Raw genomic sequence first — 70,739 nt, 5'->3', positions numbered from 1 at the left:
ATTCCTAATTCCCCCCTTCCCATCCCTTGACAACCACTAATCTGCTTTCTGTCTTGATAAATTCACCTATTCTGAATATTTCATATAAATGGGATCATTCATTGTCCGGAGCCATGAGGCCCGGAATTAGCCGACCTCTGTTGCTTGATCTCCGCAAAGCGGAGACAAGAGGGCGCATTCCCGGGTTCTTTATTTATAAACCCTTCCCGCGCGCGCCCAAAGTTTCTCCCGCGCGCGCCTAAGTTTCTCCCGCGCGCGCCTAAGTTTCTCCCGCGCGCGCCAAAACTGTTCCCGCGCGCCAACCTTTCCCGCGCGCGCCAACCTTTCCCGCGCGCGCGCAAACATTTTCCCGCCCAGGAAGATATGCAGCCCAGGGCGCAGGTGCGATCCCGCGCCCGGGAAAAGTACAAACCCACGGTGCATGCGCGATTGTAATTTGAGAAGATCCGGCCCCTATCACCGCCCTGGCCCAACCTCTTCCCCTGCCAGCCTATATAAGGCATGACCCTACACTCAATAAACGAGACTTGATCAGGCTGTTTGTCTTGTCTCCATTTCTTGTGTTTTCTTGTCTCCTCCATTCCCACTCCCCCTTCCAGGGCCCGTTCGACTGTCCTGCAGGTCGGGACACCTGGCGCCCGGACAGGGAGCTGGACACGGGGGAAAAAGTGAGGAAGAAGGCACTAAAGTCGGCCGAAAGTGAAAGTGGAAAGAAATTCCTCCGGACGTCGCGGGAGCCTGCCGCGTTGGAACCAGAGGTGAGTAATAGTGTCTGATTATGGGACAAGAATTAAGCCAGCATCAAATTTATGTAGGGCAATTAAAAGAGGCTTTAAAAACACGAGGAGTAAAGGTTAAAAGTAATGATTTGTTTAAGTTTTTTGATTTTGTAAAAGAAACCTGCCCTTGGTTTCCACAAGAAGGGACCATTGACGTAAAGAGGTGGCGTAGAGTGGGAGACTGTTTTCAAGATTACTATAGTACTTTTGGACCAGAAAAGGTTCCGGTGACAGCTTTTTCTTATTGGAATCTAATCAGAGATATAATAGATAAAAAGGAAAAAGAAAAAGATCCTGAGGTAATGGCAGTGGTTACTCAGACTGAGGAAATATTAAGAGGCAGCTCCCAAACCGACCTCGAAAAACCCATACCTAATAAAGAAATAGACCTTATATCGCTACAAAGTGACGAGGAAGAGGCTGGGGTCCCCTCAATGACAAATATAGAAACATCAAATAAGGAAAAGTTCAAAAAATACCCAGTTTTACCTACAACTAATGAAAGCAAAAGTAAAAATAACCTTAACTGTTCAGAAGTAAACTGGGATAATTTGGAGGAAGGGGCAGCAAAATATTATAATTCTGACTGGCCACAAACTCTTGCATCTACTCCCCTCCCCTTAATAACACTTACGACCTCGATGTAGGATTCAATCAATTCAATAATTGTTCCACCATAGTAAATATTTTCCAATCGCTGTGTGCCCCAAACAGCTCGGTTTTTATATGTGGCAATAATAGGGCTTATACCTATTTACCTACTAACTGGACAGGACGCTGTGTCTTAGCCACACTTTTACCTGACATAGACATTATCCCTGGAAATGAACCTGTACCTATCCCAGCTATAGATCACTTTTTAGGAAGAAACAAAAGGGCAATACAATTTATCCCCTTACTTGCAGGATTAGGCATAACTACTGCCGTAGCAACTGGGGCTACAGGCCTAGGGGTTTCTGTTACTCAATACACCAAATTGTCTCGCCAACTGATCTCAGATATGCAGGCCATTTCGAGTACTATAGAAGATTTACAAGATCAGGTAGATTCTCTGGCAGAAGTAGTGCTCCAAAATAGAAGAGGCCTGGATTTACTAACTGCAGAACAGGGAGGCATCTGCTTGGCTTTACAGGAGAAGTGCTGTTTTTATGCCAACAAATCTGGGATCGTCAGGGACAAAATCAGGCGTCTACAAGAAGACCTAGAAAAACGACGAAAGGAAATAACCGATAACCCGTTTTGGACTGGGTTCCATGGACTCCTTCCCTATCTTATGCCATTCCTGGGCCCCCTGCTTTGCCTATTGCTTTTACTCTCTGTAGGACCTTTGGTTTTCAATAAGCTCATGACATTCATTAAGCAACAAGTCGAGGCTATCCAAGCGAAGCCTATACAGGTCCATTATCATCGCCTAGAACAAGAAGATCGCGGTGGTTCATACTCACACCCATTATGACCACCTTCCCTATGCGCTGAACTGGACAGCCAATGACGGGTAAGAGAGTATCATCTCTCACTAACCTAAGACAGGAGGGCCGTCATAAGCTACTGCCTAATCCCATGACGGGTACCAGTGATGAGATGCATTACTCCAACCTAAGACAGGCGCAGTTCCCGAGGGACAATCTTCTAGCCATAATTATATATAAAAAAGGGGGACCTGTCCGGAGCCATGAGGCCCGGAATTAGCCGACCTCTGTTGCTTGATCTCCGCAAAGCGGAGACAAGAGGGCGCATTCCCGGGTTCTTTATTTATAAACCCTTCCCGCGCGCGCCCAAAGTTTCTCCCGCGCGCGCCTAAGTTTCTCCCGCGCGCGCCTAAGTTTCTCCCGCGCGCGCCAAAACTGTTCCCGCGCGCCAACCTTTCCCGCGAGCGCGCAAACATTTTCCCGCCCAGGAAGATATGCAGCCCAGGGCGCAGGTGCGATCCCGCGCCCGGGAAAAGTACAAACCCACGGCGCATGCGCGATTGTAATTTGAGAAGATCCGGCCCCTATCACCGCCCTGGCCCAACCTCTTCCCCTGCCAGCCTATATAAGGCATGACCCTACACTCAATAAACGAGACTTGATCAGGCTGTTTGTCTTGTCTCCATTTCTTGTGTTTTCTTGTCTCCTCCATTCCCACTCCCCCTTCCAGGGCCCGTTCGACTGTCCTGCAGGTCGGGACAATTCATCTATTTCATATAAATGGGATCATGACCTTTGTCTGACTTCTAACACTTAGCGTCATCTTTCTGAGGTTCATCTACGTTATATCACACATCAGTAGTTAATTTGTTTTCATGGCTGGATGATATTCTGTTGTATACGTCTACACCACATTTTGTTTACCCATTCATCTGTTGATGGAATTTTGAGTAATTTCCACTTTTTGGCTGCTGAGAATAGTGTTTCTTTCTTTTTTTTTTTTTTTTTTTTTGAGATGGAGTCTGGCTCTGTCCCCCCGGGCTGGAGTGCGATGGCCGGATCTCAGCTCACTGCAAGCTCCGCCTCCCGGGTTCACGCCATTCTCCTGCCTCCGCCTCCCAAGTAGCTGGGACTACAGGCGCCCGTCTCGTCGCCCGGCTAGTTTTTTTTGTATTCTTTAGTAGAGACGGGGTTTCACCGTATTAGCCAGGATGGTCTCGATCTCCTGACCTTGTGATCCGCCCGTCTCGGCCTCCCAAAGTGCTGGGATTACAGGCTTGAGCCACCGCGCCCGGCCGAGAATAGTGTTTCAATGAACATTTGTGTGCAAGTATTTGTTTGACTACCTGTTTTCGGTTCTTCGGGGTGCAAACCTAGGAAGGTAACTGCTAAGCCATAGGATAAGTCTGTTTAACTTTTTGAAGAACTGGTGATAGATTTTTAGACCCCTTGAGATTAATAGAGAATTTTATTTAGACTAGCACCGCATTTTCCCAAATGAACAGTTGATGTTTTTTTCCCTTGAGCAATTTTCTTTATTATGTATATCTGACTTGTTAGCTCGGTCTCCACGTACCCACGGGAATGAATGCAGATGGACGGGATAAAAGAACCCATTCAGGGGAAAGTTAATTTGCCTAAAGATTCCCTGTTGCTGTCTGTTCAGCTTGAGTGACAGCTCAGCAAACAGAAATCTTTGCTCCAAATCTTTGTTATGATCTCTGTCATAACATTTTGTTTGAAAATCGCCTCCAAACCTAAAATGAATTTGAGCAGCCAGTGTGAGTTAATTAAGCTGAAAAGAACTCTCAAAACAATGATTTCTCTGATGTGTTTTTTATCCAAACCTTCCAGGTCACTAATTTGTCCTGTTTTCTTTAAAAGGAGAAAATAATGAAGGGGTGTATTTGGTGCCTTCTACAGTAAAATATTTTTGACATCAGTGGAGAAGGGGCTGCTTGGCATAAATGAACGTTCTAGAAAACTCGAGATGACCCCTTTAAACTCTCATTATAAATCTGTTAACCATTTTGGATGAAAAATTTTCTAAAACCGAGTGCTCAATTTCCTGGCTTGTTTGGTTTAGATGTTACCCGCCATGTTGATAACAACCATTTTTACTTGATTGTTTTGATACAGTCTCACTCTGCTGCCCAGGCTGGAGGGCAGTGGCATGATCTCGGCTCACTGCAATGTCCGCCTCCCGGGTTAAAGCAATTCTCATACCTCAGCTTCCCGAGTAGCTGGGACTATAGGCACACGCCGTCATGCCTGGCTAATTTTTTGTATTTTTAGTAGAGACAGGGTTTCACCATGTGGGCCAGGCTGATCTGGAACTACTGACTTCAAGTGATCTGCCAGCCTCAGCCTCCCAAGGTCCTAGGACTATAGGTATGAGCCACCGTACCCGGCCAATGTCCTGCCTTCTTAAACAGAAGATGCTGTGTGTGATGAACATTATTTGTTGGACTAACTTTGAGCTCAGTGGTCTTCTCAAGAGCTCCGAGCTTGAAAAGGGTGTTATGGTGCCTGTAATTTACTTCAAAACCCTTCAGCACGAGCTGTACAAGTCACTTAGCTTCAATCTGCTTTCTAGGGGCAGTCAGTGCTGCGGAATTGGGAGCGCAAAATTCCAGGGGTGATTAGAACCTACATTTGAAAGACTCAACAAAAGCCACTCTAGCTCTATCTCCAATCCACACCAGATGGTTTGTTAATTAGCACAATGAGATCTAAGAATGATTTTTCATTGATGAAATGAGTAGTGTTCAAGGCCATTGAACCAACACAGATTACTGTCTACGGTCTAGATGCCCCTGCCTTTGTATGAGCGAATCCAGTGAGCCCGGATGTCATTTTAATTTTCAAGTAGCAATGGTTTTGAAAAGTAAAAACAGCTGGGCCCAGTGGCTCACGCTTGTAATCCCAGCACTTTGGGAGGCCAACGTGGGTGGATCACCTGAGGTCAGGAGTTGGAGACCAGCCTGACCAACATGGAGAAACCCCGTCTCTACTAAAAATACAACATGGAGAAACTAAAAACACAAAATTAGCCGGGTGTGGTGGTGCATGCCTGTAATCCCAGCTACTCAGGAGACTGAGGCAGGAGAATTGCTCGAACCCGGGAGGCGGAGGTTGCAGCGAGCCGAGATGGCGCCATTGCACTCCAGCCTGGGCAACAAGAGCGAAACTCTGTCTCAAAAGAAAGAAAGAAAGAAAAAAAAAAGCCGGGCGCAGTGACTCACACCTGTAATCCCAGCACTTTGGGAGGCCAAGGTGGGTGGATCACGAGGTCAAGAGATCGAGACCATCCTGGCCAACATGGTGAAACCCTGTCTCTACTAAAAATACAAAAAATAGCCAGGCGTGGTGGCCCGCACCTGCAATCCCAGCTACTCGGGAGGCTTGAGTCAGGAGAATCACTTGAACCCGGGTGGCAGAGGTTGCAGTGAGCTGAGATCAAGCCACTGCACTCCAGCCTGGGCGACTGAGTGAGACTCCATTTCAAAAAGAAAAAGAAAAAAGAAAATTAAAAGTAAAAGTAAAAAGAAACAGGGATGCAAAGGCCCAGACCTCATGTCTCAATTTGGGACCAGAGCTTAATTGCAGAATCAGCCTCAGTTCCAGCAACACTGGGTTCTCCCTCTGCCAGGTCCTGCCTTCCTCACTGCCTGGAGGAGTCTTTTTTGAGAGAGACACACCAAGGCAGCCTCTGTAAAGTGTTTCAGGGGAACACAGGACACCAGGACTCAGCTCAGTTTAGGAAGTTCTCCCTCAAGGGGGTGAGCCTCTGCAGTCTGCAACATCATCTCCCTACCACGTAGGTAACACGCAGGAGAGGAGCATGCCCGGTGGGAAACCAGGTTTATTTCTCAGGTGGAAACCAGTCTCACTCCATGTGTTTGCCAAAGCCAGAATGGGGCTCTGCAGTCCTGACGCTTTGGTCTTTAGAAGGTAGACAATATGAGCTCACTAAGGAAACAAACCAGGGAGTAAGTTATCTGCACTTTTTAGAAAACATGCACACAGCCGGGTGCAATGGCTCCCTGCTCTCGGCCAACCTGTTAAATTCCAGGCTTTGGGGAGACTGATGGTAGGATTGCTTGAGGCCAAGAGTTTGAGGCTGCCATGAGCCATGATTATGCCACTGTACTACAGCCTGGACAACAGAGCAAGACTCTGATTCAAATTTTAAAAACTTTTTAAAGAAAACACACCCACACCCACCCACCCCAACACACACACACACACACACACACACACACACACACACACACAGAGCAATCAATAATAATAACACTGGGATGGCCAGGCGCGATGGCTCACACCTGTAATCCCAGCACTTTAGAAGGCCAAGGATGGCAGATCACTTGAGGCCAGGAGGTCAAGACCAGCCTGGCCAACATGGTGAAACTTCATCTAATTTTTGTAACCCCATTTAATGTTTGTAAACATACAAAAATTAGCCAGGTGTGGTAGCGCACACCTGTAGTCCCAGCTACTCAGGAGGCTGAGGTAGGAGAATCACTTGAACTTGGGAGATGGAGGTTGCAGTGAACCGAGATCACGCCCCTGGACTTTAGCCTGGGCGACAGAGCGAGACTCAGTCTCAAAAAAAGAAGAAGAAGAAGAAGAAGAAGAAGACGAAGAGGAGGAGGAGGAGGAGGAGGAGGAAAGAACACTGGGATGATTTCTGAGGAGTTTCGCATGTGATAAAATGTAGTTTTAAAATACTCAGTGAGAATAGCAAGAACCTTCTAGAAACCTTAATCACCCTGTGTCCTTGGGCCACTTTCAATCAACTGAACCTCAGAGATGACAACAACAAAGTTGGCCAACCAGTGGACCAGGGTCCCCTGAGGGTCACCCCTGACCCAGTCTCCCACCCACTATGGTCCCCTGAGTTGGCACTGCCTGCCTCCCAGATTGTGGACTCACTCAAGACACCCGAGCTCATGTAAAACCTACCCGAGGGGCCCTCCAGGACAGGCAAAGACATTACTGCACAGTTTTGGGAGGTTTTTGTTACTTTTTGTTTGCTTTTTTTTACTGCCCAGTCTTTAGAGACCCCCTCACCAGGAGACGGAGATGGTTAATTAATCAAAACAACACTATTCACAAAATTGGAACTTTCTGTTCGGCCACTGTCCACTTGATTCCTGAACACTCGATTCACCTCTCGAGTCCTTCGGGTTGAATTATGTAAGGCTTTTTCCAAATAATCAAAGGAACTTTTGGAAGCATGCCCTGGCCAACCCTTAACACCCCACTGGGAAAGACAACGTAAAAAGAGACTGAAGAGAGTGGAGTGCTTGTATTTACCTCCAGAGCCCTGGGGCCACTCTGCCTAACGAGAGAACTGCTCCCAAAACAAACCCTTCCCCTTAAAAAAGGGAAAGAAGAGTGGGCCCTCCTGGCCCCTCTAGGGGGTCTACCTAGATTGTGGTTCATAGGCGGAGGAGGGAGGAACTGAAGAGGAAAACCCAGATGTACAGTAGCCACTCAGTCCCCACCTGCCTGCTCCCCATGGTCCCCTTCTGGGATCTGCCCCAGGGAACACAGGATGTCACTGCCTCTTGCCTGGCCATCCTTTACTGTATCTGATACGAGTCCCAGCTACAGGCAAACAGTTGCGGGCTCCGGAAATTGTACACTACAAGGAATACATGCCTTTTGTAAAAAACAAAGCAAAATGAAATGAAATAAAATGAAGGAATAAATAAAATATCCAAGCAATGTGTAGAGAAGCAAAAGCAAACCCGGCCGGGCGCGGTGGCTCAAGCCTGTAATCCCAGCACTTTGGGAGGCCGAGACGGGCGGATCACAAGGTCAGAACATCGAGACCATCCTGGCTAACACAGTGAAACCCCGTCTCTACTAAAAAATACAAAAAACTAGCCGGGCGAGGTGGCGGGCGCCTGTAGTCCCAGCTACTCCGGAGGCTGAGGCAGGAGAATGGCGTGAACCCGGGAGGCGGAGCTTGCAGTAAGCTGAGATCTGGCCACTGCACTCCAGCCTGGGCCACAGAGCAAGACTCTGTCTCGAAAAAAAAAAAAATGAATTATATATAAAAAAAAAAAAAAGAAAGTGATCCCTGCTGCACGCCCCCCCACCGACCTCCCCTACCACACTTGTCCAACCTCATTGTTTTAATTGTTGAAATACACTCAGTATTTTGCACGTACCATAATAGAGTATTGATGAGGAAATCGCCCATTTCCTTCTGTGCTCAGTGGTGGCACATTCTCTCCTCAGTCTCAGCCAGCTCTGCTGTTCTAAATATCATCTCCCAGATGTCTGTCTCCAGCCTGACCTCTTCTCCCACTTTCAAGATTTGTAATCCCAACCACCTTCTCAGCCTCCCCCGAGGTCTACCAGGCATCTCCAACCTGCCACCATCCTCGTTCTCCAGCTCCATTCCCCTCCTCGTCTTCCCCATCTCAGCAAATGCTACCACCAGTAGCTCATACTAGTCATCCCACGCATCAGTAAGCCTGCTGGCTCTCCCTCCAAACACATATCCTGAATCCAACCATCGCTTCGCACTTTAGCTGCTGCAACTCTAGTCCAAGCAGGATCTTTCTCCCGAAAGATCACCACCAGGTTCTTGTGTTCACTCCTATTTTCTACAGTCCAGGGAAAGCATTCTAAAGGTGAATCCAGGCCAGGCATGGTGGTGCATGCCTGTAATCCCAGCTACACAGGAAGGTGAAACAGGAGACTCGCTTGAACCCAGGAGGCAGAGGTTGCAGTGAGCAGAGATCAAACCACTGCACTCCAGCCTGGGGGACAGAAAGAGCGAGACTTTGTCTCAAAAAAAAAAAAAAAGTGAACCCATTGCCCTTCTCTCCTTAAAACTATGCAGTGGTTTCCCATTAGAACCAGAACAGAATTCAAACCCCTTACCATGGCCCACAAGGTCCTATAGGATCCAATACCCGTCCACCTCTCCTTTCCAGATGGTTGAGTCAGTGGGCCCACCCAGGGCAGAAAACCGCTTAAAGGCGTTCCTAAACCACAAACAACAGCATGAGCGATCTGTGACTTAAAGACATGTTCCTGCTGCAGATAACTAGCCAGAGCCCATCCCTTTGTTTCAGCCATCCCTTTGGTTCCCGCAAGGAATACTTTTAGTTAATCTATAATCTATAGAAATAATGCTTCTCACTGACTTGCTGTCAATAAACATGTGAGTCAAACTCTGGTCGGGGCTCTAGCTCTGAAGGCTGTCAGCCCCTGATTTCCCACTCCACACTCTATATTTCTGTGTGTGTCTTTAATTCCTCTAGCGCCACTGGGTTAGGGTCTCCACGACTGAGCTGGTCTCGGGAAGTGGCACCCAACGTGGGGGCTCAAACCTGGATCAAAGGGGTGCTGGAGCGACAGTTGGAGGATGTGGAACTAAGCTGGAGGACACCCGAGTACTCTTAAGCAATCCCCATGGTGAGTAAGAAGGGGAGCTTGGAAGCATCAGGGTAACAATGGGACAAGTGTGGACTCTGCTTAATTCCACCTTGGAACCTTTTCACACTGATGATAAGGAGGAAGGAAAGTATAATGAAGTAACAGAAGAGGTGGCAAAGCAGGTTTGTTTGCAAGCTAAAGCTAAAGCGGCAAAGGAGGAAGGGGTTCATCCCTACCCTTCTGTACCCCCTCCTTATTTTGAAGAAAAAGAGTGGCCTGACCCTCCAGATCTTTCTTTTCCAGAGGACACTGTAGTTGCCCCAGTGACAGTTTGAGCAGCGCCTCAAGTGATCGCTCTCAGTTCTATTCAGGCAGGAATTCAGCAAGCTAGAAGAAAGTGTAATATAGAGGCTTGGCAGTTCCGTGTTAGAATACATCCCCCAGATCAACAGGGAAATATTATTGCTACATTTGAGCCTTTTTCTTTTAAATTACTCAAAGAATTTAAGCAAGCTATTAATCAATATGGACCAAGTTCTCCTTTTGTAATAGGACTGTTAAAGAATATTGCTGTCTCCAGTCAGATGATGCCAGTGGGGACGGTAGGATTACTTCTAGGTAGGTCTAGTTTAAATTTAAAAGGAGTGGAAGTACAAACAGGAGTCACTGATTCAGATTACAATGCAGAAATTCAAAGTGTTACATCTACTTCTGTTCCCTGGAAAGCAGAGCCAGGAGAGCGCATAGCACAGCTCCTGATTGTGCCATAGGAGCAGACAGGGTGATGGCAGGTTCGCCGGGTGAGAGGCTTCACAGCAATCCAGTGACCAAGTCGAGGTGGTGAACACAAGACCAAGATTGGAAAGCCAGCGTCAGAGGAGGGAATTACAGCAAAACTTGAACCACTGACAGAAGAGTCTAGCAGTCTCAGAGAGAATGTTCTACAGGATTCTGAAGGCAGAGAATTCTGTGAATTTGGGCATAAATTAAATGAAAAAGATCAGAACGTCTTTAAAAGGGGACCTCAAAACTGTGAAGGATATGGGCAAAGCTTTGTTTGGAGTACAAGCCTTTTTAGGCATCGAAGAACCCATTGTGAGAAACCTTATGAATGTGGTAAGTGTGGAAAGGCCTTTAGTGTGAGCTCAGCCCTGGTTCTGCATCAGAGAACGCATAATCATTTTTAAAAGTCTCTTCTTATTGCTCATTTTTAAACTCATTTTTAAAAAAGTTTGGCTGGGCACAGTGGCTCACACCTGTAATCCCAGCACTTTGGGAGGCCAAGGCAGAAGGATTGCCTGAGCTCAGGAGTTGAAGACCAGCCTGGACAAAATAGCAAGACCCCGTCTCTATTAAAAATAGAAATCAGGGCCAGGCATGGTGGCTCACGCTTGTATTCCCAGCACTTTGGGAGGCCGAGGCTCGTGGATCACTTGAGGTCAGGAGTTCGAGAACAGTCTGGCCAACATGTTGAAACCCTGTCTCTACTAAAAATACAAAAATTAGCCTGGCATGGTGGTGGGCACCTGTAATCCCGGCTACTCAGGAGGCTGAGACAGGAGAATCACTTGAACCCAGGAGATGGAAGTTGCAGTGAGCTGAGATCACGCCATTGCACTCCAGCCTGGGCAACAGAGCAAGACTCCATCTCAAAAAAAAAAAAAAAAAAGAAATCAAAAAGCATCCCCCCCCCAAAAAAAAATCCATGAGTAGTTATTTAATAATCTGTATCTGATTTCTCCAAAATCCTAAAAAGGTCTAAGTCTGTTGTTCATAGTTTCTCACTTATCAAGGCTGGCTTCCTTGTGTGTTTGGAAATTGTGTATCATGAGTCTGTGCTTAGTTGAGCTTAATAAGTGTAATCTCAAGGGCTAAACTGGGGATGTTTTCCTCCACACAGGAGTGACTGGTGAGATAGTCAGCTACAAAATGGAAAAAAACTAGTACGATGAAATGCCAAGGGGGCTAACACCATGGAAGCAATAAGGGCTGCAGGAAATGAAAAGAGATATCTGAGGTGGTATTAAAGGTAGTGAAAGAGATGGGTAGGCATGTAATGAAGATCCTTTTCTTTAGAAAAGAATTCTTCTCACAGTCACGTGGTCACAGGATTATTACTTTAGAATCCCTTCCAACATGTCTGGACCACATTAGCCAGGAAAAAGAAGTTTAACGTAGAGGACACAAACACATGGTGTGCAGTAGCACCAGAATCTCTGTATAGGAGGCTCAGAGGAGCAATGAGATTGAAAGAGACACCCAGGGCCAGGCGTAATGGCTCACGCCTGCAATCCCAGCACTTTGGGAGGCCAAGGTAGGAGGATCACTTGAGGTTAGGAGTTTGAGACCAGCCTGGCCAACATGGCAAAACGCTGTTTCTACTAAAAATACAAAAATTAGCTGGGCGTGGTGATGGGTGCCTGTAATCCCAGCTACTCGAGAGGCTGAGGTGGGAGAATCACTTGAACCCAGGAGGTGAAGGTTGCAGTGAGCCTGGATCGTGGCACTGCACTCCAGCGTGGGCAACAGAACAAGACTCTATCTCAAAAGAAGAAACAAAAAAGAAAAGAAAAGAAAAGAAAAGGAAAGAAGAAAGGAAGGAAGGAAGGAAAGGAAAGGAAAGGAAGAAAAGAAAGACCCAGAACAGTTGCTTTACAACTAACTCTATGCTTAATAGTCTGTATTGGGCCAGGTGGGATGGCTCATGCCTGTAATACCAGCACTTTGGGAGGCCAAGGCAGGTGGATCATCTGAGGTCAGGAGTTCGAGACCAGCCTGGCTAACATGGCAAAACTCTGTCTCAACTAAAAATACAAAAATTAGCCAGGCATGCTGTTGCACGCCTGTCATCCCAGCTACTTGGGAGGCTGAGGCAGGAGAATCACAGTGGTTGCAGTGAGCCGAGATCGCACCACTGCCCCCCAGCCTGGGCAACAGAGCGAGACTCCATCTCAAATAAATAAATAAATAAATAAATAAATAAATAAATAAATAAAATAATCTGTATCTGATCACTCCAAAAACCTGAGGTGGCCTAAGTCTGTCATCCATAGTTTCTGCTGATTCTCACTCATGATGGCTGGTGTGTTTGGAAATTGTATTTAATATATCTTGAGTTCGTACTTAGTTGAACTTAATATGTGTAATCTCGAGGGCTAAATTAGAGATGTTTTCCTCCAGACAGGAGTGACTCCCCAAAACAGATCAAGTTTGGGGAGGTGTCTTGTGGGAGATGTTGATGGAGATTACAAGCTAAAGCGCCTCCACTGGTGCTCCCATTGAAGGTGTGTCCATAAGCTGCAGAGAAATCAGTACCCACTTTGTAAGGCCAAAATAGGCAGACTGCTTGAGCCCAGGAGTTGAAGACCTGCTTGGACAACATGGCAAAACTCCGTCTCTACCAAAAATAAAAATAAAAATTAGCCAGGTATAGTGGTACGTGCCTCTAGTCCCAGCTCCTCAGATGGTTAAGGTGAGATGATTACTTGAGCCCAGGAGGTGGAGGTTGCAGTGAGCCAAGATCACACCACCGCACTCCAGCCTGAGCAACAGAGCAGCACCCTGTGAGGAAAGGAAAGGAGATGGGAGGGGAGGGAAGGGGAGGGGAGGGGATCTCTCCCCTCCCTATTCAACTTCTCATCCTGCAAAGCGCTCAGAGGAACACCTGTGAGAGGGTGGATCCCAAGAGAAAACATCCAGGTTATCCACATCCCTTGCCATAATTGGCTTCAACACAAGTCAAGGAGAAACTCAATACTGAGGTTGAAGTTTTTACAATTTGCTTCACCTCCTCTCTCTGCCATGGTACTTGGAGCATGAGTGCTTTGTAAATTTCTGCCTGAAGGAGAAAAACATCCAAACAACAAACCAGTGCCAAAACTTGCATACCACGGATGCCTGGCTAATGCTGCCTCAGGCTGCTTGCTGGGTTTCTGAACTAGGTTTGCGCTGTTGGTCCAGGAAGCTGGGGAGAGATGTGACTGGCTCATTAATCCTCGTAGAGCAGAGAGATCCTGCTGGAGCCATACAAAAATGCAGATGTCTTTTGCGATCTGTAAAACAAGTCTCCATGGGGAAGGTAACTTGGACGCCTGTGAAGGCTGGGTCCACTTCTTCACAATCTCATGGGTGCAGGTGGAGTCCTGAAGATCACCATCTGTGTCAGAAAAAAATTCTATCCAAACTGTGTTTTTCCTCTACTCTCACACCACAACAATCAACACAGAATAAGGCTTCTGTGACCAAATGTGTGGGGGTGGACACCAGCTGGGTATCCTGCAATTCAATTTCAACACTATCTACCTGGAGATAGCATCAGATTCCAGGGGTTGAGGGCTCAATCCGCAAGCCTATCTCCCCCAATACCAGTCACAAGTCTGACCCCTAGAGCTTCTGATTCACTGGCTTCAATTTGGGGTTCCCATGACTCCCTCTTTCGTGTTTTGTTTTGTTTCTAACGGAGTCTCACTCTGTCTCTCAGGCTGGAGTGCAGTCGGGGGATCTCGGCTGACTGCAACCTCTGCCTCCCAGGTTCAAGCGATTCTCCTGCCTCAGCCTCCCCAGTAGCTGGGATTACAGGTGCGCATCACCATGCCCAGCTAATTTTTCTATTTTTAGTAGAGACGGGGTTTCACCATGTTGGCCAGGCTGGTCTCGAACTCCTGACCTCAAGTAATCCACCCGCCTCGGCCTGCCAAAGTGCTGGGATGACAGGGTGAGGCACGGTGCCCAGCCTGGGTTTGATGAATGGGTTGGAATGGCTCACAGAACTCAAGAAAACACTTACTTATGTGTAGTGGTTTGTTATAAAGGATCCACAAGGGATACAGATGAAGCGATGCATAGGGTGGCGTTTGGGGGAGGCAGAGTTTCCATGCTCTCCCTGGTCTCACCACCCTCCAGGAACCGCCATGTATTCAGCTATCCAGAACCTCTCCAAACCCAGTCCTCGTGGCTTTTTTATGGAGGCTTCATTACATGGGCACGACTGATAACTGCGTAGAAATGTGATTGGAGGCCGGGCGCGGTGGCTCAAGCCTGTAATCCCAGCACTTTGGGAGGCCGAGACGGGTGGATCACGAGGTCAGGAGATCGAGACCATCCTGGCTAATACGGTGAAACCCTGTCTCTAATAGAAAATACAAAAAACTAGCCGGGCAACGAGGCGGGTGCCTGTAGTCCCAGCTACTCGGGAGGCTGAGGCAGGAGAATGGCTGCATTCGAAGCCATCCTGGGCTGCGGGTTGAACAGGCTTGCTCTAGGGTGTGGGGCAGGACCCACATCAGATTAGAATCCTGGTTGGACCGGTGAAAGAGGGACAGGAGAAGTTCAGAGGAGAGGTTCTGTTTCCTGAGGCCTCAAGTGCTCCAACATTATCACAGGACTGTGGGAGTTAGGAACGGGGAACCGCATATCGATCGCAACACCACACCTCTGATCTCTGCATGGACAGGTACGGACAAGGAGAGGGTCTGAGACTCAGAAGGTGGCTTTGAGGGAGCCAGAAAATTGAACCCAAACATCCATTATGGAGAGGCACTTCATCCATTCAACAAAAAATGTACTAAGGCCGGGCACAGTGGCTCATGCCTGTAGTCCCAGCACTTTGGCAGGCCAAGGCCGGTGGATTACCTGAGGTCAGGAGTTCAAAACCAGTCTAGCCAACATGGTGAAACCCCATCTATACTAAAAATGCAAAAATTAGCCAGGCGCGGTGGTGCACCCCTGTAATCCCAGCTACTTGGGAGGCTGAGGTGGGAGAATTGCTTGAACTCAGGAGGCAGAGGCTGCAGTGAGCTGAGATGGCACCACTGCACTCTAACCTGGGTGACACAGTGAGACCCCATCTCAAAAAAAAAAATATGTATTAAGCACTGTTCTGTGGTGAGCAGGTCTATACAAATCCACCCTCAAAGGCCCAGGGAGCTGAGAGGCCAAAGAAAGAGGCTGACCAACACAGTGATCAGAAGGAAACATTTAATAGGGACTTACAAACAGAAACCATGTCTCAGGCAGCCTCCAGATGACATGGTGGACCCCTGCAATGTTACACCCCAAGACCCAGGGCTTCTATACCATAGGGAATTTGCATAAGGGCAGGATTTATGGTAAGTATGTGTTTCAGTAATGTTGAGGCTTTCACTTAAGGGTAAGATTTACAGTAAGTACATGAAATAGCGGAAGTCTTTGGCCGGGTAGAATGGCTCACGCCTGTAATCCCAACACTGTGGGAGGCTGATGTGGGTGGATCACTTTGAGGCCAGAAGTTCAACACCAGCCTGGCCAATATGGTGAAACTCTGTCTTTACTAAAAATACAAAAATTACTTGGAGGCTAGGCGCGGTAGTTCATGTTTGTAATCCCAGTGCTTTGGGAGGCCCAGGTGGATGAATCATTTGAGGTCAGGAGTTCCAGACCAGCCTGGCCAACATGGTAAAACCCCATCTCTACTGAAAATACAAAAATTAGCAGGGCGTGGTGGCATGCGCCTGTATCCCAGCTACTCAGGTGGCTGAGGCAGGAGAATTACTTGAACCTGGGAGGTGGAGGTTGCAGTGAGCCGAGATTGTGCCACTGCACTCCAGCCTGGGCGACAGAGTGAGACTCTGTCTCAAAAAAAAAAAAAAAAAAAAAAAAAAAAAAAAAAAAATTAGCCCAAACCAGCCAAAACCAAGATAGCAATGAAAGTAACCTCTGGCCGGGCGCGGTGGCTCAAGCCTGTAATTCCAGCACTTTGGGAGGCTGAGACGGGCGGATCATGAGGTCAGGAGATCGAGACCATCCTAGCTAACACAGTGAAACCCGGTCTCTACTAAAAAATACAAAAAAAAAAAAAACTAGCCGGGCGAGGTGGCGGGCGCCTGTAGTCTCAGCTACTCAGGAGGCTGAGGCAGGAGAATGGCGTAAACCTGGGAGGCGGAGCTCGCAGTGAGCTGAGATCCGGCCACTGCACTCCAGCCTGGGTGACAGAGCGAGACTCCATCTCAAAAAAAAAAAAAAAAAAAGAAAGTGACCTCTAATAGTCCTCCCTACTCATTATACATTAATTATAATACATTACCATGCTAAAAGACATTCTCATCAGAGCCATGACAGTTTACAAATGCCACAGCCACATCCAGAAGTTAGCCTATGTAGTCTATTTCCTTCTTTATTTATTTTATTTTACTTTATTTCATTGAGACAGGGTCTCGCTCTGTCACCTAGGCGGGAGTGCAGTGGCACAATCTTGGCTTACCACAACCTCTGCCTCCGGGTTCTCCCGCCTCAGTCTCCTGAGTAGCTGGGACTACAGGCGTGCATCATCACACCCAGCTGATTTTTGTATTTTTAAGAGAGACAGGGTTTCTCCATGTTGGCCAGGCTGGCCTCGAACTCCTGACCTCAAGTGATCTGCCAGCCTTGGCCTTCCAAAGTGCCGAGATTACAGGCGTGAGCCACCATGCCTGGCCCAGAAGTTTACCTATATAGTCTAAAAAGGGAGGAACCCTCGTTCTGGAAATTACCCACCCCTTTCCTGGAAACTCATGAATCACATGCAAGGGAAACTCAGCAATGAGTAACTCAGAGGAGTGGTTAGAATTTAGGGCTTATATAGAGGCCGGGCTCAGTAGCTCATGCCTGTAATCCCAGCACTTTGGGAGGCCAAGGCAGGCAGATCACCTGGGGCTAGGAGTTTGAGACAAACCTGGGCAACATGGTGAAACCCCGTCTCTACTAAAAATACAAAAATTAGCCGGGCGTGGTGGTGTGTGCCTGTAGTAATCACAGCAGCTACTCAGGAGGCTGAGGCACAAAATCACTGGAACTGGGGAGGCAGAGGTTGCATTGAGCCGAGATAGCACCACTGCATTTCCAGCCTGGGTGGCAGAGTGAGATTTCGTCAAAAAAAAAAAAAAAAAAAAAAGAAGCACCACAGCCTGGCATGGTGGTTTCTGCCTCTAATCCCAGCACTTTGGGAGGCTGAGGCTGGTGGATCACCTGAGGTCAGGAGTTCTAGACCAGCCTGGCCAACATGGTGAAACCCTGTCTCTACTAAAAATACAAAAATTAGCCAGGCATGGTGGTGAGCGCCTGTAATCCCAGCTACTTGTGGGGGCAAGGCAGGAGAATCGCTTGAATCCGGGAGACGGAGGTTGCAGTGAGCCAAGATCGCACCACTGCACTCCAGTCTGGGGGACAAGAGCAAGATTTCGTCTCAAAAAAAAAAAAAAAAAAAAAAAGACACATGTGGAGGGATAAAAGAAGAAAAGAGACCAGGAACAGTGGCTCACACCTATAATCCCAGCACTTTGGGAGGACTGCTTGAGCCCAGGAGTTCAAGACCAGTGTAGGCAGCATAGTGAGAACCATGTCTCTACAAAAAAAATTGGCAAGGCATGGCAGTGTGCCAGCTACTCAGGAGACTGCGGCAGGAGGATCTCTTGAGTCCAGGAGGTTGAGGCTGCAGTGAGCTAAGATTGTACCACAGAGACCCTGTCTCAAAGAAAAAAAATGTCGTGTCCAGAATTTATTCTTTCTGGTGGGTTCTTGGTCTCGCTGACTTCAAGAATGAAGCCGCAGACCCTCACAATGAGTGTTACAGCTTTTTTTTTTTGAGACTGAGTCTCGCTCTGTCGCCCAGGCTGGAGTGCAGTGGCCAGATCTCAGCTCACTGTAAGCTCCGCACCCCGGGTTTACACCATTCTCCTGTCTCAGCCTCCTGAGTAGCTGGGACTACAGGCGCCCGCCACCTCGCCTGGCTAGTTTTTTTGTTTGTTTGTTTGTTTTTGTATTTTTTAGTAGAGACGGGGTTTCACCGTGTTAGCCAGGATGGTCTTGATCTCCTGACCTCGTGATCCGCCCGTCTCGGCCTCCCAAAGTGCTGGGATTACAGGCTTGAGCCACTGCGCCTGGCCTACAGTTCTTAAAGATGGTTTGTCTGGAGTTTATTCCTTCAGATGTTCAGATGTGTCCCGAGTTTCTTCCTTCCAGTGGGTTCACGGTCTCGCTGACTTCAGGAATAAAGCCAGTGACCTTCACAGTGAGTGTTACAGCTCTTAAAGGTGGCGCATCCGGAATTGTTTGTTCCTCCCGGTGGGTTCGTGGTCTCACTGACTTCAGGAATGAAACCACAGACCCTAGTGGTAAGTGGTAAGTGTTACAGCTCAGAAAGGTAGTGCAGACCCAAAGAGTGAGCAGCAGCAAGATTTATTGTGAAGAGTGAAAGAACAAAGCTTCCACTGGTTGCCGCTGCTGGCTTGGGTGGCCAGCTTTTATTCCCTTATTTGACCCCACCTACATCCTGCTGATTGGTCTGTTTTACAGAGTGCTGATTGGTGCATTTACAATCCTTTAGCTAGACACAGAGTGCTGATTCATGCATTTACAATCCTTTAGCTAGACACAGAGCACTGATTGGTGCATATTTTACAGAGTGCTGATTGGTGCATTTACAATCCTTTAGCTAGACAGAGTGCTGATTGGTGTGTTTACAATCCTCTAGCTAGACAGAAAAGTTCTCCAAGTCCCCACCAGCCCAGAAACCCAGCTCGCTTCACCTCTCAATCCCCTCTCTAAACAGGACACCCCAATTGCTGTTGGAAATTGGGTGATGACTGCTCTAGCTACTTCCTGCTGGATAGGGGCAAAGCAGGGGCCCTGCAGTTGTAGTGTCCTCCAGAGGGGAACTCTTCAGGCCAGTGAAAGGGCCAGTGGGTCAGTCCAGGTGTCCTCAGTAGAAGTTTTTAGTTGAACTTATTTGGGATTCCATTTGTAAGACCACCTGTAGTTTGATGGCCTCGATCCTAGAGGAAACAAATTTGACAAGGAGGTTAAAAATACAGGGCCCGAAGGTGAGTAATAGCAAGATGGCTGCCATGGGACCTAGAAAGGGGAGCCATGTTGCCCAACTCCAGAGATTAGTATAAGAGTTTGAAAGGTGTTGTCTGATTTCAGAAGCTTTTTCCTGTAAATGCCAGGCAGCATCTCATACTATCCCTGACTGGTTAGTGTAAGAACAACACTCTTCCCCTAAGAAGGTGCGGAGTCCTCCTTTCTCAGCAGTGAGGAGGTTGAGGCCTCAGCAGCTCTGGAGAGTCACTGCTGCCAAAGGGTCTATTTGGGATTGTAGAGTAAGGATAGATTGCGTTATTTCTTGCAAACTGTCTGAGAAATCCTTTGAGAATATGTGGTAGTAGGACAATGAAGTAGATAAACTGGCTAATCTGGTTCTTGTAGCAGTAGCCACTCCTAACCCTATAAGTAGGGGTATCAGTTGTATGGCTCTGCACTGACAGACTTGAGCTTTGAGGGGCACTGATGGGGTCTGATTTCCTGGGGCAATGTTAATGTTGGGACTTAGAAAGACTAAGGTGCAGGTGCCTGTCCAGTTAGTGGGGAGGCAGATATAGGTTGATATTCCACATAAGAATATACCTTGGCTGGGTAGACAGAACTGGTCGTATGTTAAAAAGGTGTGTGAGTCTGTTGTTTTCATTTCCCCATACTCCTAGAGTACTTGCTAAGGTAGCTCCAGTGAGCAGCTGGGAAGGGGTGTTGGGAGCAAACTGAGTGGCTCCCTGTGTTCTATTTTCCCATTGGAGAAAAAATTGTTTTGTATCTACTAGGAACCATTCAAGAGAGTGACTGAAAGAGGGGATGAGAAGGCATTCACTAGTGGTGCGGCGCTGCTACAGGGGGTCCAGGGGTGAATGGTCATGCAGGGAGTATGTTTGCCATTACAAAACCTGGACTGTTTGTTAAGCAGGGAGGAGGTGATGATTTTTGGAGGCCCTGAGAAGCAGACAAGCTGTCTGAATGGAGCTGTTTGAGTAACTTGGAAGTTACTCTGATTAGTTGGGGCTTGAAGTTATAGGGTGTAATTACACTGATGGGGTAGTAGGTGCCCCAGGGGCAGGCCTGATAACAGGTTGCATTGGATGCATAAAGGGGCTTGGAAAAATAAGATGGCATTCGTAGTTACAGGGCCATGTATGGGCTTTTCATTGCTTGTGTAATAGGTGAGGTTGAAAATGTAAGAACGTAAAAGTTGGATTGCGCGTCCTGTTAGGGTATTCTTGGTCCTATCAGAGATGGGGAAGTTGGCTAATGATTGGATATTTAGAAGCCGGAAAGGGTCTTTTCCTTCATAATGAGGGTGGTAGGTTAAATTGGTAAAGACCCAATTTTTTGCGGGAATGGAACTGGCAACATAAGCAGAGGTTGATGGAGAGATACAAAGCCAACAGTCCTTTGCCAGGGAAGGATTGGACTAGTTTAACAGAGAGTGGGTTAAGTTGAGAGTCTTATAGAGGTAGTTAGGAGCTAGTGGAAGGAAAGGGGTGATTGTATGAGGTATCCAAGGAAGCAGGAGGGATAGATAGGCAAAGAGTAAATAGGAAGGTAAAGAGGGTGCTCTGAAAGATGAGATCATTTTATCCAGGCTGAATTAAAGGTAGGAGTAAATTGCTGTCAGAAGGAAGGAAGATAGAAAGAAGGTTGATTTGATTAGGATTTTCTTCCTGGCAGGTGCTACAGTATATAGTCCTATTGCAAGGAGTATGGTTAGTATGCTGCTTAATAATATGATGAAATAGTAAAAGGCTTCCATTAAAGGGGCAAGGAGAGGTGTTAAAGATAAAGATTATGTAGGTTTTCACTTATCTTTTTTTTTTTTTTTTTTTTGAGACGGAGTCTTGCTCTGTTGCCCAGGCTGGAGTGCAGTGGCCAGATCTCAGCTCACTCCAAGCTCCGCCTCCCGGGTTTACGCCATTCTCCTGCCTCAGCCTCCCGAGTAGCTGGGACTACAGGCGCCAGCCACCTCGCCCGGCTAGTTTTTAGTATTTTTCAGTAGAGACGGGGTTTCACCATGTTAGCCAGGATGGTCTCAAACTCCTGACCTCGTGATCCGCCCGTCTCGGCCTCCCAAAGTGCTGGGATTACAGGCTTGAGCCACCGCGCCCGGCCTTCACTTATCTTTTTTAAGGAGGAAGGGGTTTTTCTTCAGGATCAGTGGTAGGAGCCTTTTTAGTCTGGGATGTTTCCTTCTGAAATAGGAGATGCAAGTCTTCCAACGGTTTGCAGGTGTATCAAGGCTGGTCCGGATGATCTTGGGATTCCTGAGCTGACGGTCCCTCAAGTTCCTCAGGGGGTGTCCAAAATTTAACTTGGGTGTGGTGAATCCAAGATTCCACTCCTGCCACCTTAACTGCAGTGGGGGTAGAAAGGATTACCGAGTATGGTCCTTCCCACAGAGTCCATAGATGGGGAGGTAGAGGGGAGAGATTTGACCAACACTAGATCTCCTGGTTGAAACAAGTCTGTTCCCTTTTCTCTGTGACATCCTTCAGGTAGGTTTTTAAGGTTTCATTGATATTTTGCCAAAGAAGTTATATCTTTGACCAAGTCGGCCGTTTCCTGATCAAGTAGGAGGTCATTTCTGAGAAAAGGTCGTCCATACAGCATTTCATATGGACTGAGCCCCACTTTGTGAGAATTTCAGAGTCTCAACAAGGTCATGGGCAAAAGAGTAGGCCATGGGAGATGAAGTTTCTTGTGTTAGTTTCCTTAAGTGCCTCTTGAGTGTTTCATTTGCCTTCTCCACCTTCCCTGAGGATTGTGGCCTCCAGGCACAGTGAAGGTGATATTGTATCCGTAGGGCCCTGGAAATTCCCTGAGCTATCATGGCTTTAAAAGCCAGACCATTGTCAGTCTGTAAGCTTTGGGGGAACCCAAATCTATGAATTATTTCATGAATTAGGACTTTAATCACTTCCTGAGTCTTCTCTGTCTTGCGGGGGAAAGCTTGTATCCAATTTGTAAAGGTATCAACACAGACCAACAAGTATTGAAATCTCTTTGACTTAGGCATATGGGTGAAGTCTAACTGCCAGTCCTCTCCGGGATAGTGACCTATTTTTTGTTCCCCCAAAGGAGCCTTACAATGGACCAAGGGATTATTCCCTTGGCACACCTCACAGGCTTTGACTACCTGTCGGATGGTCCGGAGGAAATTCGGCCCTGTAAATAGGGATTTGGCCGTTTGATGAGTGTTTTCAATACCCATATGAAAAGCTTGGTGGAGGGTCTTAAGTATTTTCCACTGGCTAGCTTCAGGTATAAGTACCTTTCCTTCTTCTGTTGTTAACCACCCTGAGGGGAGAAAACTATGCCCCCGAGAAAGTCCCCATTCTGTTTCAGTTGGGGAATACTGGGGCTTAATCTCAGAGGGGGTTGTTCCATACCAAGGGTCCTTCTGTAGGTATTTCCAATGGGAGGTTCTGCCTGACAGCAATTTTGGCCTCAGCATCTGCCCGACGGTTTCCTTCTGCCTTTTCTCCTTCACCTTTCTGACAGCTTCGGCAGTGTAGGACTGCCACCTCCTTGGGTTTTTGCACTGTGTGCAATAACTCCATAATTTCCTTGTGGTATTTAATGGGGGTTCCCCCAGAGGTTAGGAACCCCCTTTCTTTCCATATTGCAGCATGAGCATGTAGGATTAGATAAACATACTTGCTATCTGTATACACGTTTATTCTTTTTCCCTTTCCCAGTTCTAAGGCTTGGGTAAGTGCCACTAGTTCTGCTAACTGGGCGCTGGTCCCTGGAGGAAAAGGCTTACTTTCAAGTACGGTTACATTACTAACTATGGCATAACCCGCCCTTCATATCCCATTCTCCACAAATGAACTTCCATCAGTATATAGGTTAAGGTCAGGATTAGCTAAGGCGACTTCTAAGAGATCCTCTCAAGCAGCATAAGTCCGGACTACAATTTGTTGACATTCATGCTCAATTGGTTCCGTATCCTCTGGGAGAAAAGTGGCAGGGCTGAGGGCCGCACACGTATGTATTTGAAGCACTGGTCCCTCAAGGAGCAGCGCCTGGTATCTAAGCAGGCGGTTGTCTGATAGCCATAAACTTCCTTTGGCACCTAGTATGCCATTTACATCATGAGTAGTCCAGACAGTGAGATCCTTTCCTTGTATTATTTTGATAGCCTCTGATACTGACGGCCACCGCCACAACTACCCTTAAACAGTGAGGCCAGCCTTTTGCTACTACATCAATTTCCTTACTGAGGTATGCCCCTGGTTGTGGGGTTGTCCCCCGACTCTGAGTAAGGACCCCAAGAGCTATCCCTGCTCTCTCTGTGATGTATAAAGAGAAGTTTTGTCCTGTGGAAAGGTTTAAAGCTGGAGCTTGTCCTAGGGCCTGTTTTAAGGTTGTGAAGGCTGTTTCTGCCCCTGGTTCCCATTCCACTAGATAAGTATTTGCCCTCTGGATCTCCTTGATTAGAGTATAGAGTGGTCTGGCCATCTTTCTCTATCCAAGGATCCATAGTTGGCAAAAGCCAGTGATTCCAAGGAACCCTCACAACTGTTTTAATGTCTTAGGGTGAGGGTAAACCAGTATAGGCTGTATTCGTTCCTTGCTGAGGGCCCTGGTCCCTCTGGCTAAGATTGGGCCTAGATAGTTGACCTGCTATAGGCAAAGCTGGGCCTTCGATCTAGACACGTTGTACAAAAATTAGCCGGGTGTGGTGGAACATGCCTGTAATCCCAGCTACTCTAGAGGCTGATGCAAGAGAATCACTTGTACCCGGGAGGTAGAGGTTACAGTGACCCAAGATCGTGCCACTGCACTCCAGACTGGGCGACAGAGCGAAACTCTGTCTCAAAACAATAAATAAATAAAATAAAAAGTTAAAATGATAAAAATGATAAAATAAAAAATTAAAATAATAAATTAAAAAAAGGAGAGAAAGAGTAATTGACTCAGAACCAGCTGTGCAGGAGACCGGAGTTTTATTATTACTCAAACCAGTCTCCCCGAGCATTCAGGGATCAGACTTTTTGTTGTTGTTGTTGTTTTGATACGGAGTCTCGTTTTGTCGCCCAGGCTGGAGTGAAGTGGTGTGATCTTGGCTCACTGCAACCTCAGCCTCCTGGGTCCAAGCAATTCTCCTGCCTCAGCTTCCCAAGTAGCTAGGACTACAGGCAGGCACCATCACGCCCAGCTAATTTTTGTATTTTTAGTAGAGATGGGGTTTCATCATATTGGCCAGGCTAGTCTCAGACTCCCGACCGTGTGATATGCCTGCCTCGGCCTCCCAAAGTGCTGAGATTACAGGCGTGAGCCACCACGCCCAGCCAGGATCAAAGTTTTTCTGGATAATTTGGTGGGTGGGGGAAGCCAGTGAGCCAGGAGTGCTGATTGGTTGGATTGCAGATGAAACCATATGGAGTTGAAGCTCTCTTCTTGTGCTCAGTCAGTTCCTGGGTGGGGGCCACAAGATCAGGTGAGCCAGTTTATCCATCTGGGTGGTGCCAGCTGATCCATCAAGGCAGGGTCTGCAATGTATCTCAAGCACTGGTCTTAGGAGCAGTTTAGGGAGGGTCAGAATCTTGTAGCCTCCAACTGCATGACTCCTAAACCTTAATTTCTAATCTCGTGGCTAATTTGTTAGTCCTATAAAGGCAGTCTAGTCCCCAGCTCTTTCGTTTTGGGAAAGAGCTGTTACCCTCTTTGTTTTTTTTTTTGTTGTTGTTGTTTGAGATGGAGTCTCGCTCTGTCGCCCAGGCTACAGTGCAGTGGTGTGATCTTGATCTTGGCTGACTGCAAGCTCTGCCTCCAGGGTTCATGCCATTCTCCTGCCTCAGCCTCCCAAGTAGCTGGGACTACAGGCACCCGCCATCACGCCCAGCTAATTTTTTTGTATTTTTAGTAGAGACAGGGTTTCACCATGTTAGCCAGGATGGCCTCAATCTCCTGACCTCATGATCCGCCCGCCTCGGCCTCCCAAAGTGCTGGAATTACAGGTGTGAGCCACCGTGCCCGGCCCTTTGTTTTAAACTATAAACTAAGTTCCTCCCAAAGTCAGTTCAGCCAACACCCAGGAATGAACAAGAACAGCTTGGAGGTTACAAGCAAGATGGAATTGGTTAGGTCAGATCTCTTTCACTGTCTCAGCTACGATTTTGCAATGGCAGTTTCAATATTCTCCACAGCATCAGCACCAGCTTCCACTCTAGGCATTTACTGGCTTGTCATCTGCCTCCTGCACCAGAGAGTAACACCATGAAAGCAAGAACTTTGCCTTGTTCTCTGTTCTATTCTCCATTCCTAAAACAGTGCCTGGCCTGGCATTTAATAGGCCCTCAGTGATGTTTGTTGAAGAATAAATAGCCGGGCGCAGTGGCTCAAGCCTGTAATCCCAGCACTTTGGGAGGCTGAGACGGGCAGATCACAAGGTCAGGAGATCGAGACCATCCTGGCGAACACAGTGAAACCCCTTCTCTACTAAAAATACAAAAAACTAGCCGGGCGAGGTGGCGGGCGCCTGTAGTCTCAGCTACTTGGGAGGCTGAGGCAGGAGAATGGTGGGAACCCAGGAGGCGGAGCTTGCAGTGAGCTGAGATCCGGCCACTGCACTCCAGCCTGGGCGACAGAGCAAGACTCCGCCTCAAAAAAAAAAAAAAAAAAAAAAGAATAAATAAACGAACCTTGATCTTCAGAGGAATGACAAGATAAATTTAGAGTGTGTAGCTTGAATCATATTTCAACACAAATCAGAAACCAGAAGTATTGCCGCCCCAGTTGACACTGTCGAGGAAAAACTTTTCCTTTATTAGGTTCAGCACCTGGAGTATGCAAATTACATTGACAAAAGACAGGTTAGCAAGAGAAAAGATCTTTATTCATGTAGGTATAAAAGTTGGCAGAAAAATATGGCCCAACGAGGCAGTCTGAAATCGGGGCTTAATAAGGGAAGGACCCCTAAAGAAAAACAAATGACTTTTAGTAAAACTAAATGGGTCCCAAGGAGAACAGATGGAAGATATGATGGTTTTGAAACTGCCTTTGCCCAGACTGTGACAGAGTGAGAAGTCTAGCCTCACAAGCTGGCTGTCTTTACTCATCCCTGGGCATAGGCCAAGCTAACCATGGGAGGAATTCAGTCTACAGTTTAACTTTGAAGCAAGGATGATAATAGTCCTGCCTTAAAACTAACTCCCTCCTTGCTCAGGGACAGAAAGGTCCCTCCTTTGACCACCTTTGCAAACCGAAGAAAGGCCACAAGATTAGGATTATGGGAGAGGCCTGAATTATGTTAAGATGTTGGTGCAGGGCCAGGCACAGTGGTTCACGCCTGTAATCCCAGCACTCTGGGAGGCTGAGACGGGTAGATCACCTGAGGTCGGGAGTTCGAGACCAGCCTGATCACCATGGAGCAACCCCATCTCTGCTAAAACTACAAAATTAGATGGGCGTGGTGGCACATGCCTGTAATCCCAGCTACTCGGGAGGCTGAGGCAGGAGAATTGCTTGAACCAGGGAGGTAGAGGTTGCGGTGAGCTAAGATGGCACCATTGCACTCCAGCCTAGGCAACAAGAGTGAAACTCCGTCTCAAAAAAACAAAAAGTAGGTGCAGTTTGTTTGTTTGTTTAAGGCAGGATCTCACTCTGTCACCCAAGCTAGAGTGCAGTGGCACCGTTATAGCTTATTGTTGAAGTCTTGGCCTCTCCAGCTCAAGAGCTCCTCCTTTCTCAGCCTCCAGAGTAGCTTGGACTACAGGTGCATGCCTCATACCCCACTAATTTTTTAAAATTTTTGTAGAAGGCAGGGCATGGTGGCTCACGCCTGTAATCCCAGCACTTTGGGAGGTCAAGGCGGGCACATCAGGAGTTCGAGGCCAGCCTGACCAACATGGTAAAACCCCGTCTCTACGAAAAATACAAAATTAGCTGACTGTGGTGGCACATGCCTGTAATCCCAGCTACTTGGGAGGCTGAAGTAGGAGAAGTGCTTGAACCCAGGAGGCAGAGGTTTCGGTGAGCTGAGATCACACCACTGTACTCCAACCTGGGCAACAAGAGCGAAACTCCGTTTCAAAAAATAAATTGTAGAAACAAGATCTCCCTGTGTTGCTCAGGCTGGTCCCTGACTCCCAGGCTCAAATGATCCTCTCGCCTCAGCCTCCCAAAGTGCTGGGATTGCAGGTGTGAGCCACTGCACCTGGTCTTGCTTCTTTTTTTGTTTTTTGTTTTTATTTAAAAGAAAACACTTTATTGTTCAGCAATTAAAACAGCCAAATATGTATTTTTCTCCATAATTTATTGCGATGTTATCAACATCAAGTAAAATGTTCATTTTCATCATTTGCTTCTGTTCATGCTTTCTTGAACAAGTCTTCAATTTTCCTTCCAAAATGTTGCATGCCACACTTGAGGCAATGAAGCAGAAGTATTTTTAAACATGACAGCTAAGAACATTCATCTACAGCAACCTATATGCTCAATACATGACGTGTGATCCTAGTAGTTTTTTCACAGCCTTCTACAAGTTTTTGGAAAACATTTGTCATGGTGACTTTCACATACCTTCACCTCAAAGGCTTTCTTGCACCTCGCAGAGCCCAGCTACGGGCCCACAGGCTCCACCGCCACCACCACACCGGCATGACTGACCATTCTTCGCGCTTCTTCCTCACTGGTCACGCGAGAAAGCTGGCCTTGCTTCTATAATCCTTTACTGCTCACAAGTCATGTGGCCAGAGGTCACAAGACTTGTGACTTCCCCAGGTGCTCCTATAGGTAACATCGTTATTGTAGAACCTAAGATTGCTTTTTTGAAATGTTTTTCAGATTTTTGCATTCTGGCAACCAACTGACCCCACCTGAACCCATGAGTTATGATTCAACTTGTCCTGTGTCCCCACCCAAAGGTGGGCTCGGCACAGTAGGACCATTTCCCACACCCCTACAATTTCATCCCCAACCGATGAGCAGCACACTTTCAACAACTCCCTGCCCACCAAACTATCCATACAAACTCCAGCCTCTGAGTTTTCCGAGAGGTTGATTTGAGCAATACCTCAGGTCCTTCTGCTTGGCTAGCTCTGTGTTAATAACAGTTCTTCTCTACCACAATATTGCGGTCTCAGGGAATTGGTGTTGTCTGTGCAGTGGGCAGAAAGAACCTGTAGGGCAATTACAGTTTTGTGACAATGTTTGTTTGGGTGTGATGATTTTAAGAGTCAGTCACTCTTGGTCCGGGCATGGTGGCTCATCCCTGTAATCCCAACACTTTGGGAGGCCAAAGCAGGAGGACCACATGAGTCCAGGAGCATGAGATGAGCCTGAGCATCATGGCAAGACCTCATCTTTAGAAAAAATACAAAAATTAGCCAGACTCAGTAGCATATGCCTATAGTCCCCAGTTACTCGGGAGGCTGAAGCAGGAGGATCTCTTGAGCCAAGGAGGCTGAGGCTGCAGTGAGCTATGATCACACCACTGCTCTCCAACCTGGGTGATAGAGTGAAAGAATAAGACCCTATTTAAAAAAAAAAAAAAGTAAAAATAAAAATAAAAGAATCAGTCAATCTTTCTTGGTTGCCCCCAGGAGGGGATTTTGAGTTCTTTTGGAAGCTTTTGCTTTGGCCAGATAAGGAAGCTCAGGAAAAGCATCTATTCTCAAATACCTTCAGCTCAAAGTAATTCTTATGCCACAGTAGCATAGTCTGGACCCCTTCAACACTCCATTTTGTGTCCTCTTTGTGTATGATTCTGTCTGCTCAGCTTGCCTGAGTGTCTTAAAGCAGGGACCACGTCTAACTTGCCTTCAAATCTGCAGCGCTGAGCTGGTGCGTAGAAGATATTTAATAAATGTTGCTGCGTGAGGGGCCTTTCTGAGTAGATCATATATAAAGCAAAGGAGAAGGGGGGACACTCTCCCGTAACCCTACGTCTAAAAACACTCCTAGGCCGGGCGCGGTGGCTCATGCCTGTAATCCCAAGCAAGACTTTGGGAGGCTGAGGCGGGCAGATCACAAGGTCAGGAGATCGAGACCATCCTGGCTAACACGGTGAAACCCCATCTCTACTAAAAATACAAAAAATTAGCCGGGCGTGGTGGCGGGCACCTGTAGTCCCAGCTGCTCGGGAGGCTGAGGCAGGAGAATGGCGTGAACCCTGGAGGTGGAGCTTGCAGTGAGCCAAGAGTGTGCCACTGCACTCCAGCCTGGGTGACAGAGCAAGATTCCATCTCAAAACTAACTAACTAACTAAATAAATAAATAAATAAATAAATAAAATTTAAAAAATATAAAATAAATAAATAGATAAATAAATAAAAACACTCCCAAACTGGGAGCAACTCTCTAATTCAAACAAGGTATGTTATCTCTTGCCCAAAGACTCTCTCCTTAGGCCAGGTGAGGTGGTTCATGCCTGTAATCCCAGCAATTTAGGAGGCCGAGGTGGGCAGATCACTTGGGGTCAGGAGTTTGAGACCACCCTGGCCAACATGGTGAAACCCCATCTCTACTAAAAATACAAAAATTAGCCGGGTGTAGTGGCGGGCGCCTATAATCCCAGCTACTCAGGAGGCTGAGGCAGGAGAATCACTTGAACCTAGGAGGCAGAGGCTGCAGTGAGCCTACATCGTACCACTGCATTCCAGCCTGGGCAATAGAGTGAGACTCAGTCTCAAAAAAAAAAAAAAAAAAAAAAAAGAAGGAAAGAAAGTACTCACAGGGTGGGAGCAGGCTGAGCATAATGGCTCAAGAGCCCTGTTACAGAATTTTCTGGGGTTTAAATACCCTCTAGAGGTTTCCATTGGTTACCTGGTATACACCCTAGGTAAATGAAGAGGATGAAATAAAGTTACAAAGTCCTGTACTCAGCTTACGCCCTATGTAAATGGAGAAGATATTTCCTGTCATAGCTGAAGTCTTCCCATTTGATTTTTTTTTTTTTTTTTTAGAGCGCCCAAGACTCTGTCTCAAAAAGAAAGAAAGAAAGAAAGAAAGAAAGAAAGAAAGAAAGAAAGAAAGAAAGAAAGAAAGAAAGAAAGAAAGAAAGAAAGAAAGAAAGAAAGAAAGAAAAACAAGAAGCACTGGCAAGACACAAGCCCCTGCTTCGGGAGCTGGGATCTGAGGACCTGGCAGGAGGAGGAAGAGCCTCTGTCCTGAGGGAGCCCAAGGACATCCTGAGGACAGGACCGAAAGAGGAACCTTGGCACTGGGCCCGGGATGGCGCGTCTCTTGCCAGGAGTCCATGCACAGGCTCCGGGGTATGAGGTCTGGGACTGTGTCCAAACAGGGCAGACTAATTGGGAGGTAACAGAAGCGTCTTTGTCTTTGCTGAACTTAATTTCTGTGGTTAATAGAAAAGAGGCAGGAGCCTGGGATGTTGGTTCTTAGCCTTGTTTCTTGTTATCTTTTTAATCTAGAGGTTTCACAAATAATCTCAGAGATATTCTAAAGATCTCAAAAGAATGGAAAGTAAGTTAATTTTAGTTTGCCTTATATATATTATACATATATGCATATCTATAGTGTGTGTGTGTGTTTATGGTAAAACCCCAAACTGCAGCCTTCAGATGCTGGAATTCTCCAGACCCTCCTACAGAGGGCCCCAGCCTCTCCTGAACAGCCTCTCCTGAACCAAGATGACATGGGAACACCATGTCATCTTGGAAATAGTTTCTTCTCTGAAACTGAGATGCTCTCAGTCTCCCTGGGAATGCTCTCTGTAGTCATCCTCATCTCTGGAGCCACAGAGACTAGGTCTATTCCCTTTATTGCATAATAGTCCTTCAGTAAGCAGAGTTCAGATCTCAAGTCTGCTCTCTTCCTAGGGGGAGTTGGAGAGGTGTGTTCCTGTGTCCTTCACATTCTGCCTCCCTAAGAGGGGCCCTATGTGTGCTTATTACTCAGAACCAAGGACCCTTCCCCAGAGTACGAACTTCACATTGGACATGATTCTCTTTCTTATTTTTTTGAGGCAGCATCTCGTTCTGTTGCCCTGACTAGAATGCGATGGCGCAGTCACTGCTCACTGCAGCCTCAACCTCCTGGGCTCAAACATTTGTCCTGCCTCAGGATCCTGAGTAGCTAGGACTATAGGTGCATGCCACCATACCCAGCTAACAGTTTAAGCTTTTGTAGATACAAGATGGGGTCTCACAATTTGCCTAGGCTGGCCTCGAACTCTTGGACTCAAAGGATCCTCCCTCAGCTTCCCAAGGTGCTGGGATTACATGTGTGAGCAACCACACCTTGAGTGATCCTTTTATTTATTTGTTTTTCTGTTTTGTTTTGTTTTACTTTATTTATTTATTTATTTTTGAGACGGCATCTCACTCTGTCACCCAGGTTGGAGTGCAGTGGCGCTATCTCGGCTCACTGCAAGCTCCACCTCCTGGGTTCACACCATTCTCCTGCCCCAGCCTCCCAAGTACCTGGGACTGCAGGTGCCCACCACCATGCCCGGCTAATTTTTTGTGTTTTTAGTAGAGACAGGGTTTCACCGTGTTAGCCAGGATCTCCTGACCTCGTGATCCGCCCACCTCAGCCTCCCAAAGTGCTGGGATTACAGGCATGAGCCACCATGCCCAGCCAATTTTTTATTTTTTGAGATGGAGTTTCATTCTTGTTGCCCAGGCTGGAGTGCAATGGCGTGATCTCAGCTCACTGCAAACTCTGCCTCCCAAGTTCAAGCGATTCTCCTGCCTTAGCCTCCTGAGTACAGGTGCCCGCCACCACGCCTGGCTAATTTTTATTTTTAGTAGAGACAGGGTTTCACCACATTGGTCAGGCTGGTCTTGAACTGCTGCCCTCGTGATCCACCCGCCTCGGCCTCCCAAAGTGCTGGGATTATAGGCGTGAGCCACTGCGCCCGGCCTCGTTTTCTTTTTTAAGAGACAGGGTCTCATGCTGTCACCCAGGCTGTAGTGAAATGGCACGATCATAACTCATTGCAGCCTCTAACTCCTGGGCTTGAGGGATACTCGCCCTCAGCTGTTTGAATAGCTGGGACCATAGGCAAACGCTACCACTCCAAGCTAATTTTTGTTGCTGTTGTTGAGACGAGGTCTTGCTGTGTTGCCCAGGCTGGTCTCAAATGCCTGGGCTCAAGCAATCCTCACACCTTGCCTTCCCAAAGTGCTGGGATTTACAGGCATGAGCCACTGTGCCCAGCCAAAACTATCAGCTTTGCTTGCAAATTTATCTGGAATCCAATCACTTCTCACACATCCACTGCCACAACCTACAAGACCTACGGGGCCACCATGGTCTCTCCCTGGGACAAGGCGAGAGTCTCCTCATCGGCTGGGCACAGTGGCTCATGCCCATAATCCCAGCACTTTGGGAGGCCAAGATGGTGAATCGCTTGAACCCAAGGGTTCTAGATCAGCTTGGCCAACAAAGTGAGACTCTCTCCACCAAAAAATTAAAATAAAAAATTAGCCAGGCGTGGTGGTACGTGCCTGTGGTCCCAGCTACTCAGGAGGCTAAGATGGGAGGATCACTTGAACCCTGGAGGCTGAAGCTGCAATGAACTCTGATCATACCACTGCACTTCAGCCTCAGTGACAGAGCAAGAACCTGTCAAGAAAGAAAGAAAGAAAGAAAGAAAGAAAGAAAGAAAGAAAGAAAGAAAGAAAGAAAGAAAGAAAGAAAGAAAGAAAAGAAAGAAAGAAAGAAAGAAAGAAAGAAAGAAAGGAAGAAGAGGAGGGAGGGAGGGAGGGAGGGAGGGAGGGAGGGAGGGAGGGAAGGAAGGAAGGAAGGAAGGAAGGAAGGAAGGAAGGAAGGAAGGAAGGAAGGAAGGAAGGAAGGAAGGAAGGAAAGGAAAGGAAAGAGTCTCCTTGTTGAGCCTACCTGTTTCAGCACCTCCCACACCCCCGTGGTAGGCTCTCTTGGGTTGTGGGGGTCCTAGTATCCAGGCCCGTGGGTAGCCCCTACCACCCTGACTCTGGGCTTGACCGTGGGACCCGTTTTGGCCAATGAGACATGAGCAAGCAGAGGCCATCAGCACTTGCACGCTGGGACTGGCCCTCCTGGATCATTTGTTTTTTGGCTATAGCTTCCATGTGAGAAGCTGGGCTGGACCACAGGTGAGGACACTTTCTCTATAAAGGGCTGAATAGTAAATATTTTCAGCCTTGTGGGCCTTGCAGTCTCTGTTGAAGCTACTGGACTTTGCCATTGCAGCTTGAGAGCTGCCATGTACAATATGTAAAGAAATGGAGCCTGGGCAACATAGGAGACTCCGTGTCTACCAAAAAGTTAAAAAAAAAAAAAAAATTTAGCTGGCCATGGTGGTACACACCTGTGGTCCCAGGCACTTGGGAGGCTGAGATGGGAGGATCACTTGAGCCTGGGAGGTTGAGGCTGCAGTGAGCCATGACTGGCAGCACTGCACTCCAGCCTGGCCAACAGAGTGAGACCTGTCTCAAAAAAGAAAGGAAATGAGTGTGTCTGTGTTCCAACAAAACTTCATTTATAAAAACAATTTGGACCTTAGGCCATAGCTTGTCAAGCCCTGGGCTAAGCAGACTACTGAATGATGAGAAGCCATGTGGGGAGACCCTTGCAGAGTGAGAGGCTCTAGTAGGTGGAATAATGTCCTCCCCCAAAACTTCAAGCTTATCCACAGCCTGTCACTACGATTTAGGCTGCCAAAACACAGTTCCTCAGACTGGGCATTTACAAAGAGTAGACATTTATTTCTCACAGGTCTGGAGGCTGGGAAACACAAGATCAAGGCGCCCACAGATTTGGTATCAAGCAAGGGCCTGCTTTCCGCTCCTGCTCCATAGACGCTGTGCCCTCACATGGCGGAAGAGAAAGGCAGCTCCCTCCAACCTCTTTTATGAGGACCTTAATCCTATTCATGAAGGCAGGACTCAATCACCTGCCAAAGGCCCCACCTTTTTTTGGGTGGAAGTGTTGGGGGGACAGAGTCTCACTCTGTCACCTAGGCTGGAGTGCACTGGCACGATCTCAGCTCATTGCAAACTCCACCATCTGGGTTCAAGCAATTCTCCTGCCTCAGCCTCCTGAGTAGCTGGAATTACAGGCGCCCGCCACCACGCCCGGCTAATTTTTGTATTTTTAGTAGAGATGGGGTTTGACCATGTTGGTCAGGCTGGTCTCGAACTCCTGATCTCAGGTGATCTGCCCGCCTCAGCCTCCTAAAGTGCTGGAATTATAGGTGTGAGCCACCATGGTCAGCCTATCAGTTTCATCCAGTCTCCTACCTTTGCTTTTGAGATCAGTACCTTAAGGAGACTCATTCAGCCAGTTAGAAATCTACCCACTTGCTTTTCCATTCAAAATGCGAAAGAGAAATCTCCATTTCTCTCCTAGCCCCAAGAACTACCTAAGAGGCTCTGACAAATGCTGTGCTGAAATTCATTCTCTCCTCAGCATTTCCCTGACCACCAGGTAACAAGAGAAGCAAACAACAAAAACCCTGGTTAGTCAGAGAATTCCAATGTAGGAGGTGTGGGGACTTGACTTTCAAGGACTTCATGTCAAGGGAACTGTAACGTGTTTGAGCGAAATCAGAAAATCTCTTTTGTTTTTGAAACAGAGTTTCTCTCTTGTCGCCCAGGCTGGAGTGCAGTGGCGCTATCTCTGTTCACTGCACCCTCCACCTCCTGGGTTCAAGCGATTCTCCTGCCTCAGTCTACTGAGTAGCTGGGATTATAGGCACCCGCCACCAAACCCAGCTAATTTTTATATTTTTAGTACAGACAGGATTTCACCATGTTGGTCAGGCTGGTCTCAAACTCCCAACCTCAGGTGATCTGCCCTCCTTGGCCTCCCAAAGTGTGGGATTACAGGTTTGAGCCACCAGGCCCAGTCAAAAATCAGAAAATTTCTACCCCTTTGCTTAGGAAATGCCAGAACACATCAACCTGAGTATGGGGTTGGGGACATTTTATCATTGGAACTCCAGTGCTGACACAGTGTAACTGGCATCTCTGACTGCAAGCTGCCTCTCCTTCAGACTGCAAACCTGTTCTAGAGAGAATACAGAATCCGGCAGGCCCGAAAGCTTCCTAAGTCATGTTTCTCAAATCCTGAAGCTGCTACAGCTAAATTCTAGGTAGTTGTGGCACAGACATGCAAATCAAGACGAGGCTCCTTGGACTAAGGGTGGTGGTGTAGCATTTTACTGGAATCCGAGGACTAGGGGAGCGAACAATCTTCATCTTGGAGGAACACAATGCTGAGGTTGGGGGCGAGGACTGGGGACCAGGCTGCCTGGGTTGGTCCTCTGGCACCTCAGCCACCAGCTGCTGCCTCTCTGCCCCTTACAAAGTGGAGACCATCAGATGGAGTGTGCTCATGGATTTGCTTACAAGATTAAATGAGTTATATGTACAAGCATCCTGGTGTCTGGCAGGTAACAGGGCCTCAGCAACATTATTTTATTTTATTTATTTATTTATTTAGACACAGAGTCTCACTGCGTTGCCCAGGCTGGAGTGCAGTGTGGCACGATCTCGGCTCACTGCAACCTCTGCCTCCTGAACTCAAGCAATTTTCCTGCCTCAGCCTCCCGTGTAGCTGAGATTACAGGCATGTGCCACCACACCCATCTAATTTTGTAGAGATGGGATTTTGCCATGTTGGCCAGGCTGGTCTCGAACTCCTGACCTCCGGTGATCTGCCCACCTCGCCCTCCCATAGTGTTGGGATTACAGGCATGAGCCACTGTGCCTGGCCCAACAACTTTATTGCTCTGTGATATATGCAGGGAGAATTTTCTCATTATCTTGTGGTGTGCCTGAAGGCGTGGCGAAACCCTGCTCCCCACGCCTGAATCACTCGGGACTACTACCTTCTGAAGAACCTGGCTCCTGATTTTCCTTCTGGAACTCAGCATCGTCATCTGACCTCTCCTTCTCTCAAGACAAGGGCCATCCCAGGGGCAGAGGGGCCAGCACTCCTGCCTCTAAGTGACGCCGTGACAACCTTAAGAAACCTCAGTGGCCAGATGCGGTGGCTCATGCCTGTAATCCCAGCACTTTGGGAGGCCGAGAAGGGCAGATCGCCTGACGTCAGGAGTTCAAGACCAGCCTGACCAACATGGAGAAACCCTGACTCTACCAAAAATACAAAATTAGCTGGGCGTGGTGGCACTTGCCTGTAATCCCAGCTACTAGGGAGGGTGAGGCAGGAGAATCGCTTGAACCTGGGAGGCAGAGGTTGCGGTGAGCCATTGTACTCCAGCCTGGGCAACAAGAGCAAAACTCCGTCTCAAAAAAAAAAAAAAGAATCTCCGTAACAACCTTAAGAATTCTGTGAAAAAGGGGGAGGGAACAGACACCTGAAAAGAAAACTGGTTGGATAACTTCCTGCAGATACTATTTAGGGATATTAGTGCCTTCTAGGTGCCCATTCTAGCTTGAAGCAGTAATTCCCAGACTGGCAACCTCCCCGAGGCTATTATCACACCCATGCCAAAGATAAAGGCGCTGGGACCCTGAGGGAGGCCATGCTGAGCTCTTTGATGTCAAATAGAGATGCTTTCCTCTGACGCCTGCTGAGACAGACTTTCCAGAAGTTGTTCTCCCTCACCTCTCACTTGGGTGCCCCTTCATGACCTCTGCCCAGGAGAACTCTGCTCCCAGGGTGCCTGCTCCTGGCTTCCCCAGCTCCCCGGGGCCTTCTTACTTAATCACCTCCCCTTTACTTCTCTCTTTTGGGCACCCTGAGGAGTGCCAACCTAGCATGACTGTTTGAAAACTCGGCAGCACATATACTAAAAAAAAATTGGAATGATACAGAGATCAGCATGGGCCCTGCACAAGGATGACATGCAAATTTGTGAAGTGTTCCGTATTTATAATTTTTTTTAACATATATTTAAAAATAAAATATGGCCGGGTGCGGCGACTCACGCCTGTAATCTCAGCACTTGGGAGGTCGAGGCAGGAGGATCACAAGGTCAGGAGATCAAGACCATCCTGGATAACATGGTGAGATTCCACCTCTACTAAAAATACAAAAGATTAGCCGGGGGTGGTGGCACGAGCCTGTAATCCCAGCTAATCGGAAGGCTGAGGCAGGAGACTTGCTTGAACCCAGGAGGTAAAGGTTGTAGTGAGCCGAGATCGTGCCACTACACTCCAGCCTGGGTGACAGAGCGAGACGCTGTCTCAAAAATAAAACAAAATAAAATAATATAATATCAAATAGGCCAGGCGCAGTGGCTCATGCCTGTAATCCCATCACTTTGGGAGGCCGAGGCAGGTGGATCACCTGATGTCAGGAGTTCGAGACCACCCTGGCCAACATGGTAAAACCCTGCCTCTACTAAAAATACAAAAAAAATTAGCTGGGCGTGGTTGTGGGCACCTGTAATCCCAGCTACTCGGGAGGCTGAGGCAGGAGGATCATGTGAATCCAGGACGCAGAAGTTGCAGTGAGCCGAGATTGCGCCAGTGCACTCCAGCCTGGGCAAAAAAAGTGAGACTCCTTCTTTTCTTTTTTTTTTTGAGACGGAGTCTCGCTCTGTTGCCCGGGCTGGAGTGCAGTGGCCGGATCTCAGCTCACTGCAAGCTCCGCCTCTCGAGTTTACGCCATTCTCCTGCCTCAGCCTCCGGAGTAGCTGAGACTACAGGCGCCCGCCACCTCGCCCGGCTAGTTTTTTTTTTTTTGTATTTTTTTAGTAGAGACGGTGTTTCACCGTCTTAGCCAGGATGGTCTCAATCTGCTGACCTCGTGATCCTCCCGTCTCGGCCTCCCAAAGGGCTGGGATTACAGGCTTGAGCCACCGCGCCCAGCCGAGACTCCTTCTAAAAAAATTTTGTTTTAATCATTTTTTTTTTTTTTTTTTTTTTTTGAGAAGGAGTCTCGCTGTGTCACCCAGGCTGGAGTGCAGTGGCCGGATCTCAGCTCACTGCAAACTCCGCCTCCCGGGTTCACGCCATTCTCCTGCCTCAGCCTCCCGAGTAGCTGGGACTACAGGCGCCCGCCACCTCGCCCGGCTAGTTTTTTGTATTTTTTTAGTAGAGACGGGGTTTCACCGTGTTAGCCAGGATGGTCTCGATCTTCTGACCTCGTGATCCGCCCGTCTCGGCCTCCCAAAGTGCTGGGATTACAGGCTTGAGCCACCGTGCCCGGCCTAAATCATTTTTAAAAAGCAAGGGAATAGGCCAGAAGTTCCCTATCTGGCTGGAGACCTTCTTTCATAAAGATCACTTTCTCAAGCTGACCAGTGGTTTTTACATACGTGTCACAGAGAGAATCAGTAATTCAAACGAGTTACAGGTCATAGCAGATTCACTTTCCCTTGATGCCGGCCACCTGCAGACACCGTGCATGTGCTACCTACAGGGCTTCAAGTATTCCGATAGCTTTGGACAGTTATCCCCTACCTGCCCACCACCAATAAACTGCTCAACAAGCTTACAGCAAGTGAGAAATAGTAACTAAATGCAATGCCCTTGTGCTGACTACAAGCAAATGTGAACCCCACAGCCTGCTAACAAAGCCTAAGGAGCTATGGAAACAGGGAGGGCATTTGGCAGCCTGTGAATTTTGAAAAAGATTTCAGGACATCTCTAGTAATCATTAACATTTTAGCTACAATGTGAGGTCGAAGTGCCGGCTCAGAATGTGGTGCTGCAGCCTCCAAGAAACTTGCAACAGCAGCAGTCTGGGATCATGTTCTGCCTCTCATTTCCTGCTAGATTTACTGGTTCTGGCCACAGCAGAGTATCTTTATCTCTCTAACCATTTTAATGTAAAATAAGATTGTTTGGAGCCTTTTCAGGGCCACGCCTTAGAATTGCTCTGAAAGTAAGAGTACCAAGTGCCTGATTTCTTAGAGTCCTTACCAGCAGGAGATGTTGGCTGATGTAGCTGCTGAGTCATGGGGCTGGAGATAGGGGTTTTCAGTAGCCAGAAACGTTAGTGTATTGCTGGTGAAATCACAAACTCTGCTTGCAAAATTTTATTATTATTATTATTATTTTGCTGAATTTAGTCCTAAAGTTCTTGCTTCTTACCCACTGGAAAGCAAATACTATGGACTTAATCGGCCTTCACTTTTAACCAACGCCATGGAAACCTGTCAGTAGCTAAGAGGACAAAAACGGTAGGAGTTAAGGAAGAAAAGCAGTTTTTGCAGCGGACCAGAAGAAATAATTAAATTCAAGTACATATTTGGACATCTCTTTGCAAGGAAATGAGGAAAATCAGGAGATGTTCTAGTTCTCTTAGAGACCAGCAGTAATGTTGAAAAATATAAAAGTCACCGTAACAGAAAACGAAGTGATCATTTCAGCCCTTCCTTGGAGTGGGGGGGACATATTGCGGAGCTGAGTTTTAATGGCTATCAGTTCTCGATCTGATCACTCCACCAACTCCTTCCATATTCCATGGAATATGACGCGTCTTGAACTTTGAACTTTGAGAAATTCACCGGGTCTATGTGAAATTCCAGTTCCAAATAACTTACATGAATGGTTCACAAGAATCCAGGTAGGTTTGATCTAGTTCCCCAGATGGGAATGAGGGGGATGTGAAATTTCAGATGCAACATTAACATGGACTAGAGAATGAATTAACACTGCGGAAGCATGTGGTGGCGCGCCAGACACCTAGGAGGCACTCAAGAAATAGGAGGTAGAATTAAAGGAAAGTGAACCTTCCTTTGGCTATCTCGGCCTGATTCTCACCGCAGCAAGGAGAAAGGGACAGGGTCACCTTGGCAGGTGCCAGGCGAAGCCCGGCCGGACGGGCGCGGCTGGGGGGCAGCGCGCAGGCGCAGGCGACGCACGTGGCCCCGGAGGCGCACCGCTGCGGCCGGGCCCGCGACCCAACGCCAGAGTGGGGCCGAGGCGCGTAGCCTCTCAACGACTCGACGCCAACGGGGTCTCCCGGATCGCGGCGCAGGACAAGAGGGGCGGGGCAGGAGGGCCGGGCCAGGCGCGGGCCGCCAAAGTCGTCAGCAAGGTCGAGGGCCGGACGCGCGGCCCCAGAGGGACGCTGAGTGCGTGCGGGACTCGGAGTACGTGACGGAGCCCCGAGCTCTCATGCCCGCCACGCCGCCCCGGGCTCTCACCGGGGGCCCCGGCTCCGCACACCCCAGTTCGGCTTACGGGTCCTATCTGGGGCTAGAGTTTCGCTCGCACCACAACAGGGCCGCTGGGGAGCTGGGGCCCCCCAACTCCGCCCGCCTCACGTCCGCGGGTCATCACCCCCCTTTCTCGGCTGCTGCAGCCGCCGTAGTCCCGCCCCTTTCGGGGAGGTGAGGGCACGAGTGACGGCTCTCCCGACCAATGGCGAGGCGGCCCTGAAGAGGCGTGTCTGGAAGGCGGGAAGTGGGTGGGGCCCGCCTTAGCTGGGCAGGAAGTCGGCGTGCAGCGCGGACAGTAGGTGTGGGGACCCCGAGCACGCAGACCTCGCAGACCTCGCCGGCTTCACACTCACCTCGGTGTCTGCTGCACCCGCCGCTTCCTCTCCTAGGCCACGAGACCCAGCAGCTAGGTAATGATTAGGGAAGGGCTGAGCAACGGGCAGGCGGCGCAGGGCTTTTCTGGGCTTGCGGGGCTCTTTCCCCTCAGAGGGAGGCTGCGCGCCAGCGGGCCCGGCGTGGCGGGGTCGGGGGCGCGTGCGAACCGACTCCCTGGGTGGGAAGTGGTACCCCCGCTCACCCCGAGGCCCGGGACGGGGGCGCAATGCCAGGAGCATGTGCTGGGTCCCGATTTCTTTGGAGGGGAAAGTGCAGATCAACACGTGATTACGGACTGCGGGGCAGGATCACCGTCAGGGGAAGGTCGGGAGCTGCACACGCGAGCCGCTTAGCACAGCGGGAATTGGGAGTGGAAGTTGCTTTTCCATCCTAGCCAAGTGCAAGGTTTTTGGGATGGACGCAGACATAGCGGTGGTGCCCACTCAGGCCAGGCCCTCCCTAAAATGGAGGAGGGCGGCGAGAGAGGAGATGCCCACGAGGCTGCAACCCCCTCCCCCACCGGCAGCCCCCGCCTCTCGCCTGCACTCGCGGCCCGCGCTTCGGCCCAGTAAGCGGTGACTCATTTCGAGAAGTCACCTCTTCTTGAGGAATCTGCCGCAGAGCCGTTAGATCATTGGCAAGCCCTCCAGGCGACCTCGCCCAAGTTGGGCAAGAGCGGCTCCCCGGCTGGCCACCAAACGTCGGTCCCTGATCTGAGAAGGATTCTTTTTTTTTTTTGGGGGGGGGCTTGTTGCCCAGGCTGGAGTGCAATGGCCTTATCTCGGCTCACCACAATCTCCGCCTCCTGGGTTCAAGCGATTCTCCTACCTCAGCCTCCCGAGTAGCTGGGGTTACAGGCATACGCCACCACGCCCGGCTAATTTTGTGTATATATATATATACACACTTTTTTTTTTTTTTTATTAGAGTCGGTGTTTCACCATGTTGGTCAGGCTGGTCTTGAACTCCCGACCTCAGGTGTTCCGCCCGCCTCGGCCTCCCAAAGTGCTACGATTACAGGCGTGAGCCACCGCGCCCGGCCAAGAAGGATTTTTTTTTTTTTTTTTTTTGAGACAGAGTATCGCTCTTGCTCTGTCGCCCAGGCTGGAGTGCAGTGGCCGGATCTCGGCTCACTGCAAGCTCCGCCTCCCAGGTTTACGCCATTCTCCTGCCTCAGCCTCCCGTGTAGCTGGGACTACAGGCGCCCGCCACCTCGCCGGGCTAGTTTTTTGTATTTTTAGTAGAGATGGGGTTTCATGTGTTAGCCAGGATGGTCTCGATCTCCTGACCTCGTGATCTGCCCGTCTCGGCCTCCCCAAGTGCTGGGATTACAGGCTTGAGCCACTGCACCCGGCCAGAAGGATGTATTTTAAGAAAGCTTCCTGTTCACTGTTCCCCTGCTCAGGGTCCGTTGCTTCACTTGCCCTGCGGGCCCACCGGGGCCCTGACTGCTGCATTCATTTACTGTGTCCCTAATTCGGGGTTCCATCTAGGCAACTAAAAAAGCTGTGCATGGTCCGGGCGCGGTGGCTCACACCTGTAATCCCATCACTTTGGGATGCCGAAGTGGGCGCATCACCTGAGGTCTGGAGTTCGAGACCAGCCTGGCCAACGTGGTGAAAGCCCATCTCTACTAAAAATACAAAAATCGGCCGGGCGCGGTGGCTCACGCCTGTAATCCCAGCACTTTGGGAGGCCGAGGCGGGCGGATCACGAGGTCAGGAGATCGAGACCATCCTGGCTAACACGGTGAAACCCCGTCTCTACAAAAAATGCAAAAAATTAGCCGGGCGTGGTGGTGTGCGCCTGTAGTCCCAGCTGCTTGGGCGGCTGAGGCAGGAGAATGGGAGGAGGAGCTTGCAGTGAGCTGAGATCCTGCCACTGGGCTGTATCCTGGGCGACAGAGCGAGACTGTCTCAAAAAAAATCAGCCGGGCATAGTGGCAGGCGCCTGTAGTCCCTACTCAGGAGGCTGAGAGAGGAGAGTCGCTTGAACCCAGGAGGCTGAGGTTGCACTGAGCCCAGATGGCGTCATTGCATTCCAGCCTGGGCAAGAACAGCCAAACTCCGTCTCAAAAAATAAAAAAAAAAAATCACTTACACTTTATTTTCACATCCCAAGACTTTAAAGTCTCTAAAATGAAAACAAAAATGCCGAGGTGTCCTAATAAAATTGCCTTTAAAAGTATGACTGAAATACACAAAGTATACCACATTGGTGGCCTGGAGATGGGGCAGGGTAATATTAACTAGAAATGGCCTGAGATAACTTTTAGCAGTGATGGAAATGTTACTCGGGTATGCAATTTGCCAAAACGCAAAATTAACTTAAATATGTTAAACAAATTTGCCTTTTTGGAACCTAGTAGATAAAAACTAAGTACCTTTTTCTTGGCTAATGAATAAAACTCCATTGTTACGTAGACAACAAAGCCACAGAAGTGACTTCAGTAAATAATTTTGAAAGTTAAAAATCTGCCACTTACCGGCTCAGGACATTCCAGAGAAGATGTTGGAGGGGAGCCCCGCTACATAATGGCTTTAAACACTAAGTTCGTCTCACCCACCTCAGTTCAATAAGTTGTTCAGTTAGTTTCTTTGGAGAGCGCCAAGGAAAAAAGAAAGGGTTTTTCTTTGAGGAATTGCTATTTGTTTTTCATTGCTGCAAATTCTTGTGGTTTTTTGTTTTGTTTTGTTTTTAAGGTATTGTCAAAGGAAGCCCCTTCCCTTGAAGTATCCTGGTGTTCAAAGAATCTTTCCTCTATTTACAAATTATAAAACCCCCTTGGGAAGAAATTAGATGTTGTTATTGGCTGGTCCTGGTGGCTCACCCCTATAATCATCCTAGCATGCTTTGGGAGGCCAAGGCAGGGGAGGATCACTTGAACCCAGGAGTTTGACACCAATCTGGGCAACATAGTGAGACCCCCATCTCTTAAAAAAGTAATTAAAATAAAAGATGTTGTCATTAATGACATAACAATACTGAAGACCCAAATACTGTGAAATTGGAAAGTCCCAGGAAGTGGCAGTAGCCAAGATCGCATGGTCAAGGACTTCATTGTTCCTAACTTCGAAACTCAGAATTTCTGATGATTAAATACCTACTAAGTGAATATTCTGCTGCTACTTCAAATTTAATCTGAAGAATTATGTCCAAACTTAATTTGCTATTTTGTTTTAATTCTGCTGCAAGCCAGATTTTCCCCTCGTCCCCCCACCCTCTTTTTGGCCTCGCCCTAGGTGGTTTTGCTTGTGACCTTCATGTCCGTTCTTGGTTCCTTTCCATTCCCATGCCAGGCCTCATTGTTCACTCATGACAGTAGTCAGTTTCAGACAGCTCCTTGGCTGCTCTGCATCCAGCAACACATTCATCTATTTGGATTTGATTCTCCCTGGGCACACACATTTGTGGGCTTTCTCTCCCTCTCTCTTTTTTTTTCCTTTTTGCTTACAGAACAAGACCTCAGTTGTTGCGGTTTAACCCATTTATGCCGGAGGTTGCAGATCTTTTTTGTGAAAAATCAGGCCTTGGCGATGACTTGAGCAGTCAGATAAAAATAACTCCCACACGCTTAGCGTTCCAGTAACGGAACACTAGGCATAAATAGGTTAAGGCCTTCCGGAGCTCGGCCCTAACTACTTACTTAGGAGAATTGCCACTGCTTTCCAGCGGGCTTTTTCCCCCACCCTAATCAACTTTCCTACATCCAGTATTTAGTCCAATGCTGATTGTTTGTAGTCCATGAACCTCAGAAGTGATTCCTTGAATGAGTAAGCAAATATAGCATTATGGCTTATGGAAAACATGAACTGTGTGTTTCTCCTACAGAAATTCAGCATGTCTATTCTCAAGGTCCATGCCAGGGAGATCTTTGACTCTCGTGGGAATCCCACTGTTGAAGTTGATCTCTTCACCTCAAAAGGTATGTGCCACCTTGGTTTCCAGAGTTCCTTCTACCACGCTTCATTTTACAGATTTTCTACAAATGTTGGAGCCTTAGGCAAAAAAAAAAAATGTGTGTATATATATATATATATATATATGAGCTTTTTTTGTATCCGCACATGCTAGTAGGTTGTGATTCCTGACTGTGAGGGTTGGGGGATTTTTAGGCATGGAGCCAGTGTCTTGCTGCTTCCTGGCTCTTTGTTTTTTGAGATGTCTTGCTCTGTCACCCAGGCTGGAGTGTGGTGGCATGATTTCAGCTCACTGCAACCTCCGCTTCCCGGGTTCAAGCAGTTCTATCTCAGCCTCCCAAGTAGCGGGGACTAAAGGGGTGCACCACCATGCCCGGCTAATTTTTGCATTTTTGGTAGAGACGGGGTTTCACCATAGTGGTCAAGCTGGTCTCGAACTCCTGACCCCGGGTGATCCGCCCGCCTCGGCCTCCTAAAGTGCTGGGATTATAGGCGTGAGCCACCACGTCTGGCCCTGCCAGCTTCTTGGCTTAAAACCACATAAGTTGACTCCTAAGTCAGTTGAGGTGATAGCTCACTGAAGTAAGGTGATACCATGAGGGAAAGAGATGAGGCGAGGGCCAGCAGGCGTGAATGTAGCACCCTTATCTCTGTGTCTAGAAATCACTCTTCAGCAAGGATCAAGGACAGTTTTTACCTGTGGGCTTTGGAATAGTGCAGAGGCTCTCATTTTTGCTTGGCTGCCAATCCCCATAGGAGGAGTTTTCTTATGAAAAAATAAGAGAATGGTGAAATTCCTTCTTTTAAGAAGAAAATCCAGTGCCTCTGTAGCCCTGTGTTACTTCCAGCACATGGCGCAATGGACAGAGTGGGTGAGGTTGGCTTCAGGCAGAATCACTCAGTGGTGCTAAACTCACAGAACTGCCAGTCGGAGCTGAGTCATCGTCTGTGAGTCACAGGCCTGGCAGTGGAACCCCAGCCCTTCCCTTCCCCTTGCACCTCCCCTACCCCTCAGGAAGAAAGGATCCTTGAGGCCCGACTTCATTGGGCAAAAGAATGCCTGTGTTCTGCCTTTGGCTGCTTGCTGTGTGGGCTCTCAAGCACAGTGGATTTTCTCCAGGACACACGCTTTATGGGGAATCCTGAGGCTCTCACAGGATGCTGACAATTACCTTCATCCAATAAGATTGGTTTGCTTAGTGAATGGGTGGGACTTCCTGCTTGGAAATTAATGAACTTTAAAGCAACAAAAGACCCCAGACGCTAGAAGATTGTTGGGAGGTGGACATTTTGAAATTGAAATGAATGGAACTTTCTTACATTTATTAAACTGTGCATTTTATTATCTTTATTCCTTCCCCCCGCATCCATCCTGTTTGCCAGTTTCCAGTTGGGCATAGAACTCCCAAAATAGCATTTAGCATTGTCCAAACTGAAGCAAATGAGCTAGATACTCCTCCTGAACCAGTTAAATTCCCCTAATTTTATGCTTAACATCAATATAGTACCTGCCTGGATGTGATGGCTCATGCCTGTAAACCCAGCATTTTGGGAGACCGAGATGGGCAGATACCTAAGGTCAGGAGTTCAAGACCAGCCTGGCCAACATAGTGAAACGCTGTCTCTACTGAAAATACAAAAATTAGCTGGGCGTGGTGGCATGCTCCTATAATCGCAGCTACTGGGGAGGCTGATGAAGGAGAATTGCTTGAACCCGGGAGATGGAGGTTGCAGTAAGCCGAGATCACCCCATGCACTCCAGCCTGGGGGATACAGCGAGACTCTCAAAAAAAAAAAAAAAAAAATACCAGAACATCTTCAGTTCCCTGTGTGGCTTGTGTTGGATTTCTCTTGGGCAGTGCTTGCTGCTGGGGTAATCCACAGGGCACCAACGCGAGCTTGTGAGGTACACATATTTTCCTGGGTCGGAATCTACATTTTAACAAGACCCCCAGCTGGCATGTAGGCTCTGCTATAGAGCACTTTCCTTCTGCTAGAGGAATCTTTGCAGTAAAGTCTGCAGTACAGGATCATAAATATGTGGGAGGCACGAAGAACAGACCAGAGCGTTTAATTCACACAGTTGGTAGGAGGAAGAAACAGCTCCCTAATGACAAATGCATTTGTGGGCGGGAGGGGACTTGGGATTGTGCTGGAACTGGATTTCTGAATTGCTACTATGTCTTTTTTTCCTCTCATCCAGGTCTCTTCAGAGCTGCTGTGCCCAGTGGTGCTTCAACTGGTATCTATGAGGCCCTAGAGCTCCGGGACAATGATAAGACTCGCTATATGGGGAAGGGTAAGCCTTAGAACCCACAGCCTATGGCCTCCCTGCCTCCAGCCCCACTCCTGGCCTTGCCTAGTCCTGTCCTGCTCTCTGGGTGGGGCTTGCATTTGCAGGTTTATGGCAGGTAAACCTCCTGTAACCCATGATGTTGATGGAAGCAGTGCACCACCCTGTGAACAGGAAAGTTGGTGTGTGGATTACAGGGTTCCTGAGCCTGCACGCTCTGGGTCGAGAGTTTCAATGCTTGCTTCTATTGCAGTTTGTTCCCAGTCTGTGAAATACTCCTTCATGATTAGGACAGGAACCCAAGGATGAGAACAGGGCCTGCTTACTAAAGAAAAGTTTCCCCATCTCCCAGGAGGGTTCTGTGGGCCCTGCAGATCATCAGCCTCTTCAAGGGCAAGAAAGTATCCAGGGAAGGTCTAGCCAATGGCTTACCTTAATGGTGAGCTACAGATGTGTCATTTAGTCTGATTTTCCTGTTGACTGACTCACAGGAGCCCTGCTCTGTGGCAGAGGCAGCCTCTGGCTGTGTTCAAATTGACTTAGTGTGTGTGCAACACTGACCTTTCTAGAGATAGAACATGTGGCCAAATTACAGAAAAGCACATAGGGCTAGATCACACATTCTCAGTGGGGGACCCGGAAACTGCAGACAGGCTGCAGGGGAGGGGACAATGATGAAATCAGGTTGCGAAACACTGGGCTGGTGTTGCAGTGGTGGTGCTGGGTGTTCAGTCCCGCTTCAATGCTGTAAGAAGCACAAACATGTTACCATGTCACCGTTGTTTAATGGCCTGTGTGGGGACTTACCCAGAGCAGGGTGGTGCTGTGCCTTGGTGGTAATGAGTGCTCAGTAAGTCAGCATTTGTGGAAGATGTGGAAGATTGAACTCATGACCCCTAAATGCTCTCCTCTGCTTTCCTGTTCCCTTGCTGTCTCTCACTCGCAGTCCTTAATCACTGGTTCTCTTCTGAGTCTCTCTCATTTTTCCTTCTTCATCCTCCTCTGCTGGGCAGGCGTCTCCAGACCTGTTAAGTATATTAATGAGTTCCTGGCACCAGCCTTGTGCACTCAGGTAACTGATTGGACAGCCTTTAGTCTGCGGCTGGTGTTTCCAGTGCATGGTCTTGCAAACTAACCGGTCAGATCACTCTGAGCCAGCTGCTGTTTGTGTGGCTCTAACCCTCTGGGGTCCTAGGTAGGAGCACTCAGACTAGGCCGGAAAGTCCTCTGATTCTGGGGGGAAGGGGAGAGGGGTAAGAGGTCCCATGGAAGGTCCCTTGGTGGGCTTCCAGGTCAGCCTTAACAGTGGCTCTCTAGCAATGCTGCTCAAGCCTGGTTTTAAAATTAATGTCAAGTAATTTGATTTGATTGTTCCTTCTAGGTGTCTCAAAGGCTGTTGAGCACATCAATAAAACTATTGCGCCTGCCCTGGTTAGCAAGGTAGGACCTGCCTCCTGATAACTAATGTGTCTAATACCACCAGAGCGTCTCCCAATCCCAGGGGCTTTCCTGTTTGTGGAAGAGCTTATTCTGAGAGCTACAGAAGCCGATTGGATTCCCTGTCATGCATGAGAACAATCCGTGCATGACATAATTGTAACCTGCCTGCTGCCTCACAGTCCACTTCTGGGAGCAGATGGAATTGCATCAGAAGAGTGAGACACTTACAGCCCTGTGGTTTTCCCCCCTGCAACTCTCTGGACCTTTGGGAAAATTAGGATCCAGATTTTAAGAGTGCTTTCTCAGGGGTGTTTGTGGTAGTGTCCATGGTGACTAATTTCTCATGGACTTAATTCTACTGACTTTAGCAGTGGAGTTCCTTCCTGTTAAGTAAAATCATCCTGGAAACCTCAATATGTCAAACATAAAAGTAGAGCTGCTGGAGGTGAAGTAGGGCTGGGGACCTCGCAAACCCACCCGACTCAGCAGGTTTTTATTATCATTTACCCTCCCTTCGGCCCGTCCCTCCGTCATTCCTGTGGCACTCATCAGATGGGACTGGTTTGAAAAGCCCTGTCTAAAAATGCTCTGGGCGAGGTGCAGTGACTCAAGCCTGTAATCCCAACACTTTGGGAAGCTGAGGTGTATGGATTACTTGAGGTCAGGAGTTGGAGACCAGTCTAGCCAACATGGTGAAACCCCATCTCTACTGTAGTCCCAGCTACTTGGGAGGCTGAGACATGAGAAACACTTGAAGCTGGGAGGCGGAGGTTGCAGTGAGCAGAGATTGTGCCACTGCACTGCAGCCTGGGCAACAGAGTGAGACTGTGTCTCAAAAAATAAAAATAACAAAACTCTCTAGGCCCAGTCCAAGCCCAGCCACAGTCTCCATCTGTTCTTGAATCTAGTCCCTCTGCTCCATGAATTCATTCTGTACAGGGAAAAGGAGGAGCTCCTTTGTTGTCTGTGTCCCCCACTTGTTGGTTTAAGCCTGGGTTTTGTGGCACTCTAATTACTCCCTGCCTGATAGGCCCCCAGATGAAATTTCTCGTTAGTGTTTTGCCTCCAACACCCTCTGCCAGTCTCCTGGAAACCTCCACATATACTTTGTTCTCTGTCCCTTCATATCCCTACGTAGTGTGACTCACACGATGAGCAGGACATCCCCCAACATTTTCTTCCCCCTAGGAGAAACATACCATACCAAACTATTGGTGAGAACTGGCCTCTGAGGCTGTGCCTGGGTAACTGCCCGCCTGTTCCAGTGATGCCTTGACAAAGCTGCAAAAGTCACCAAGTTGCTAGCATAGCATGATGGGATCAAAGCTGATTTTCTTTGCATATTTTTTTATCCCAAGAATATTATAGATAAAAATAATGCCTTGTTAATATATTAGTAAGTTTAAAATGGAATGCTGATTTTTGGTTGGGTGCAGTGGCTAACGCCTGTAATCCCAACACTTTAGATGGGCAGATTCCTTGAGACCAGGAGTTTAAGACCAGCCTGGGCAACATGGCGAAGCCCATCTCTGCAAAAAAAAAAAAAAAAAAATACAAAACTTAGGCAGGCATGGTGGTACATGCCTATAGTCCCAGCTGAGGTTGCAGGATCATTTGAGCCCAGGAGGTGGAGGTTGCAGTGAGCTGAGATGGTGACACTGCATTCCTGCCTAGGCAACAGAGCAAGACTCTGTCTCAAAAATTTTTTTAAAAACATTAAAAAGTAATGCTGGTTTTTATTGGATTACTTTGAGCCAGTTCTTAGTACATCAGTTTTGTTACTTTAACTCATTTTGATCCATTATTAGACACTTTGCTAAGTGATTTCAGACTACCTGCAGAAATCATGCCTCCCATCAGAGGATGGAGATTTGCAGTCGTTGAGGTTAGCCAAGAGTGCGTAGCAGAGCCCAGCTTTCAAGGGCTCAGCCTGCTTGAGTGAACAATGAGCTTTCCTTATTTATTGCCCATGAAAGCCATGTTCCTTTGTAGCAGTGGTTTACATAGCACATACCTGACAATTCTCTTGGGTGTAAAGTCACTTTGGACTCCCTGGGTAGACCGTTACCTTTGTGACACAAGCGTGTCTGAGAGCGTCCATCTCTGTTTCGTTGTTGGGTGAATGAAACGCCAGCAAAGCAAGCAGAAGGCAGCTTTTTGTCTCCCCATTGATTTTTGTCCTCCACTTTTTTTGCTTATAAAACAAAACATCACAGAATTGATTTTTATTTTACGTAGTTCCAAAGTCAGATTCCATGGTAGGGGAGCAAATGCTGTGCAGATAAGAGTGACACCAACCCCTCATTCTCCCCTCTCCCTCTTAGAAACTGAACGTCACAGAACAAGAGAAGATTGACAAACTGATGATCGAGATGGATGGAACAGAAAATAAATGTGAGTGGCCCGAGGAGGCGTCTTTACTGGGGAAGACCATGAAGTCTCCTGAAGACTTTAACAACTTTCAGGAAGAGGCCCATGATCTTAGTGATGAGCTAAACGAGCTTGTGGTCTCCTCCCATTTCTTTGCATCACTCTTAAGAAATCACACTTTTGGCCGGGCGCAGTGGCTCACGCCTGTAATCCCAGCACTTTGGGAGGCCGAGGCGGGCAGGAGATGGAGACCATCCTGACTAACATGAGAAACCCCGTCTCCACTAAAAATGCAACAGGCCGGGCGTGGTGGCTCAAGCCTGTAATCCCAGCACTTTGGGAGGCCGAGACGGGCGGATCACGAGGTCAGGAGATCGAGACCATCCTGGCTAACACGGTGAAACCCCGTCTCTACTAAAAAAATACAAAACTAGCCAGGCGAGGTGGTGGGCGCCTGTAGTGCTGGCTACTCGGGAGGCTGAGGCAGGAGAATGGCGTAAACCCGGGAGACGGAGCTTGCAATGAGCTGAGATCTGGCCACTGCACTCCAGCCTGGGCAACAGAGCAAGACTCCGTCTCAAAAAAAAAAAAAAAAAAAACACACAACAGATTATTCAGGCCTTGTGGCCTTGTGGTGGGCGCCTGTAGTCCCAGCTACTCGGGAGGCTGAGGCAGGAGAATGGCATGAATGGGGGAGACGAGATCGCGCAAGTGCACTCCAGCCTGGGCAACAGAGCGAGACTCCATCTCCAGCAACAAAAAAGAGAAATCACACTTGAGTATCGGGAGCAAAACCAGGTGATAATAGCCTGTCAGTTCGGTTACTCAGAACAGCTTTGCTCCTTATAATGAATTCAGCAATTCCTACAGCTGGCCAGAGCTGGGCTCTGTCTTAGAGGGGAAAAGCGGTGAGTCCACAGGGAATGCTATTTGCATTTCTAGTAACAGTGTGATGGGGGAGGAGATGGCACAGAATGCAACCCTAGGGACAGTACAGCAGGAGAAAAGCTAGTGAGTCAGAAATGACTTCATTCCACTCGGTTCTCTTCTGTTCTAGCTAAGTTTGGTGCGAACGCCATTCTGGGGGTGTCCCTCGCTGTCTGCAAAGCTGGTGCTGTTGAGAAGGGGGTCCCCCTGTACCGCCACATTGCTGACTTGGCTGGCAACTCTGAAGTCATCCTGCCAGTCCCGGTGAGTGGTTTATTGGAACTTCCCAAGCAAGGAGTTGGGGGTTTCAGCTTGCTGTTGGGGACCCAAGACCTCCTATGCCTTGATCTGTTAACACATGTGACTCTCCCAGCACAGCTCTGCCCCTTGTTAAGCGTGACCTTGAGCAGGTAATTCAACTTGCCTGTCCCCGAGGTCCTTTATTTGCAGTGGAGGCTCGGGTAGGAAATGACGACAGTAGTTTCTTTGCTAGGCTGTGAACATTAGCTGACATAGTCACTAGTGTTTCTCCTGATGATCATGAATTTGCAGTTATCAAAATAGACCTGGTATGAACTGGTTGCAGTAGTGCACACCTGTAGTCCCAGCTAATCAAGAGGCTGGCGCAGGAGGATCACTTGAGCCCAAGAGTTTGAGACCAGCCTGGGCAAGACAATTATAGTCAGATCCTGTCTCTAAAAACATGAGTCAGAGACCTGGTGAGCATTTCATGGCCACCCTGACCCCACTGATGCTCCTCAAGGAGCAAGTCTTGGGCTCATCTGTGAGCTAGATGAGGATGGTAGGACCGGAGGGGCCTGCTGCCCTGTAGGGCTCTCTGGGCCCGGTTCCATGCTTCTCTGTTCTCTCCCCAGGCTTTCAATGTCATCAATGGCGGTTCTCATGCTGGTAACAAGCTGGCCATGCAGGAGTTCATGATCCTCCCAGTTGGTGCAGCAAACTTCAGGGAAGCCATGCGCATTGGAGCAGAGGTTTACCACAACCTGAAGAATGTCATCAAGGAGAAATACGGGAAAGATGCCACCAATGTGGGGGATGAAGGCGGGTTTGCTCCCAACATCCTAGAGAATAAAGAAGGTAAAGGCGCTGGGGAATCCCCACCCGCCCGCCCACCCACCCAGCCCTGCAGCACCGACTCCCGCTGTGCAGGGCTTGTCCACACCTGCCTCTGTGGAAAAGGTATTCATTCCACCTGTAGTTGGTAAAGATCAAGACCCTTCAAACAGGGTTTTAAGGAGGGAAAGGGGAGCTTCATTTGATTTTACTTATTTATTTCTTTTTTTGAGATGGAGTCTCTGTCGCCCAGGCTGGAGTGCAGTGGCACAATCTCGGCTCGCTGCAACTTCTGCCTCCTGGGCTCAAGCAGTACCTAATAGCTTGGGGAGCCACGTGTCTGTCCATCTGTCCTGCTGGCAGGGCATCTTAGACATGGACAGCAGACCCTGAGCCTGAACTCTCACCGGCACAGCCTGGCAGGAGGATCCTGCCACCCAGGGCTGCCTCCACTGCTCTTTCTCTTGGATCCCACTTCAGCTCTATTTAAGGCCTGTGCCTTGGGACAGCTGATCTCAGCTGGTTACTGTAACTGTATCTTGGCCAGGACAGCTGTTCCTGGGCACTAAATTTGGGAGCATTTGTCAGGGAGAAAGGCTGCTTTCTTGGAAGCTGTGCTGAATTTCCTGTTTAGTATACACTGGGAGCTCTGGCCCATGGCTTCTTGCCCCAAAGCAGAAAAAAGTACTGACGTTATTGGAACTACTGGTTGGGGCCTGAACACCTCTTGACCTTTGTGTTACAGTCCATGTGTAACAGCTGTTGAAGGGAACCTACCTGTTTTCCAAACCTGTTGCCACCATCTCTTCCCAGGCCTGGAGCTGCTGAAGACTGCTATTGGGAAAGCTGGCTACACTGATAAGGTGGTCATTGGCATGGACGTAGCGGCCTCCGAGTTCTTCAGGTCTGGGAAGTATGACCTGGACTTCAAGTCTCCCGATGACCCCAGCAGGTACATCTCACCTGATGAGCTGGCTGACCTGTACAAGTCCTTCATCAAGGACTACCCAGGTGAGTGTTCCTGGAATGCCATCTTCCTTTCCTGCCACTGACCTGCAGCATGGCAGTTGGAGCATCTGGCTGGCTGGGGATGGGGAGGGTGTGTCTGAAGCTCTGGCTCCCGTGGGGGATTCATCAGGGGGCTTCCCCCCAGTTATACATACACAGGGCTTCACAGAGGTTCTTGTGTAGCTGAGGAGCTCGGGTGCCAGCAGCGACATTGCATTGTAAGTCGTTCATGGTATGATTATCTCCCGTCTCTGTCTCAGGAGCAGATGCGGTCTGTGCTCCATTAGACAGGCGAGGGAACCAGGCCTTCAGAATCAGGACAGCCACTTGTTACTGAGATGTATTATGCTTCCTGTGAGCTGGGAATATTCATTTTCGGCTCTGTGTGTACACAGGATAGGGACTGTGGCTTCTACGGGAGAGGAAACTGATGGGCTGGTTGAATAATCTGCCCGAGAGCACACAGCAAATAGTGGGGCAAGAATTCAGACCAGGAAATCTGACTGCAGAGTCTGTGCATTTAACCACTACCCTAAACAACTTAGTCAAGGTTGAGCCAAGACCCAAACTCAGGTCTTCTCACTTCTGAGTCTGTGGCTCCATTCTGATTTTCAGTGGCACTAAACTCAAACCACCCTAGACAAATAAGTGTCCTCTTCTTATAGGTCTTAAAAAGTTTTTTTGAGACTGGGCATATGGTGGCTTACGCCTGGAATCCCAGCGCTTAGAGAGACTGAAACGGCATCACTTGAGTTTGAGATCAGCCTAGGGAATATAGCAAGACTCCATTTCTGCAAAAAAATTAAAATAAGTAGCTGGGTGGGTGGGAAACCACTGTAGTCCCAGCGACTCAGGAGGCTGAGGTGGGAGAATCATTTGATCCTGGGATTTCGCAGCTGCAGTTAGCTATGATTGCACCTCGGCACTCAAGCCTGGGTGACAGAGTGAGATTTTTTGTTTTAGAACTATTGACCCAGGATTGTGGGTGACTTGTCCCCTGCTGCAGGAGTAGGTTGGTGGAGCACATTGTTTCAAGGATCAGTTGGGGAGCCATCCCTGTCCTATAATTTTGGGCAGTGTGAGGCCAGGCGAGCAGCAAGTCTGGGGGAAGCAAGGCTGGGCATTGCAGAGGAGCACACTGGGAGGATCACACTGATGAGGCGTATCCCTCCTTTCCTTAGTGGTGTCTATTGAAGATCCCTTTGACCAGGATGACTGGGGAGCTTGGCAGAAGTTCACGGCCAGTGCAGGAATCCAGGTAGTTGGGGATGATCTCACAGTGACCAACCCAAAGAGGATTGCCAAGGCCGTGAACGAGAAGTCCTGCAACTGCCTCCTGCTCAAAGTCAACCAGATTGGCTCTGTGACCGAGTCCCTTCAGGCGTAAGTGTCTTCCCAGGCAAGCAGCTTTCCTGCAGCTACGGCTTGTGAATCAGAAAAGGGCCCTTATGTTCTGTTGATGGGGAATCCTGCTGGCCAGAATGTAGGACACCTTGGAATTTTAACAGGTTTTGTGTTTGAACTCGGGAGCCTTTTAAATCACAGGCCCAAAATGTTGGACCTGTAATCCCAACGTTTTGGGAGGCCAAGGCAGGAGGATCACTTGAGCTCAGGAGCTCAAGACCAGCCTGGGCAACATAGCAAGCAGATGTATTCTGTGAAGAGCTCAGTCAGAGAACACTAGTCTTTCTCCCATCAAGGGAGGCTGAACCCAGTGTTTCAACTATAAAGAGGGCTAACAAGGTCCTGGGGGTGGAAGAGTTCAGAGGAGGGTGAGGGTTGTCCTCTGTGCTCTTGACAGAGCCCAGGCATGGAGAGCCTTAGCCATTAACAGCCCCTTCACTGCTCTCCTGCTGGCACCGAGAGGTAATGGCATTGGGGTTTGTGGCACCAGAAAATGGGGTCATGCCATCCGGGTTGTCTCTTGGCTTCCAGGTGCAAGTTGGCCCAGGCCAATGGTTGGGGTGTCATGGTGTCTCATCGTTCTGGGGAGACTGAAGATACCTTCATCGCTGACCTGGTTGTGGGGCTGTGCACTGGTCAGGTAAGAATGAGCGTCTCCTCCTTTCTTCTCTCTGACCTCAACTTCCTGGAAGACCCAAAACCAGTGAAACTCCGTGTCTGTCCCCGTTTTGCTCATGTCCCCTGAGTTGCTGCCCTGGTTTCTGAGCCTGAACAGAATGGGGGCATGAGGGCCCTGCTTGTATGTTGTAGCCCCCCCCTTTCCTAGGCTCAGATCCTCTAGAAATTCTCTCTCTGACATCACACCCTCTCCCTGCCAGAAATGCCTGCAAAGCCTGTTCACTATAAGCAAATGGCCTTTCTTTTCTCCTAGATCAAGACTGGTGCCCCTTGCCGATCTGAGCGCTTGGCCAAGTACAACCAGCTTCTCAGGTAAGGAGGGCTCTGGAGAACAAGGGGCCTGTGGTTTAGCAGCTGGGGCTGCACTCAGTGTAGGCACTGCCCTCCCCCAGGAGCTCCTGGCTCTGGGAACTGGTACAGGGGCAGGTGCACAGTGCAGACAGCCAGGCCCTGAGCAGGCTTAGATCAGGGCAGAGTTAGGCCTAGACCCCACCCCCTGCAGTGCCATCAGAGGCAGAAACCTGCTCCGCACAGTGCTGCCCTCTTCCCATAAGAGAGAAAGGGACCCCCTTTGACAGCTGATCCATGACTTTTTTTTTTTTTTTTTTCTGCAAGCTCCGCCCCACCGGGTTCACGCCATTCTCCCACCTCAGCCTCCCGAGTAGCTGGGACTACAGGCGTCTGCCACCTCACCCGGCTAATTTTCTTATATTTTTAGTAGAGATGGGGTTTCACCGTGTTAGCCAGGATGGTCTCCATCTCCTGACCTCGTGATCCGCCCGTCTCAGCCTCCCAAAGTGCTGGGATTACAGGTGTGAGCCACCGCGCCTGGCCCCATGACTTTCTTAGAGCTTTCAGAGAGCCTCTTCATGATCTGTTTCAGCACATTTAACCCGTTTGTGGATATGGAGCCAGGGCTCGGAGAGAGGAGGAAAAAGTCGAAGGGCACATGGCTGGGTTTCCACTTCTCAGCGCTGTGGGCCTGTTCTGGTCTCCCTTTCCTGTCCGTGTCCTTGGGAAGCCCCTGAACACCAGGAGACTTGTCCCCCCGTCCCCCCGCCACCCGCTTTTTGTTTTTGTTTTTTTGAGATGAAGTCTCGCTCTGTTGCCTAGGCTGGGGTGCAATGGCGCGACCTCGGCTCACTGCAGCCTCCGCTTCCCAGGTTCAAGCAATTCTCCCACCTCAGCTTCCCAAGTAGCTGCAATTACAGGCATACCACCACACCCGGCTAATTTTTGTATTTTTAGTAGAGATGGGGCTTCACCACGTTGGCCAGGCTGGTCCCGAACTCCTGACCTTGGGTGATCCGCCCACTTCAGCCTCCTAAAGTGCTGGGATTACAGGCGTGAGCCACTGTGCTCAGCCAATAATATACCACTCCCCCACTGACTCAGGCACCACTGGGATACGAACCCCCTTTTTAGTTATTTTCTGGACTTGTAGGGAAACAGAACACCCATTTCCTAAGTTCTCCCCTATTACCCCTTCATTAAAACTGTATCCTGGAAATTTTTTTTTTTTTTTTTTTTTTTTTGAGGCGGAGTCTCGCTCTGTCGCCCGGACTGGAGTGCAGTGGCCGGATCTCAGCTCACTGCAAGCTCTGCCTCCTGGGTTTACGCCATTCTCCTGCCTCAGCCTCCCGAGTAGCTGGGACTACAGGCGCCCCCCCACCTCGCCCGGCTAGTTTTTTTTTGTATTTTTTAGTAGAGACGGGGTTTCGCCGTGTTAGCCAGGATGGTCTCGATCTCCTGACCTCGTGATCCGCCCGTCTCGGCCTCCCAAAATGCTGGGATTACAGGCGTGAGCCACTGCGCCCGGCCATGGAAATTTTCATACACACACAAAGCAGCAGGTGAACAGTAGACACAGGGCTTTTTTGTTATTTTGTTTGTTTGAGACAGGGTCTTGCCATGTCACTCAGGCTGGAGTGTAGTGGGGCAGTCATAGCCTCAAACTCCCATTCTTTTTTTGCTGGGGAATTTTATTTATTTTTATTTTTTTGAGACGGATCTCGCTGTGTCGCCCAGGCTGGAGTGCAGAGGTGTGCAATCTTGTTGGCTCACTGCAACCTCTGCATCCCAGGTTCAAGCAGTTTCCTGTCTGAGCCTCCGAACTAGCTGGGATTACAGGTGCCCACCACCATGCCTGGCTAATCTTTTTTGAATTTTTAGTAGAGACGGGGTTTCACCATATTGGTCAGGTTGACCACAGGTGATCCTCCCACCTTGGCCTCCCAAATCTGGCTTCTCAGAGAAGCACAAGTTTAGAGGGTTTAAAGAAGGTGGACAAATTCTGTATTCTCAACTTCCCAGGAGTGGGGCTGTGTCTGACCACATCTAGGATGGGAAAACTTACAACTTGAGGTCTGACTTTTCTTTTTTTCCTCCCCATCTTTTTCCTTCCCAAGAATTGAAGAGGAGCTGGGCAGCAAGGCTAAGTTTGCCGGCAGGAACTTCAGAAACCCCCTGGCCAAGTAAGCTGTGGGCAGGCAAGCCCTTCGGTCACCTGTTGGCTAAATAGACCCCTCCCCTTCTGTCAGCTCGGGCAGCTCGAGGCCCCGACCAACGCTTGCAGGGGTCCCTGCTAGTTAGCGCCCCTCACCCACCGCCGTGGAGTCCGTGCCGCTTCCTTAGAACTTCTACAGAACAAGCTCCCCGGAGCCCTTTTTGGCAGCTCTAGCTTTGCCATCGTGTAATTGGCCCAAATCACTGTTTTCTTGCCTTACTTTCCACCCAGTGTCTGGAGTCATGTGAGCCTCGTGTCATCTCCGGGGTGGCCACAGGCAAGATGCCCGGTGGTTTTGTGCTTAAAATAAAAAGCCTCAGTGACCCATGAGAATACTCCGTGTGCCTGTGTATGTTTGGAACAATCTGGGTCTGTCCTTAATGTTCAGGGGGCCTGGCGAAAGGGTGTTGGCCTTTGAGAACTAAGGTTTGGTGTCGTAACAGCAAGGGATGAGGATCTATTGAGGACATTTTCCTGGGTCCTTGGGAAGAGAACTAGAGGCAAAGGCAAGAAAAGCAACATACACAGTCCCTCTAGGGTAGTGGGGTCACAACAGGGAGCCTAAGCTGGGAGGCAGAGTGAGACACCTTGTTTGGAAGAAACTTCAAATGCAGGCCTATTTGTAGATTATCTTAAGAATGGTAGCTACTAGGTTACACAGCCATATTGTTCAGACCAGAAAGACTCCAGGGTAAAGGTGACCATCCTGGGAAGAGCTGGCATAGGGTCTCTTCCTGGGGAAAGCAGGTGAAAGAAGGATTAAAAGGGAACTCTGGGCAGGCAGGTAGAAGGGCATCGAGAAGACCCCAGGACCCGATTTGAATGAGTGAATTCCACTCCTCGGTTTCTTGAGCTTCGGGTTTCAGGTGCTCCGAAGCTGTCATTTGTAGCTGGTGCCGCTGCATTGGATTATGCAGATGGAAAACTTGCATGTTAGAGAAAGTACTGTTCTAGGGTAATGCTGAACACAGGGTGCGAAGAATATGTTTATTTAAAAGTGAGAGATGAAGCCAGGTGTGGTGGGTGGCTCATGCCTATAATCCCAGCACTTTGGGAGGCCAGGGCAGACGGATCTCCTGAGGTCAGAAGTTAAGACCAGCCTGGCCAATATGGCAAAACCCCGCCTGTACTAAAAATGCAAAAATGAGGCTGGGTGCAGTGGCTCGCGTCTGTAATCCCAGCACTTTGGGAGGCTGAAGCTGCTGGATCACAAGGTCAGGAGTTCGAGACCAGCCTGGCCAATATGGTGAAACCGTGTCTCTACTGAAAATACAAAAATTAGCCAGGCATGGTTCAGATGCCTGTAGTCCCATTTACTCAGGAGGCTGAGGCAGGAGAATCACTTGAACCCGGGAGGCAGCGGTTGCCGTGAGCCGAGATTGCGCCACTGCACTCCAGCCTGGGTGACAGAGCAAGAGTCCGTTTCAAAAGAAAATTAAAAATTAGCCGGGTGCGGTGGCATGCGCCTGTAGTTCTAGCTACTCAGGAGGCTGACGCATGAGAATCGCTTGAACCCAGGACATGGAGGTTGCAGTGAGCCGAGATCACGCCACTGCACTTCACCCTGGGCAACAGAGTGAGACTCCATCTCAAAAAAATAAAAATAAAAGAGATGAGAAACTGGTTGCCATCTGCACCTTGAGGAGGTCTCATATTCTATTACTTGATTTTTCTCCTTAAAAGAAGTATCTTAAGTTGCGCGTTCCAATGCACAGTTAGGGATCTGGGGAGCCCTCTTGTGGACATTCTTGTTCATTGTTTATCTCAGGATTTAACCTGAGAAGCAGAACCAGTAAGGAGAGGTACGGATATTAAGAATTGGTGGCCTGGTGCAGTGAGTGGTTCATGCCTGTAATCCCAACACTTGGGGAGGCTGAGGTAGGAGGATCACTTGAGCTCAGGAGTTCAAGACTGGCCATGTGCAACATGGCGAGACCCTGACTCTTCAAAAAATAGAAAAGAGCCGGGCATGTCGGCGTGGTCCCAGCTACTCAGAAGGCTGAGGCCAGAGGATTGCTTGAGCCCAGGAGGTCAAGGCTGCGGTGAGCCAAAATCGCACCACTGCACTCCAGTCTGGGTGACAGAGTGAGAGCCTTTCTCAAAAATAACTGGCTTCTGTGATTGTGGAGCCTGGGTAAGCATGTCTGACATTCACAGGGCTGCCCGTTGGGAAGGGGCGATGGCCAGCAGCAGGCTGGAACTCCAGGGGCTTGGGTGAAGCTACCATTTCACAGGTGAAATTTCTCTCTTGAAACCTCGGCTTTGAAGACCACCTCACTGGCCGGGCGCAGTGGCTTACACCTGTAACCTCAGCACTTTGGGAAGCCGAGGTGGGTGGATCACCTGAGGTCAGGAGTTTGTGACCAGCCTGGCCAAGATGGCGAAACACAGTCTCTACTAAAAATACCAGAAAAATTAGCCAGGAGTAGTGTGTGCCTGTGGTCCTAGCTACCTGGGAGGCTGAGATAGGAGAATTGCTTGAACCCGGGAGGTGGAGGTTGCAGTAAGCTGAGATTGCGCCACTGCACTCCAGCCTGGGTGATGGAGTGAGACTGTCAAAAAAATAAAAAACACCTACCTCGTTTATGGAGTTGGGCAGATCTAGAGTAATTAGGATAATTCCTCAGCATCTACTTATTAGTAACTTTAATTGCCTCTGCAACATAGCTTCACAGTAATACCTAGATTAGTATTTGATTGAATAACTGGTGACTTGTCAAATTGATACATGAAAGCCATCATGGTTCCCCCCTTGTCAGCTCTACACCCATACACATTTCCTTAAACTCTACTTAATCTCCAGATAATGACAGTAACAAAGTCATTCTCCTGCCTAACTTAATGCAGTCATCCCACATAAAACCCCAGATAATAACCCTGTCCAGGTTTTCATGACCAGTATCTGAGAACTGATCCTGGAGGGAAGTAAATCACGGAACTGGGTCTGACAGTTACTGGCATGTTCTACATCTTGTTTATCTCAACTCGAAGACATCAAGTTAGCATGAGTATTTTTCAGTTTGGTTTAATGTCAACATTTCCTGACTGTGAGGTAAACCTCATTTATCACTCTTGAGGTTAGATGGCAAACACAGGTAGACAGGATCCCTTCCAGTCAGCACCACCCTGAAAGGAGGCTGCTGGACTGGGGTTGGAGCTATTTCCATTGCAAGCTGGACTGAGCGGTTTACCACATTGACCCTGGAGACACAGGGGCCCCAAATAAGGAAAGCCAACTGTGACTAAACTTCCTGACCCAGCAGAAACGAAGCATATTCCTGCCGCTGACTGGCAGATACGAGCCGAGCAGAAGTGCAGGCCTCTGGGTCCTTTCCTGTGGAGCCTGTCTGAAGCAGCACAGGCAACATGAATACGTTTCGAGAAAGCCATTCTCAGTGAAACATTTAAGATAGGTCTGGAGTTAGCCTGGGCTGAAAAAAAAAAAAAAACTATTTATATATATAGTTTGGTTTTGTTTTATTTTGTTGTTTCTGAGACAGCATCTCACTCTGTCATCCAGGTTGGAGTACAGTGGCATGATCTCAGCTCACTGCAACCTCCACCTCCTGGATTCAAGTGATTCCCGTGCCTCAGCCTCCAGAGTAGCTGGGATTACAGGCTCGCACCACCACGCCCAGCTAATTTTTGTATTTTTAGTAGAGACAGGGTTTCACCATGTTGGCCAGGCTGGTCTTGAACTCCCGACCTCAGGTGATCTGCCCGCCTTGGTCTCCCAAAGTGCTGGGATTACAGGTGTGAGCCACTGCACCCAGCTGAAAATAATAGTAAAAAAGTAGCTGGGCATGATGACATGGCCCCTGTAGTCTCAGCTACTCAGGAGGCTGAGGTGGAGAGACTGCTTGAGCCAGGAGTTGTGAACTGTGATCACTCCAGCCTCGGCAGCAAAGCAAGACCCTGTCTTCCAAAAAATGGTAAATTGAAAGTTTAAAGCAATGATTCTGAAACGTGGTCACATTAGAATCACCTGGGAGGCTTCTGAAGCTGCTTTTTTTATTTTTTGAGACGGAGTCTCGCTCTGTGGCCGGGGCTGGAGTGCAGTGGCCGGATCTCAGCTCACTGCAAGCTCCGCCTCCCGGGTTCACTCCATTCTCCTGCCTCTACAGGCGCCCGCCACCTCGCCCGGCTAGTTTTTTGTAGTATTTAGTAGAGACGGGGTTTCACCATGTTAGCCAGGATGGTCTCAATCTCCTGACCTCGTGATCCGCCCGCCTCGGCCTCCCAAAGTGCTGGGATTACAGGCTTGAGCCACCGCGCCCGGCCCTGAAGCTTCTATATCAGGACTCGCGCCAGGTCAATTAAGTCAGAACCTCCAGGTGGAACCCAAAGCATCAATATTTTTTTTTTTTTTTTGAGACGGAGTCTCGCTCTGTCGCCCAGGCTGGAGTGCAGTGGCCAGATCTCAGCTCACTGCAAGCTCCGCCTCCCGGGTTTACGCCATTCTCCTGCCTCAGCCTCCCGAGTAGCTGGGACTACAGGCGCCCGCCACCTCGCCCGGCTAGTTTTTTTAAATTTTTTAGTAGAGACGGGGTTTCACCGGGTTAGCCAGGATGGTCTCGATCTCCTGACCTCGTGATCCGCCCGTCTCGGCCTCCCAAAGTGCTGGGATTACAGGCTTGAGCCACCGCGCCCGGCCAGCATCAGTATTTTTTAAAGAACCCCCAGCTGACTCCAGTGTGCAGCCAGACTTGAGAACCACTGGTGTAACAAGTAAATGAATTTCAGAGGTGGTGATAACCAGGCAGGGCTAGAATGCCAAGCTTTCAAGGACACAATGAGAGGCAGCCAGGCTTTCCCCGAAAAGCCCAAAGTCCTGGTAATTTTCATTTGAATGAATGCAGCCTAGGCAGGAAGGTGGCCTCTGAATGCCACCAACACAGTCCACGGGGCTGTTGTAGGAGCCTGCTTCTTAGCAATGTGTTCCATACTAGGGCCTGTAGATGCATCCACACCAGCTGTCCCCAAAGCAGCGGGTTCCCAGCAGCCGCTCCCGGATAGCAGCCACAGTGCAGGCAGCAGTGTCAGAGAACACAGAGCCAGGCTGTGTGACTCTGGATTCTGGCTTTTCCCCCAACTGTGCTTCAGTTTCTTCAGCCATAAAAGGGGGCTAAAAACACAACAGTACGACCACACAAGGATGAGCACACATAGTACTATAAATGATCACACTAACTCGGGCTCCCATGCGGAATAAAACGATTCAGCTGAACAATCAGGTGCCGATATACTTAGATAAGAAGAGGTGCAGGACATAAGGAAAGGGGAGGAAGGTGTTTCGGCTTGTATTCCCAGCACTTTGGGAGGCTGAGATGGGTGGATCACTTGAGGCCAGGAATTCGAGACCAGCCTGGCCAACATGGCGAAACCCCATCTTTACTAGAAGTATAAAAATTAGATGAGTGTGGTGGTGTGCGCCTGTAATCCCAGCTACTTAGGAGGCTGAGGCACGAGAATCACTTCAACCTGGGAAGTGGAGGTTGCAGTGAGCCAAGATTGTGCCATTGCACTCCAGCCCGGGTGATAGAGTGAGACCCTGACTCAAAAAAACAAAACAAAAAGAAAACCTTGTAAATTGATTCTAGGTTCCAGCACTTCTCCTTGGGCTTCTGTGAGTTTCCCATTCCCAATTCCCTTTTCTGTTTAATTAACTTTATTGAGGTATCATTGACATTCAGTAACAGATGTCCATTTGAAGTGTATGGTGTGTGTATTAGTCTGTTTTCATACTGCTATAAAGAACTGCCCAAGACTGGGTAACTTATAAAGGAAAGAAGTTTAATTGGCTCAGTTTAGCATGGCTGGGGAGGCCTCAGGAAACTTACAATCATGGTGGAGGGCAAAGGGCACAGCCACCTTCTTCACACAGTGGCAGGAAGGAGAAGTGCTGAGCAAAGGGGGAGGAGCCTCTTATAAAACCATCAGATCTCGCTGGGCGTGGTGGCTCACGCCTGTAATTCCACCACTTTGGGAGGCCGAGGTGGGCAGATCACTGGAGATCAGGAATTCAAGACCACCCTGACCAACATGGTGAAACCCCATCTCTACTAAAAAGTTAGCCAGGCGTAGTGGCAGGTGCCTGTAATCCCAGCTACTCGGGAGCCTGAGGCAGGAGAATTGCTTTAACCAAGGAGGTGGAGGCTGCAGTGAGCCGAGATCGTGCCATTGCACTCCAGCCTGGGCGACACAGCAAGACTCCATCTCAAAAATAATAATAATAAATAAAAATTTTAAACACCATCAGATCTTGTGAGAACTCACTCTCACGAGAACAGCATGAGGGAAACTGGCTCCATGATTAATTACCTCCACCTGGTCTCTCCCTCGGCACGTGGGGATTATGAGAATTATGATGAGATTTGAGTGGGGACACAAAACCTAACCATATCAGTGTGACATATTTTAACAAATACACTTGGGTAACCAGAATATTTCCAGCACTTCCAAAAGTTCCTTGGGTCCCTTCCCACTCAATCCCCACCCAATCCCTTCCCCAGGCAGCCTACTCTGTGTGTGTGGTTTATTTTAATTAATTGCCAATATCTAAAAAAAAAAAAAACTAACTTCATGTAAAATTGTCAATTTCTGGGGTTTTTTTCACTGTGTTACCCAGACTGAGTGCTGCAGCTTATCAGGACTCATGGCATCTTCCACCTCCTGGGCTCAAGGGATCCTCCCACCTCAGTCTTTTGAGTAGCTGTGACTACAGGCACATGCCACCATGCCTGGCTTATTTTATTTTCTTTTATTTTTTTGAGACAAGAGTCTTGCTCTTGTCACCCAGGCTGGAGTGCAATGGCACAGTCTTGGCTCACTGCAACCTCCGCCTCCGGGGTTCAAGCGATTCTCCTGCCTCAGCCTCCTGAGTACCTGGGATTACAGGCACCCGCCACCACACCTGGCTAATTTTTGTATTTTTAGTAGAGACAGGGTTTCGCCATGTTGACCAGGCTGGTCTCAAACTCCCGACCTTGTGATCCACCCGCCTCGGCCTCCCAAAGTGCTGGGATTACAGGCATGAGCCACCTTGCCCAGCCAATGCCTGGATAATTTTAAAACTTTTTGTTTAGAGACAAGGTCTTACTGTATTACTCAGGCTGGTCTCCAACTCCTGGGCTTAAGCAATCCTCCTGCCTCCCAAAGTACGGGGTTTACAGGCATAAGCCACCGTGCCTGGCCCTAGTTTCTGGGTTCTGAGGGATTGGAAAATGGACGACACTGCATTCCCGGAAGGCAGCAGTTGGCCACCCCCTTAGGTAGCTGAGGTGTCTCCTGCCTGCTTCTCTTCCCTCTCTGCCCAGCCCCCAAGGTTTTTGGGTCTGCACCCCTCATCCATGGCCTCTTCAGGTTGCTGGCTTCCCAGTTCTTGCCTTTTGTGTAACACTCCTCCATACCCAGGTACTCACGAATTCAGGGCTTCTGGGGTTTCTCCAGCATTGACAGCTGGTCTCCCAGTGCTTTAAGAATCAAGGACTCCCCTGGCAACCTTGAACTCTTCAGTTCATCTAGACCCAGCACGGGGAGGCAGGCATCACATCACCTTCATCGGCTTCAGCTCTAACAGGCCAGCCTGGCCAGGGGCACTGCAGCTTCTTCCCGCTGGTCTTGCTGCAATGTGCAAGGGCTGGGTAATCCGGGCTGCTGTCCACTGGGACCAGGAGTGATAGCAGACTCATTTGCATATGTGACCTAAGACAGTAATTAAACCCCGTCGCCCCAGGGGTGAGAAGTAAGCACATTAATTCAGGAGCAATTAAAAACCCTCCATCGTCACCCGCGCACAGTCACCACTTCTGAGACTGGTGCTAACTGAAGACAGTTACTTCCAGGCTGTCTCTTGGCCACCCGACTGCCACCATGACTGCACCTTTTTAAGGAAAGACCACAGCCTCGCCACTGTCTCAGCCTTTCCCAGGTTCCTGATGCTGTTATGGAAAGGTTACTGAGCAAGACAATGTCCTTGTCTTTTTTCTTAATTGTAGTAAAATAAGACGAGATTTACCATTTTAACTTTTTTTTCTTTTTGAGATGGAGTCTTGCTCTATCGCCCAGGCTGGAGTTCAGTAGCGTGATCACCTCACTAATTTTTTAATATTTTATAGAGACAGGGTCTCCCTATGTTGCCCAGGCTGGTCTAGAACTCCTGGGCTCAAGGGATCCTCCCGCCTCAGCCTCCCAAGGCGCTGGGATTACAGGCGCGAGCCATTGCACCTGGCCCCTGCTTTCAGTTCTTCAGGGTCAATACCTATGAGCAGAGTTGTTGGGTCTTGTGGGGAGTCTATGTTTAACATTTTCAGGAACCACCAACCTGCCTTCCGGAGTGGCTGCACCATTTTCTATTCCCACGAGTCATATAGCAGGGTTCCAATTTCCTCACATTCTCATTACTTGCTATTTTGCATGTGTAAATTATGGCCATCCTAGTAGGTGTGAAGTGGTACCTTATTAAAAAGGAGACCCTGGAGCTGTTTGGCTTTAACTTTGGCTCTGGCCACAATGCTAGGGAGGTCTTGACTTCTGCAGAGTTTAAGTGTATCTGCTGGTTAATGGGTTTCCAGACTATTAGGATGCTGGGGCTCTGATGCTTTGAGAAACACTTTCGAGGCAAAGCGGTGTTACCATCTCCCCAAAATGCACATACATACACCCCAGCCCTTCCCCAGCCAATGCTCTACTCCATACCCCGCTTTATTTTCTGCAAGGTACTTAACACCACCTGAAATGTTATGTATCTGCTTTTTATTTTTTCTTCCTTAATTATACTGTAAGCTCCATTAGACTTTATTTTGCTGACTGCAGTGAATCCTGCACCAAGAAAGGTGCCTGGTACACAACAGGTGCCCCAGGCATGAATGAGCCCCATGGTCCACACCGTGTGGTTTTAATGTACCTCACATAAGGCACACAGCAACCTACCTCTGAGTTCCGATGTTTTCGTGCTCAGGATGAAGAGGAGGCCAGGCATGATGGCTGACGCCGTAATCCCAACACTTTAGGAGGCGAGGCTGGAGGATGCCTTGAGCCCAGGAGTTCGAGGCTGCAGAGAGCTATGATTACTGCTGAAATGCAGCCTGGGTGACAGAGACTCTGTCTCAAAAATAAAAAAGAAAATAAAAAAAAAAGAGAGAAGTTTGGGTTTTTTTTTTTTTTTTTTTTCGGGATGGCATGATCTCTTTTTTTTTTTTTTGTGAGGGAGTTTCACTCTGTCACCCAGGCTGGAGTGCAGTGATAATCATAGCTCACTGCAGCCTCGAATTCCTGGGCTAAAGGCATCCTCAGGCCTCAGCCTCCAGAGTAGCTAGGATTACGGGCGCATGCCACTGTTCAGTTTTATGGACATCTGTGTTGTTCTCATTTTAGGGATGTTATGAATAATGCTCCCCTGAACATGTGTGTATAAATTTGTGTGTGAATATATGGTTTCAGTTCTCATGGGTCTACACCTAGGGGTGGAATTGCTGGGCATATGGCAACTCTATATTTCAGTTTTTGCGAAGCTGCTGAACTGTTTTCCAAAATGGCTTTACCATGTTACTTTTCCACCAGCAGTATTCAAGGAGTCCAAGTTTCCACATCCTCACCAACAATGGTTATTTTCTGGGTTTTTTTATTTTATTTTATTTTTTTATTTATTATTATTTTTTTTTGGCAGCGGGGACGGAGTCTCGCTCTGTCGCCCAGGCTGGAGTGCGGTGGCGCAATCTCGGCTCATTGCAAGTTCCGCCTCCTGGGTTCACACCATTCTTCTGCCACAGCCTCCCGAATAGCTGGGACTAGAGGCGCCCGCCACCACGCCTGGCTAATTTTTTGTATTTTTAGTAGAGACGAGTTTCACCGTGTTAGCCAGGGTGGTCTCGATCTCCTGACCTCGTGATCCACCCGCCTCGGCCTCCCAAAGTGCTGGGATTATAGGCGTGAGCCACTGCGCCCAGCCTTATTTTTTATTTATTTATTTATTTATTATTTTTTTTATTTTTTTTTATTTTTTTATTTTTTTTATTTTTTTTTTTATTTTTTGAGATGGAGTCTCGCTCTGTCACCTAGGCTGGAGTGCTGTGGCCGGATCTCAGCTCACTGCAAGCTCCGCCTCCCGGGTTCACGCCATTCTCCCGCCTCGGCCTCCCGGGTAGCTGGGACTACAGGCGCCCGCCACCACGCCCGGCTAGTTTTTTGTAGTTTTTAGTAGAGACGGGGTTTCACCGTGTTAGCCAGGATGGTCTCGATCTCCTGACCTCATGATCCGCCCGTCTCGGCCTCCCAAAGTGCTGGGATTACAGGCTTGAGCCACCGCGCCCGGCCTATTTTTTATTTTTTTAGACAGAGTCTCACGCTGTCGCCCAGGCTGGAGTGTATTGATGCGATCTCAGGCTCACTGCAGGCTCTGCCTCCTGGGATCAAGCGATTCTCCTGCCACAGGCTCCTGAGTAGCTGGGAGTACAGGTGTGTGCCACCACACCCGGCTAATTTTTGTAGTTTTAGTAAAGACTGGGTTTCACCATGTTGGCCAGGCTGGTCTCGAACTCCTGACCTCAGATGATCTGCCCACCTGGGCCTCCCAAAGTGCTGGGATTACAGGCATAAGCCACCACACCCAGCTGTTTTCTGTGTTTTTAAATTCCATCCTAATGGTTGTGAAGGAGCATCTCATTGTGGGTTTGATTTACATTTCCCTAATGGCTAATGACGTTGAACATCTTTTCATGTGCTTACTGTCAGTTTGTTTTTGTTGCTCTTGTTGTTTTTGAGACAGGGCTTCTCTCTGTCACCCAGGCTGGAGTGCAGTGGCTTGATCAGGGCTCACTGAAGCCTCAACCTCCTGGGCTCAAGCAATCCTCCCGCCTCAGTCCCCCAAGTAACTGAGACTCCAGGCGAGAGCCACCATGCCCAGCTAATTTTTTTGTATTTTTTGATAGAGACGGGGTTTTGCCATGTTGCCCAGGCTGGTCTCAAACTCCTGAGCTCAAGCAGTCTTCCAATCTCAGTCTCCCAGTGTGAGCCACTGTGCCTGGCCATCAATTTGTAATATTGGAGACATGACTATTCAAGTCCTTTTTTTTGAGACAGGGTCTCACTCTGTTGCCCAGGCTGGAGTGCGGTGGCACACTTGTAGCTCATTGCAGCTTTGATCTCCCACCTCAGCCTCCCAAGTAGCTGGGACTACAAGCATACACCACTACACTCAGCAGTTTGTTTTTTTTCCCTGTGGAATCGAGGGTCTCACATGTTGCCCCAGCTGCTGGTCTCAGATTCCTAGGTTCAAGCAATCCTCCTGCCTTGGCTTCCAACGTGTTGGGACTATAGGCATGAACCACTGAACCTAGCCCTTTGCCTTTTACTTTTTTTTTGTGAGACAGAGTCTCACTCTGTCACCCAGGCTGGAGCGCAGTGGCACGATCTCGGCTCACTGCAACCTCCACCTCCCAGGCTCAAGCAATTCTCCTGCCTCAGCCTTCTGAGTAGCTGGGATTACAGGCACCCACCACCACACCCAGCTAATTTTTTGTATTTTTAGTAGAGACAGGCTTTCACCATGTTGGCCAGGCTGGTCAAGAACCCCTGACCTCAGGTGATCTGCCCATGTTGGCCTCCCAAAGTGCTGGGATTACAGACATAAGCCACCACACCCAGCCCTTTGCCCATTTTTGAATTGAGTTGCTTGTATTTTTTTGTTGAGTTGTAGAATTCTATCAGTTACATGATTTGCAAACATTTTCTCCCATTCTGTAGGTTGTCTTTTCACTTTCTTGATCGTGTCTTATTTAACTTTTAATTTACTTGATTTATTTTTTTTTTGCAGTGGAACAGTCATAGCTCACTGCAACCTCAGACTCCTGGGCTCAAGTGATCCTCTCACTCAGCCCCCCAAGTAGCTGGGACCACACCCAGCTAATTTTTCAAAATTTTTTTGTAGAGATGAAGTCTCACCATGTTGCCCAGGCTGGTCCTGAACTCTTGAGCTCAAGCCGTCCTCCTGCCTTGGCCTCCCAAGGCGCTAGGATTACAGGCGTGAGCCACCATGCCCAGCCAATAGTGTCCTTTGATGCACAAGAGTGTTTACTTTTGATGAGGTCCACCTTGTCTATTTTGTTGTTGTTGCTGTGCTTTTGGTGTTGTATTTAAGAAACCATTGCCTAATCCAAGCTCCAAAAGGTTTGCACCTATGATTCCTTCTACGAGTCTAATAGTTTTAGGTCTTTCATTCAGGTCTATGAGCCATTTGAGTTCTTTTTTTTTTTTTTTTTTTTTGAGATGGAGTCTTGCTCTGTCGC

The 70,739-nt window shown here is 48.6% G+C and overlaps 1 protein-coding gene and 1 non-coding gene across 2 annotated transcripts; both read left to right on the top strand.

Moving 5' to 3' along the window:
* Positions 1-37,110: 37,110 nt before the first annotated feature.
* Positions 37,111-37,221, top strand: LOC115892489. Its single transcript, XR_004052368.1, has one exon. It is a non-coding gene; the product is annotated as a U6 spliceosomal RNA (small nuclear RNA).
* Positions 37,222-40,190: 2,969 nt separating this feature from the next.
* ENO1 (enolase 1) lies at positions 40,191-58,788 on the top strand. The gene is made up of 12 exons (XM_010364190.2): positions 40,191-40,870; positions 44,667-44,760; positions 46,959-47,054; positions 48,430-48,488; positions 50,813-50,882; positions 51,916-52,049; positions 52,661-52,883; positions 53,673-53,870; positions 55,049-55,250; positions 55,803-55,911; positions 56,203-56,261; positions 58,358-58,788. Exons 2-12 carry the CDS (start codon positions 44,676-44,678, stop codon positions 58,425-58,427), a joined length of 1,305 nt encoding a protein of 434 aa, XP_010362492.1. The 5' UTR covers positions 40,191-40,870; positions 44,667-44,675; the 3' UTR covers positions 58,428-58,788.
* The last annotated feature ends 11,951 nt before the right edge of the window (positions 58,789-70,739 follow it).

The sequence above is a fragment of the Rhinopithecus roxellana genome, chromosome 12 (assembly GCF_007565055.1).
Source record: "Rhinopithecus roxellana isolate Shanxi Qingling chromosome 12, ASM756505v1, whole genome shotgun sequence".
Lineage (NCBI taxonomy): Eukaryota > Metazoa > Chordata > Mammalia > Primates > Cercopithecidae > Rhinopithecus > Rhinopithecus roxellana.
This window is presented reverse-complemented; position numbering and strand designations above follow the sequence as displayed.

Coding starts and splice junctions, on each gene's coding strand:
- ENO1 (XM_010364190.2), top strand. CDS start 44,676: ATGTCTATTCTCAAGGTCCATGCCAGGGAGATCTTTGACTCTCGTGGG. Junction 52,050..52,660: donor AAGTCATCCTGCCAGTCCCG/GTGAGTGGTTTA, acceptor TTCTCTCCCCAG/GCTTTCAATGTCATCAATGG. Junction 55,912..56,202: donor TGGGGCTGTGCACTGGTCAG/GTAAGAATGAGC, acceptor CTTTTCTCCTAG/ATCAAGACTGGTGCCCCTTG.